At 38.2% G+C, this 67,840-nt stretch overlaps 1 protein-coding gene and 2 long non-coding RNA genes across 25 annotated transcripts in view; 1 reads left to right on the forward strand and 2 right to left on the reverse strand.

Moving 5' to 3' along the window:
- Window positions 1-4,239: 4,239 nt before the first annotated feature.
- LOC122147338 lies at window positions 4,240-5,309 on the reverse strand. The gene is made up of 3 exons (XR_006161580.1): window positions 5,128-5,309; window positions 4,903-5,006; window positions 4,240-4,522 (listed from the first exon to the last, which is right to left on the reverse strand). It is a non-coding gene; the product is annotated as an uncharacterized LOC122147338 (long non-coding RNA).
- Window positions 5,310-45,613: 40,304 nt separating this feature from the next.
- On the reverse strand, window positions 45,614-50,912 carry LOC122147250. Its single transcript, XR_006161522.1, has 4 exons — window positions 49,334-50,912; window positions 48,576-48,627; window positions 47,240-47,709; window positions 45,614-46,405 (listed from the first exon to the last, which is right to left on the reverse strand). It is a non-coding gene; the product is annotated as an uncharacterized LOC122147250 (long non-coding RNA).
- Window positions 50,913-64,501: 13,589 nt separating this feature from the next.
- LOC109078948 (paired box protein Pax-2a-like) overlaps window positions 64,502-67,840 on the forward strand; it is a 28,007-nt gene continuing 24,668 nt past the window's right edge. For 2 of the 23 annotated variants that reach the window (XM_042769052.1, XM_042769054.1), the window contains exons 1-4: window positions 64,523-65,089; window positions 66,730-66,910; window positions 67,167-67,187; window positions 67,633-67,830. In XM_042769052.1, the coding sequence (XP_042624986.1) occupies window positions 65,047-65,089; window positions 66,730-66,910; window positions 67,167-67,187; window positions 67,633-67,830 (443 nt within the window). In that variant the 5' untranslated portion in view covers window positions 64,523-65,046. Of the gene's footprint in view, window positions 65,090-66,729; window positions 66,911-67,166; window positions 67,188-67,632; window positions 67,831-67,840 lie in introns of all 23 variants that reach the window. The other 21 variants (XM_042769068.1, XM_042769069.1, XM_042769070.1 and 18 more) reach the window with 21 other exon arrangements.

The raw sequence follows: 67,840 nt of genomic DNA on the forward strand, positions 1-67,840 counted from the left end.
TCAGTTGACAAACAGCTGAAGAGCAGCCTGAGTCCATGTTCTTCTTACTAGCAATTCTTACTTTTTATCATTGAAAGCAATGAGCCAATCTGCAATTTATGCCATCCTGAGCACTATGAGTGTATTCTGAACCTGGTCACACAGCCAATCTCCTGCTAAGGAGCAGCGATAATGTAATAATGCCTCACTGATGTGCGGCCAGTAATGGAGCTGAACACCTCGCATTCGTCTAACACTACCTGATCATTACTTGAACAGAATAATACATTACCCCTGCAAATAACTCAAGAGTCTGCATCTCCATCCCCTAAATGCGCACTTCTTTATTCTGAGGTGTGGGGAAAGGTTCTGTGTGTGTCTGCACTCACTATGAAAGACACAGACGGAGAAAGATTATGCATTTAATATTTGCTGCTAAATGTATAATATTTGTTTGTCTAAATGTACACTGCCCAAAGAAAAGCCTTTTCTTATTATTATAATACAATATGTATGTATGTACAATAAACATCACAACAATTAATAATTAATAATGAAACAGGTGAAAAATAAACAAGAAAAAAAAAAAACAATTAGTACTGTCTAAATGATTTAATACATTAAATGAATTACCATTTACATTTGCACTACTCATATGAAGGTGTAAGAATACCAAAAAAACTATTGATTTTTGCTGTTATTAACATTTTATGAGAACAAAAATTGTAGTAATGAAAAAGTAAATGAAAAAGTAATGAAACCCTGCCAAAATTCATAGAATAGAATAGAGAAAAGACTATTTTTATGTATTTACTTTATTTATCCTTTATTTAACCAGAAAAGTCCCATTGAGATTCAAATCTCTTCTTCCAGGGAGTCCTCATCAAGACAGAACAATAAATAAATAAGTAAATAAATAAATAAACCATTACAGTTTCACACGTGAAAACATAAAGAAAACACACAACTACTGAAATGAATAGAATGAAAACAGCCTTTAAAGGCATTTTTCAAATCATTCAAAAAATATATTGAAGTAGGGATGTGTTTCTAAATTAATATTTTTGTAGCTACTATAATGATACAATAATAGAGAAATATATTAATGAATATATATATATATATATATTATATATATATATATATATATATATATATACAAGATGGATATATATATATATTAATGAGAAAAAAAAAAAAAAAAGTTTAGCCAGAGGGTCACAACACCTGAAATACAAGATGGATTAGCCATTAACTGTATTTCCCAGTAACATGTAACCTAACCTCAAAGCAGAGACAAGCTAGCGGCACAAGACATCAGCTGACGAAACTAAAAAACAGAAAGGGTTTATTTAGTCTCTCTATTGCTCTGCATTTAACCCACATCATACAATATTGCAAAGTGCAAACAGTTTTTAATAACCAGAGGGTGTCAGGCTGCATCAGGAGGGCAGTCGACTGCTGCAGCATAACCAAATGTTACTGAGGAAAACAGCATGTCACAGTGCCGTTTGACATGGTGAAATGAGATTAGATGGAATTCATTTCTAAGTGGAGAAAATTACAGGCCTACTCGTGCTCCCTGCACTCTGGCCCACCCCCCTCGCCCCACAACAGAAGCAGTCAGGCATGAAAGCTGACATGCTCGTGGAATGACCTGACCGCTACTGCCACAACCATGACTACAGGAGTAAACTGTATTGTTTTAAACTCCGGGAGATATGGCGAAGGCTCGCATGAATGCACTGTTCCGGTATAAATGGGCTAAAGAATACTATTTATTTTATAAATATTAAATATAATTTATTAAAATGCTATTAAAATATTATTATGAAGATTGAAATGTGTTTAATGGCAGCCAACTGGCTGGAGCATCATGAAAAAAGAAAAAAAAAAATTAGAACAAAATATGCAGTTTAAGTACAATACATATAAAATATATAGCCTATAATTTTGCTAATACACATTTTAGGGCAATTTGTGATATCCAAAATCTTCCAAGGAGACCTTCACCTCCTTGGAATTTAAATTCAGGTCTCAGTAATGCTCAAGCATCAAAATGACACCTTATGAACGGGCCCCAAATCTTATCTGAGCTTAGAAAAAAAGAAGTGTCAGCCTCCCACAGGGAAGGGTCTGCTTGAAGGTGAGAAGGTTAGCAAGTCTTCTCGGCCACACAGATCTTGGCCTTGGAGAGGCTGCCATAATGAATGCTAATTATATAGCCATCTGTGAGGTGGGCTGTGTTATGAAGACACCTGTTCATTAAGACAACGCAGAAGATTTGGGGAAAAACTTTCTTCTTCTTTTTTCATTCTGAAAGAGCTTAAGAAAGAATGATGAATGTCATGAGCTATTGTGTACTTAAATATATTTTAAAAATACATCTTCCAGCTATATTAAAAATACTAAATCCTGGCAAATTGACAAAGCATCTCCTTTCGTAACTAGAATAAACATAACAAAAAAAGTCTGACTGATGTCCTAATTTAAACGATTCATCCTAAAACAGAACTTGCCTGTACAGCAGGTGATTGATTTTTTTTTCTGTAATACCTTTACAACTTTTGGGCCTCATTGGGCTAACCACATTAGGTGAAGGAGTTGAAGAGGAAGCCAATAAAATCCTCATGGATGTTTGCGCACTAGGATTGGAGTCTGTCAATTGACTGCCCCTAAGAGGTGATTTGCCATTACTGAGCCATAGGAAACAAATGAGGCCATTTCCTCTGCCAGCTTCCCATCTGAGCTGTCAATACACACTCACACATGGCAAGATGCTGAGAGAAAACCTTTCCATTCCAGTCAGAAGTGGTATACAGTCGCTTTTCTTCAAAACAGAAACAAGGAAAATTAACGTTGTAAAGAAATGTTTCAGTAAACAACAAAATGCAGTTTTTGAAAGTTGCTAAAAATATTTCGTCAAATAATATTTAATAATTTTACATAGCTTTTTATTTTATTAAAATATTCAATAAAATCAAATAAAACATGATTTTTAAAATTTTTCAAAATTAGGTCCTTATGCTGGTATTCCTAGTCAAACATATTCTTCACTTATCGGGATAAGGTAGGTGGTATTAAGCTGTTAAATCTCTAAATCAGTAAGATATGCACAGCTAAAGCGATAACATCATCTTTAAAACTAAAGTGGTACAAATCTTGTTCGTATCAGCGTTAAAAACATTTCAAATACAGACAGCTCCAACTGGATAGAATGTGTTAAACTAAATGAACTGGAGGCATGAAAAATAAGCATTTAGCTTTAAATCCAGTTGATTTTTTTTAGATGCATTTATCTGTCTTAATGCCTTCGTCTTAGATTTAAGAGGCTGAAGATGCCTAAATGTCACATAATTCAAGATGTTAGCTTATGACTGCTCAGTTTCAAATTACCCCAGCATGTGATTCAAAACAGAAAACACGTTAAAGCAGCCCAATTACAGCGCTGATTTACTGATTTTATAGAGAGAGATGAGGTTAAGTTGATGACAGGCTCTTTGACATATCAGTGCCGCACTTCAAATTAAGTACCAAAGGACTATATTTCACAGCGATCACGTGTGACGATTCCCAATAAGTATATATTTTTAAAAGGCTTTGGAAAACAGCAAATCGACTTAACTCTGACAAAATAACTGACTCACAAAATATATTACCCGACCTGGTTACTCTGATACATGGAATTAAATATTACCAACATGCAATTATCTAACCTTTACAATAATAATGTAATGCAGCAAGAGGGACAAATGTAGCTGGGAAAAAAGAGAGTGAAATCATTCTGTCATACAATCCCACAGCAGATTACAAAAATAGGCCAAAATGTTATAACGTCTGCCACCACATAAAAAAAAAAAAACACTCTGATTCTAACATATGCTCAGGTGAATTGAGTCCTCGGGCTCCAATCTGCCTTTTCCAGATCTCAAAGACAAATTGAAGGGGCCATCTCTCTCATTAAAAAGTCTAAATAACCACCATATGCATTGCTATTATTAGAGGAGTAACAGAACACTTCCCATTTTCAAAGTTAAATTACCAAGTATAACCTTAATTGATGGCAAGCGTTGTTTAGTGGATAGCATCAAGAGGACACAGAGAAGAAAATTCAACAGATGGCTTAGTCTTATGACTTGTGTTAACACCTTCGATGTTTAATGAAGTGATAATTGCTTTTCTAATATATAATGGGACTACCAGAATACCAGCAGTAATGCAAACCAGATTAACGCACTGAAGACAGATAAACACACATGGTATTCAATGTCACTGTTAAGTAGCATGAAAAACAAAACAAGGTGGGGACACAAAGGGCGGTCACACTGAGAAGCACATAAACAATAAGGCTGAAGTTTCTATTCACTTCCAGCGGCATTCTGGCCTCAAATGCTCAGGAGATTAGACCGAGCACAAGAAGATATGAGAGGAGAAAAAAAAAAAAAAAGAGCGAGGGGACTCCTTTATCCTTCTCTTCTAACATCTCTAAAGATCGGGGAAGACATGTTGGACCTCCCCGAGATCATTCAACTCTAAAAGAGAGCTGAAGGAGGATGGTGCATTAAGGTTAGTGAGCTACAAAAGGATGTAAAAAAATTTGTATGTTAATAGATTTACTCTCAAGGCCTGCCTCAATGACCATAATTAATTATATACTTAAACGTGTGTTCTTTACAATTATGAGATCTATTCCTGCAATATTTCAGTACAACAATACAATATCTTGATGCCAAACACACACACACACACGCAAAAAAAAAAAAAAAAAAACATTTACACATTCAAATAAATACAATGTGAACAGCAATAGTATTATGGAGAACTATGTATGAAAACAAGTTTTAAGCCCCCAAAATTTTCATATCACTGGCAATTCTATAAGCAAAATAATTAAATTGACAAACTATTAAATTGTTGCCTTACCTTTAGCATTAAGAAACAGCTTTTACCTTTGAATGCCGTTTCAGGAGAAAGAAGAAAAGTCCATTGTTAACAGTCCAGCTAACTCCAGTCCATTCCAACAGATACTGAAAATGTAGATAACATTGAAAGTTAAACAAAAGCTCTAAAGTCACCAAGCCAGATTTCACTATTATATTTAAAACATTTTGAAATAGAGATTTTTTTTTTTTAAGAAAAATGCTATACCTGAAAGGCAGCCATTTTGATGCTACAAGTGCTGGCAATAACTGGAAAATTGTCACTATTAAATAAAAAGCTCAGAACAGTTGTACAGTCTTTCAAACAGCGGATAAAAGAACTGAAACCATGGTTGTCAGAGCACTGTATACAGTATGTTCAATTCAACTACCAATTCTACACCAGGGAAAAAAACAACAACATTATTTAGCTTTTAGACCATTTTCTTAAAAAAAAAGGTCAATATGAAATGTTACATTATTTTAAATATTTATAATTCATGATTAATGGTGCCAATAAATAATAAAACAAAGAACTATATAAACAGTCCACATTTAGTGGATATGAACATTAAAAACTGAATTAATAATAGTATACTCAGCTCTGAATAAAGTGTTCAGAATCAAATTAGTTATACTTAACAGCAAGATCCTAAAACATCCCTCTGTAAAATAGTGATATTTCTATCATTGTCTTTTCTTATGCCAGTCACAGAGTAATGCCACCTGTGCAAACTGCGGTTTATTAAATTAAGTGCTTTTTAAGGTCAATATACTTTCCTAATAGCTTGTCACTTTTTATCACCATGGGTTTAGCTGTACCTTGATCCCCCCCCCACCACCACCATTCAGTAATTGTGCTCAACTCTGTCAGAGCTAATAGGCTCACCCTGTAATGTTTTTCAAATTTCAGCGTAGACCGAGCAAGTAATGCTCTGCATGCTTAAAATCCATTTCCATAAGTAAGTGCAATTTCCGTACAGTTTGTTGCTGTTTAATGAAGTGAAATCTTGTTTGTATTCATCCCCATTTCACAAGAAAAGCCACTGGAGCATAAGTGTCAGAATTAAAACAAATTAAAATTAAAGCTCCCGCTATCTTCAACCGAACACAACTCCACTATTCAACTGAAACATGAGCCTTTGCATCAAATGCATTAAGAAAATTTAAAGACCTGCTTTCAACTCTTTAAATGCAACCGGTACTTTTATTATTATTCTATTATCGGAACTATTTAAGCAGCTTTAATGATTGAATATGCAAATGATGTGGAGTAGAGAAAATGGCTAACATTTATTTATCCTAGCTGTTCCCATGTCTTGTTGGTGCCATTAGAACAGCTCGCTGCATCCCATTCGCTCCCATTATCTCAGCTATCAGCGAAGCCCAACCAGATTCAAGCAGGGCCATAAATACTTCCCTTGGACCACATACGGCTTCCACATCATCTCCCAGGCACAGCTTAATGACAGGGAAAAAACACAATGGGTTTTTGCTCTCTTTTCCACTCTTCCTTCTCGTGCATTTCATATCGATGGCACAAAATATGTACAGAGGCAGCAACAAAGTTACATGTAGTTAAAAAGGTACATTAAACCATCATTTCCAAATTCTCTGACATGATTGATGGATGTAATCATGGTGCCCTAATGCACAATTCAGGCATTTATGTTTTACAACACCAGGGTAACAGACCAGAAGGTACATAGGGATTGAAACAGCACTGGAGGGAAAAAAAAGAGAGAGTGAGAGGAGAGAGGGGAACTGCTGGCATCAAAAAAGCAGAGTTTGGCATACATGATGCTTTAAATGGTGAATCTAGGAGTGTGGATTCCTTCATTATCATTAATGAATCCAAGCAAATGATATTTGATGTGTTAAATGTCTGCTAGACAATTAGACATCACAATGAGCCTCATTAGCGCTCACTGGAAGATGGCATTACAAAAGCACTCAGGTACAGCTCTCAACTGGAGGTCAAATAAACGGTCAATGGTAGAGCATTGTTAAACAGATCGTAAATGGAATGAAAAAGAGAAAAAAAGTGGTTGCTGTTTACCAATGTTGGGCAATAACCAAAGGTAGTGGCACTACTAAATAGCCTAACACTTTCAGCATTTTGTGAATGAAATTTTCTATGAATTTTCTGTGAATTAATGTTTCTATCATTATCAGCTGTTTAAAACCAGAACTAGCGATTCGCACATGAATCACTAATAAGAGTTTGCAATAAAAAAATAAATAAAAAAAAGGAATAGTGTGCGATTCAGTTTGATTCATTCGGACAGTTCACTCGTGCACTGAATCGTCTGCATCGGTTTCTCAAACCGAGAGAAAAGCGCTGCTACTGGGGATACTCACAAATGTCTTCTATTGTTCGTATTGTCAGCAAAGAAGCAGTTGCGCTTGCAGCCTGTGACCAAACACGCCCTGGTTTTGAGGTAAAGACAAATCCATATATCCAAAAAGAGTATCAACAATATATAGGGTGAACTCGGGAAAATTGGGACACTTTTTCATCAGCGATGCATAGTCAGTGCACTAACTTACCAAACATATACATTTATATTCCATATCAATATACGACTCATATAATATCAATAAATGTTCACTGTACCAACTTCAGGAACTTTTTCATTTATTATCATCAACCGTAACGCGTGCTCGCTCCAATGTTTACATCAAGCAATTGGAAACTCTTGCGTTACCATACGTTGTTGCACCCCAGCAGAAAAAGAAACCGTAACGTAAACTATTATGCCAACTTGCCTGGGTCGGCACCGTTTCCTAAGGAGAACCATCTCACCAGAGGCTGTTGAACTCATGTCTGAGATGAGAAATCGTCTCTCTATTTCTCAGAAAGTCCGATTCATAGAATCAATTATATGAAGCACTGGAATTTCTGATTCATTCCAATGAAACTGTGATTCATTCTAGCGAATCGGTTCATCCGAAACATTAGAATCATTCTATTGAATCGGTTCATGCTGAACGGTTCTCTCTCGTGTGCAGAGATTCATTCGTTTGGATTCATTCATTCTATGCGATTCATGTACATGAACAATTAAAAGGGTCATATGACATTGCTAAAAAGAACATTATTTTCCACATAATGTACATTATTGTTGCTCCTCTATGCCCTACCTTTACAAAGCTCATCATTCTGAAAAGTGAGGTGTGCTCTGATTGGCCAGCTATCCAGTGCATTGTGATTGGCCGAATGCCTCAAGCGTGTGACGGAAATGTTATGCCCCTTAACCATAGACAGTAAAAGAAATGGACACAGCGACCCCATTGGAACTCAATTGAGACAAGTGAAGCCCATTTTTAGCGATTTTTAGCACTTCCGTACTTCCGTTTCTGACACGCAGACTCAAAACTAAGCTTGATGACGTCAGCAACCTGTCTGACAGATGTAAATCTTCTAGTAGCTGTGCGTGAAAACTGCCATCGTTAATCTTGCAGAGACGGCGAGCTTGAGCAGGGAGTTCTTTGGCGTGAGTGAGCAGGAATAAGTATTCTGATTAATTATTTTGTATAGTATTTTAAAATGTAATGCCAGTACGCCATTGTCTTGACGTCTCCCCGATTGCCTGCGAGCTTCTCCTCCTGTCTGTACGGTAATTTCTCTACTGTGCGACAGAGAGTCGAGTGGTTATGACGCAATCGTTAGCCTATTTTTACAAAAAACTGTTTTCTACGGGGCCATAATGTAACATAGAAGGTAATGGAGCCCTTTATACGACTTCGACTTCCCGCATAAACAAAAAACTGACAAACTGAGACTTCAAACGAAAAAGATGTAAAGTTATTCGCTGTCAAAGTGACGCCAAAATGAATGGGATTCAATGGGATGCTAACGCAAGTGAAGTTCTGCTACAAGATGGATGCACTCACCCCACCCCAAAAAACTCTAAAATTCCTTCCCGCCTGCCCTTAACACTGTGATGCTGTGGCTGCATCCGAAAAAACTCTAAAATGCTGCCTCCGAAGGCAGGAAGGCTTTAAGGCATCAAGGCACATTCGAATCCAAATTCTCCTCTACTTCCTGTCTCCTGAGGTACCTTCTTCTGATCGAATTTTGAAGGCAGCATAGATGTATCCTTCACTGCCTTTGATATCCCACAATCCTGTGCATTCCATTCCGTGATGGTTGAGCTAAAAAAAAAATGGCGTCTGAAAGTTGCGATTGGTGGTCAGTTTGTGTGTAAATGTATATTTCTGACGAACTTTTTGTACTTTTGATGTTAGTTCTAGTGAGAAATCAGTATTATAGTAATTAAATATTCATTTAGTTATCACAAAAAACTCATTCTATTTAGTTGAAGATCGTTAAACCGTTACGCTGCCTCAGAAGTCTGTCCGAAATCATTTTCATGAGATCCCTTCATGCAACAACGCTGCCTCCAAAGTCATTGCCTCATACGGCAGCGAGGCAGTAAGTCAGCTGCCTAAGTTTTCGGATGCAGCCTCTGTGTCCCGGCGCAATGAGACAAAACCAATAAAACCCATTATAAACTAGGCATTTGTTGCATCCAGTGGGGAAATAATTACTGCTTATAATGACTTATACTGTCTTTTTAGGCGTTGCGTTGCATTGATACTTCTGCGTCGTTGTCCACATCGACATGCAGTACACATGCAAACCACTAGTATTTAGTGTCCACGGGCATGTTGCTGGTGTAACCCGCAGTACCACGACAAAAGCTGAAAAAGAAGCGGCTCGTTGGAGAAGCATTATAGCCGTGACGGTGGCAAATAAATATCAAATCATTATTTAAAACTACAAAAGGGAGACAACAACAGATATGGCATTCTTTCAATCTCCACAAGGACTCAGAAGTATAAATCAGCCTTTACTCTACACTGCTCAAAACTTGCATTTGAATCATCAGTGGCAAATCCTTTACATATGAAAACTAGGGGTGTGAACCTACACTGGTCTCACGGTTCGGTTCAGTTTGGTTACGATTATCATGTCATCGATTTGGTTCAATTCGATATCATGATGCATAACAATGCATTGACGATGCACTGCATCCTCAATTTTCAATTTTACTTTACATTTATACAATTTTGTCAATAAATACAAACTGTCAGATAGTATATGAAGAATACAAATTAATAAAATTCAATTTTATTTAATTTTAATATTTGTCATATGCAATTCATATGTGCACATTATTCTTCTATTGCATCATATTGATAGTCGTACTGGTATTAAATTGCACAGTTTGTGTAAATTCATTTATCAGAGCCAGAAATTCAACAAACACAAACACACACAGTTAGGCTTTTATTTGTGCACGTAACTTGAATCGATCTGTGGAATATGTGGTAGTTGCCTCGTTCTACGAGTGTCTTTCACAGGCTTTTGGCTGATTTATTTTTTATGAACCACTAGATGGCACTGTTTTCGAGACACTTGAAGATTTAAATCTTTTCCTGAAACAGTCAGTGGACAACCTAAGTGCTTCACGAGGCTTAATTTGCCCATACCTACCCCCTGCATATTTCATTGTGTGTGACATGATTTACACACAGCGTGGGTCTTCTTCAGGTCGTGCTCAGGTTATTCATAAAAGCCGAAATGTGGCCAGATGTCGGCTTTTAAAGTAGTTGTAGGATTTGTAATAACTCGCACTCGCGTCTCGCCTCCCTCCTCCATTAGGAGCGTTCGATTTGACGCAGCGCTGGGCAGGATGAGTGTAGAACATCAACCGCAAAATATAAGGATCAGTCTGCTCTCTTATCGATCTCACGGTACTTGATGTCATACACTGATCATTCAGATCAGCGGCGCGTCAAGCCGAATGTGCCTAATGTATGCTACCGCGACAAAGCACGTATGCGACAAATGACGTCAGAAAATAAACACTACAACACAACCGATAACAAACCGTCACTCAATCCAATACCAAATCACCCTTGACAGCACTATTATACATCGAAGAAACAATTAATTTCGACACCCTTAATGAAAACGTACTTACAGGCTGTGTGTCAAAAGCGCCAGACTGTCCTTGCAAAGTTGGAACTGCCCCACATTATAGAAACAGACATCGGCATTATAGGCTACTTTCACAGGAAACAGTCCTTGTCCTCCGCAAAATGCACTGCATACATCTGAATATATGGGTTGAACTGTTCTGGAACAGTGTTGTAAATACAACTTAACCACTGATTTCTAGTTGTGTCCTCTTTTGGAAGACCAAACGATGTAGTTTCGCTTTCACAAGAACACAGCGTCTCCACAACATGGCGCCAGCGGCAACAGCAATAAAAGTTATGCCTTCTTTCTTTGGTGAACATTTGGGTGGCGTCATGCAAATCTTCCCACATTGTGATGTAGACATGTGGGGGTGTTAGAATGGGCCTTGACTCTTAACTTTCATAAAGAATATCTCTTTGGATTTGAGACTTTAGTCTTTGCAACTTTACAGATCTTCTTTATGCACCAAGAGCTTGTAACACTCCAAAGAGAAAGGAAAAATTAAAATCGGATCATATGATCCCTTTAAATCATATTTACCGGTTTGAATACCTGAACAAATCGATGTACTGCGTTTTCAACATGGCTATGTAAATATGCTTTGTCTTATTTGAATCACGTGCTGGATCACTTTAACCTAGACAATCTATACTTGATACTATACTTGAAAACTGCTTATTGATTTTGTGCCTGCCCTCATTTTGACCCCCTTAATAACTTAAAGATACTTTTTTGTTTGTAGCCTGTAGCTAATTACTTAAAAAAAAAAAATCTAGACAGCTTGTAGTAAATTATGATTTGTTTGTATCTTGGCAAGATACAGTTTCACAGTAGCTTACCCATCATTTCGGTTTACTAAATTCACTAAGAAAAACATTTTATTGTTACTAATGGATTATGAGAGGAGGTTCAGGAAACACTTAAGCTTTGTAATGACAGGATTTGGGGAGATTGGCTAAGATAAATGTCATACAAACACAGTGCAGGAAACACTTTCATTAGATAGGGGTGAAGAAGTAGAGAAGGAGACATGCACCTTGACCTTTTTGTGGTATATTTGGCCCCTTGTGCACTGCAGGGGAAAATACACGGTAATTGCACTGGGGTCCTGCATTAATTTGCCTCCCGTGGCAGGCGACACTCGTAGATGTGTTTAAAAACATACCAGTAGAACTAAACTAAGCAATCATTGGTGCATCTCAAAGCTTTCCATCAATCCACATTTGTTTTGCGGGGAAAAGCATGCACTATGACTTCCGTGTTCGTGAGTGTCACAGGTCTGAAAGATACTCAATGACAAGTCTGAGCTTGTCACTCAAGCAGCGCTGTGGCACAATGTCATGTGTTTGTTTGGGTAATGCTTGAGAGGCGTATCTAACGCCACCCTCTAAAATGCGCTCAGGTGTTGAGGACTGTACACATTAGGACCATGAGCCTTCCTCTTCATCAACCCAAATACCCTGACACAGAGGACAAAGTGTGTGCCTAATTTCCTGCTCCTAATCAATGTTTACACCCATTGGCGTGGCGACAAGCGCATAGGAGTGCATATAAATCACCAGCTGACGGCGCTGTGCAAAGCATCAAGAGATCTGGCGCTTCTCTTTTCCTCTCTCTCGCCCCTTTTAACTGCCTATCTGTTTCAGTGTTGACTCCCTCTCTCTCTCTCTCTCTCTCTTTCTCTCTCTCTCTCTCTCTCTCTCTCTCTCTCTCTCTCTCTCTCTAATGGGTGCAGTGGAATTACAGCTAATTACGGATGTAAATGGACCCGAAGAGTGACAAAGAGCCTGCTTGTAATTCCACTCTAAATTGTCTCTTACCTCAGCAGAAAATTTATCACAGGAGACAATGTCAACTTTTACAGGGAAGGGCTATTTGCATTTGCGCATTCATTAGCAGGTCATGATCACAGGGCTGGCAGTAATGGCAGGAGAAATGCTGCCCACCCGCTCCCCACCAAAGCACCTGATAGGGGATAATCTGATAAGTTCCCCCTCAACAGACTCAAAGGGAGCAGAAGGATATTATGGGATGGGCGGAAAGGGATCTGACACAAATGCCTGATGTTCTGACAGCCTCTGAAAGCCAAAGTGAAGCACTGTGTAATCACATTCCATTTTACATGGCAAAAGACCAGTGAGCACAGCGCCACACAGACAGACACAGAGTGCAGTCAAACCCTGATCCGAGATCTGCGCGAAAAAAAGATGCTCCCTACCGTGTCGACTGGTGCGACAGGGAACCTTGTTGTGATTTATGTTGCTTTAGATATGACTGCTACTTACGCAGTAGCAAGACATCGATCTGACAAAGCAAAGCAAACAATAAAGAGGGAAGGAAGATGATGTGCCTAGTGAAGTGAAGAAATGGAAAGTGTACCTATAAGAGCTAATTATCTGCACACATAATTCTTCAGGTTAAGACAGGGGGCTTGAATGCAGGCCAGCAGGCTTGGGTTCTGGGAGATGACTGTGTCAAAGGTCAGGAATGAAAGAGGGAGGAACTCTGAGACCCCCGCCAACCAGACAAAAATGCATTACGGCAGAAAGATATATTTATACCACCCCACAGACTGTCATCTAAATCACAGTGGTCTGAAAATATATACATGGCTGTCAAGTTTTCTTGTGATCTCACAAGGTATGTTGTTTTCCAAAGAGACTTACGTTGCATCCAAGTTCTACGTTTTATCAGTTCATGTATTCCCTGGGAAGCAAACCCATGACCTTGGCATTGCTAGCGTTATGCTAATTGTTTGGTAGACAGGTGTAACTACAGTTACAAAGTCTCAAGTTTAGGAGGTTTCAATAATTATCCTCATTCCCAAATAAACAATCTGTAATAAATTAAAAGAGGCTTTGAAATAAGATAGCTGGTAGTAATAAAAGCTGCTGCAGGAACCCGCAACTTTTACAGTGCTCTATAACAATCATTGAGTGAGTCCACAACCCACAGTGTGAATACTGGTATCCCATTACAACCCAACCTCCAAAGGCAGTGGGAAAAAAACACATTATTTGCTATGATTATATCATATTTTTTGGATTCATTCCTTGCTATAACTGTTTTTAATTAGATGTACACTCTGAGCGGTTAGCATTGTGTCGTTAATAATAGCATATAAAAGCAATAGAAGACAACCACTGACACTTTTAATAGTTGGAGAAACAAGATGCAGTATGCCAGTGGTGCCAGGAACAGCTCTATACTTCATGAGAGCAAGATTATATCAAAAGCTTATCCATTAACACTGAGTTACACAGCGCAGCATAGAGGTCAATAGATGATTACTAGATTCTGTCGGGAAGTTCCATAACAGGTGCTTCACATAATGACATCACCTCAGAACCATGAAAGATTCACTTAAATTCTTAAACATAGTTCAACATAATTCTGATACCATCATTTTTAAATAAATGCTCTAAATCAAATTAATTGCAGTGTAACTGTTTGAGTGGTTTAGGGGGAAGATGCTAGCTAGCCTATTACATTGCTATTTGTTCATTCACTTCTCTTGTTTTTGCACTTGAATGAATTCATGATTTACATAAATCATACATTCTGAGAACTCTGTATGCCCACATTAACAAGGACTTGCATTCTGGGAAAAGATCCAATTGAACATTGGCAGCAAGTTTACTGGGACATGTCCTGGCACTACAGAGGAGTGCTAAACAGTATATTTTCTCAACTCACAATTGCACCACAATTTCTATAATTATAATAATTATTTTTAAATGATTATAAAATCAAAAAGTCCATTAAAAAGGTTTTAGAATATATATATATATATATATATATATATATATATATATATATATATATATATATATATATATATATATATATATATATATATATATATACACACACACATACATACACACACACACACACACACACACACACACAATAATTATAATTAAATTACCTTTTAGTAATTTATTTATAATCACGACTTTTTATACAATACAGTGAAGAAAGTTATTTTGTCAAACATTATTACAATTTATTATAACTTTTCTATTTTAATACGTTTTAAATGTAAATGACAAAGCTGATTTTGGCTATTACTCCAGTCTTCAATGTCACATGATACTTCAAAAATAATTCTAATATGCTGATTTGGTGCCATTTTTAACAATGTTGAAAACAGTTAACTGCTAAATATTTTTTTGGAAACCATGATACTTTTTTTTTCAGAAATCTTTGGTGAATAAAATAATTCAAAAGGACAGCATTTATTTGAAAAAAAAAAATCTATTATACATTTAGAAATGTATTTACTTTTGATAAATATGATGTGGCCTTGATGAATAGAAGTATATTTTATATATATTAACTTATAATAATCTATCTATCTATAAATCTCACTCACTCTCTCTCTCTCTCTCTCTCTCTCTCTCTCTCTCTCTATATATATATATATATATATATATATATATATATATATATATATATATATATATATATATATATATATATATTCTATTGTTATATAATGTACATTTAAAAATATAAATCCTTTCAAATGCTTATATAAATGTTTATATATTATATGTTATACATGATTTATGCTATGTGCTTTCATATTTTAAGATTTGTGTGTACCTCAAATGAATGTATAAAGAACGAATATTAGATAAAAGACAGCTTGATTGCCAAAGAAAAACAGGCAAACTAATTTTGCTACTGTATGTTTCACAGTACTGCATTAGGGAGGTTGCATTGGGGCTGATCTGCTCTAGTTAGTCATTAGACAGAAGCAGAGCATTGCACTTCCTCAGCCTTTTGGCAGACATGCAACTGTGCACTTGCTGGCATTCCTTCTCAGCCGCATCTGAAGCTTGGGCTCACACAGCTGTACAAACAGTGCACAGCTCCGAGCGGCCATCTTGACTAAAGCATTTATGGGACGCCAGCAGTCGCAATTACGCTTTGATTTGTAGATGCTCGTTCTGTGCCGTTATCTAACCGTGTCAAGAGTCACTGATAGAGGGGAAGTAGTTTGCCCGGCCCACTCCGTCGGAATTCAAAGTGCTCACTAATTTCAAAGAGCGATTCATCTCCCTCCTCTTTGCATTAATTCATGGGTGCCGCTCATTGCTGTGCCATAGGTTGTGTTACAAGAGAGGGGTCCAGACTGGGTGGCTCTCTGAGCAGATGTGGTAATCTCAGGTCTCCTCTGCCTTTCGGTGACCCTGGTCGGCCCGGCAAGTGTCTAGAGCCACTCTTCCCTCACACTTCCATCATAATCCTATTTCCTCCCCTGTAAGGCGACCCGAGCTGAAACTCTACCGCTCATACTACTGATTTTCAGTGCTCATGATGGATGAGTCCCACTCTCCAACTCCCTCAGCCTGTCTATTAGACTCCTGCGATTAAAACGTACAAATGGCCGGTCCCCCCCCCCCCAACTTCCCAGTCACCTCCACTGCCCCTTCATCCCCTTCCCACATCACACTCTCTCTCCTCTCCCGCTCTAAAGCCCCAAACACCGCTATTCATCTTGCTGAAGAAAACATCATTTATTTTGTACTTCCCTGATAATTTACTTTTTTCTTTCTTTTCCTTTCTACAGGAATTCTCCATTTCCCTATAAAATGAAAATTCATCTAGAATTACATCTTATGTCATCATTATGTTTATTAAGCGTGGATGATGTATATGAACAGCGCTGGCTTGCCGCTGAGTGCTTAATGATGCATAAGATTAAGCCGAGGCTCTCAGCTGTGCTGTGACTCCCCTCTGGTTCCCATGCTGCAGTAGCATGCTGGGAGAACAAGCTCCAAACGGCCATCAGGTGAATGGAAATAGCACTTTGTGTGTGTGTGTGCGCGCTTGTGCATGTGTGCCCATCTATCCTGCGATTTTTTTTTTAACAACACATTTACAATTTTTTTAATTCATTTTTGCATGTGAGCGCATGACAGAAAGAATAAAAGAACAAAAGAGGAAACAGATCGCTTTTGGAGATCTCTAACTCACACCTTCATGTTTGTCCAGTTGCATTACAAAAAAACAATGTTGTCTCTGTTCCACTTTGTCTCCGTGTCTCTCTATCTATAAAACACCCACATAAGAGAGAAGCTCTTTTCTGTCTCCCCATATCTGCCTCTCACTCTATCTTTTTTCGGTCTCATCATCTTTCTTCTCTCCGTAGCCAGACTAGCGCGCTCCAGCATTCTCTGACAAAAACATTATCCTTCTGCTGCTAAACAATCCAATAAAGCTCTCTACGGGGAAGAACTTAACCTCTTGTCTCGTCTGCTGATGCTTTTCCAACCACGTGACGCCTGCAACAGTAAATTCAAATCATGAGTCTTCTCACCCCCATCAAAAAAAGGGAAAAAACTTCTATTAGTAATGGAGACCTCGTAAGAGACCTTCCTCTGAGAGGACTGCCTTCCCAATTCCCAGTGGAAAAATCCAGCACAAAAAACTAATTCTACTTTTAATAATCTGTCATGAGGACCAGAGGCAGTCATAAATTATGTGGGGAGCATGTGCGAGAGCGAGCCACAAGAGGGGAATCAGACGAGGGAGGAGAAAAAAAAAATCAAAGCCCAAGTTTGACAAAGTTTGCTGAAGATAAATAATAACTTACAAACAGGATTAGTTGTAAAGTCACAGGCGAGCGCACAGCCGAGCGCTTCCCATCAGCCCATGCAGAATGAAGAATTTACAGCTACACCTGTCATTAGCTCCCCCAATCTCATTCCTCTTTCCAATGCTGCCCCCCCTTTTTCATATTCATTATCCCTCTACGTTCTTTCCCTCATGTGCTGTCTTTTATCATTAACCCTTTGTGAGAAACCCATGATAAAGGTCCCAAGGACGTGTTCGAGAGTTGAGTGGGAGGACAGGGAGAACACACTGAGAAAACGACCAGGGTAAATAAAGACAAGAAACGCGGCAGACATTCATAGCGTTAATCGCTAGCTGAATGAGTTTGTGGGGGTCTTAACGACCGCCTCCAGTCACCCTGGTGCTTGGGCCGATTCATCAATGGGATATCAATGGGAATCATCCACGGGGGATACTTCTACGATGACTGTGTGCGTATGTCGCTGCGTGTTGGGAATAGATGGGCTAGCAGCTGCAGGCTGTGCTCTTTGTCCCTGTGTCAATATCTCGGTAAACTATCGACATGCATCATAATCCCGCCTCTCGATCAAGCGCAGACTAAAGAACAATCTCCATTAGATGACGGCGCCAGGGTTGGGTGATAAATGCCCCCTGACGGTGGGGAAGGAACTGCGTAAAATAAAGAGGCATGTTCCTACATGTCTTGTCAAAACTGTATTGATTTAATCATCTACAGAACCACACATTCTTGGCTACTGTAGCGTGCAGTATCCTGGGCGCAGTTTGCAGTCGCCAGGCACATGGCGCTCTCCCTCATTGGCTTTGCAGGTGATGAAATACACAGCGAGCGGATCTCTAATTTTTTTCCCTCCGATGTTGGCCCAACAAAAACACTGGCAATCCCATTTCATTTCTATTTAGAGGCTGAGGAAGTCTATATATAACACTCAAGCCTAAGCACCTTGCCGGTGACACATCCAGCGGATGGGGGGTGGATAAATAGCTCTAGTCCTTCATCACGGAGACAAAGCCAGTGTATTCCCCTGGCCAGAGAGCGCCAGCCAGAGGTCTGCCCCGCTTATTTAACAGCAGGTGTTTGGAAAAAACGCTCACCTTGGGAAACAACTAGATGCTCTTCTCCCTCAGCTCCCAAGTAAACAATCAGTCTGAGGGGTCTGGAAGTCGCGTCCCTCCGTGGGACAAAGTCATTGAAGCAGGAACTTCTTAGTCAGTTGAATTATCGCGCTGTGATCGTCCCCCTACAAGACTCAGACTGCCAGAACTTGCTCTTTTTGGGAATAAAACAAAACATACATTCTTGATCAGAACTAAAATACTGTATCTTAACTATATTTTAAATATCCTCAATGCATAAGACTTCTTAAATTACAACAACAAAAACAATAATGAAGCTGCTGTTGTAATAAAATGAGATCCTAATGGTTTCGCGCTAGATGAGACTATATACATTCAGAGAGCTAATCTTGTTCGTAACGTCAGCTTAAAATCCTCCATAAAGTTTTTATGAAACACTTCACTACTCATAATATAAAAAATGTGTAAAATGACCTAGATGGAAATGAGATTACTGATTCCTACTGAAACACACAGCTCAGAAAGTCAAGTCCTCAATTTTCACCCTTTCTTCAATTCCAGCAAAGGAACTCAATCATATTGGGACAGTAATACAAGCCAAGGACAGCTCACTCATTCTCAATACTGTCCTGGTTAGAGGAACGCTTGCAGAGCACTAAAACACTGTGTGTTCAATTCAAATGGGAGAAGGCAGAGGCCAGCTAGATTCACCATGATGTCTGTGGTCTGATAGATCACCTTCCTCAGTAAGGACAAAGAGAATGAAGATGACTGTGCTGCCAGCCACAATACAGATGAGACCAACACCTCTGAGTAAGTGGAACACTAGCTGTCTGACTGTCCATTTGTTAAACCTCAGACAACAAAGACAGAGTGGCTAGAACATTGCTTACATGGTGACACAATCATTGGTGACAAAAAAAAACTGCTTAGATTTGGTAACCAATTTATGGATGGAAATATTTTAGTCATGGCAGAGTTTTATTTATTTATTTATTTTGGCTCTTTCATAGCACAGGAGACTTTACAGAGTTAAAGTATGGCATCAGCGTTTGCAGTTTTAGCTTTGAGATGTTTCTCTAGAGGAAAAAATAAGACACTACCAATTGTTAATATACAGTTATATAGAGCTAAAATGAATGTGGATAGCATAGCTCAGATATTGCAATATCAGACTTATAAGTTGAAGACTTTGATGGCTGAGCGGCACAGATATTGTTGAGATCTCTTCTACAAATCTAGAGACAACATTTGAGATTATTTCTGCAGTCTGTTTCTTATATAAAAATGTTATACACAAAGTATACATTAACTATCCATTTAGTCTATATGACTAAATTGGAGTAAATTACTTCAGAAAATGCAGCTTTGCTATCACAGGGAAAAAAAAAAATATATATATATATACATTGTTATTATAATAGTAAGTAACATGTAACACCAGTGTTAATGCATTTTTATTGATTTATTTTTATTTTATTTTATTAATGTATATTTTATTATTTTTAATTACATTTATATTACTGCATATATATTTAATATATATAAATATATATATGTTTTATATATATGTATTTTATATTTAGTATCTATATATTATGCATTTTATAATGTTTTTAATTTGACAATATGCACTGTTCGTTCATTTACAGTGTCATAAAGACCTTAAAAAGACAGTATAAAAACTTTCTATGGGTCTTGTAGGCAAAATTGGAAGAATATCACCTTTAAGTTCTGCAAAGTTTCTTTATCCAGGCACAGCAAAACGAGATGAAGCAGAGTGGGATGGGGGTGAGCTTTCACTCTGTGTGTGAACAGTAGTCATATATTACAGTGCTGCTGGATCAGCCAGGGCAGTAACTCATTCTGTTCCTGCTGCCTGTTCCGTCCTACCTTACTGCCAAGGAGTCACTTCAGAAGGTCATCCCTTTCATCAAGTATTCTATTTGCATCCAAAATTGTATGTACATGAAAAATGTGCCGGAGTGTTTGCCGAGGCCCAGAGAGGCAGATGAAATTTCTGTAGCCTGATGCACGCTAACCTTTGCAGATGGCACCGCTATTGCTGAAAAATGGATTGCTTAATAAAGCATATCATCCGACATATTTGCTGCTTGGCTGACCAAATAGAGGTTGTTTTTTGTACAAATTTCTTTGTCAAATTTGTCAGTGTTCATGTCATTTTTGTTTTAGGTCATGGAATGCGGTGGAAATTCCAAGCGTGTCACGCAGGACCAATTTGTAGCCGCTTCTGGGGATGAACCGATATTTTCCACAAGGTTTATTCCATAATAAGACAAAGCTGGGTCCTGGCTCGACTAGAATTTCTTTGTGTATTTCTGATTATTGCCTGCCCAGTGGTGGGCCGGGTGGACTGTAATAAAAACCAGCCAAGCTGATTAATAAGAACATCATAAGAATATTACCAATAGCACCTCATCTCATATCTGTGTGTAATTTAGTCTGTCTTTCTGGACATGCCCATGTAATTATGAGCAGCGGCTCGAGCAAGGTGGAACGTGCTAAGGCACTGAAACAGACTTAAGGAAGCATCTTAATTTCCAACCTAGTGAAAGCCATCGTTGAACATCAAATTCAAAGTACCCCATAAAAGTGAAAAGCAAGTGATGAATGGCTCATGCCAGCATGTGCCGCTTTCATACTTTCGCCTGCTCTAAAGTGTACACCACTTTGAGACATCTGATACAGAAGAAGCTCCCCAGACTCTGTTTGTGAATGTCTTTCATCAAACTTGCATGTGAGAGCAGCCACGTGCTACATAGGCTCTTAGCCACACGCTTTGCCTCCTCTGATGGTCCGGCCAACCAATCCATCTTCCTGAGTGCTCCTACAGATGAGAAGTGGGCACTAGGCGCTTTCGTCGCTGAGCTACAGCAGGAGATGAATTGGAGTGCCATAGCCCACCTCCAGACTGTCCCAGTATAGCAATCTGGACCCCAGCACTGTGCATTGAGGGACTGACTTATCCTCCGATCCACCCAGAGAGGAGGCAGACTCACCCAGCCCCAGGAGGCCCAGGAAGCACGGAGGCGGCCAGAACACTGCCTGCTGGGGCCTTCCACCCATTCACACGTGCAGACCACGGGAGATGAAGCGGACACATGGATCTCTAGGCTAGTGCAAGATGCTTTGATTGTTGTCCTGCTGATAATATCTGACGATGTACTAAAGTAAAAGACGACAGAAGTTGCATCAACAACATTGATCTGAATGTCAAAGCAATTTGTTTGTTCGTTTGTCCCACTGTGAACATCAAAAAATATTTAAAAAAATGGTGTGGGGCACAGACTGTAGAGCCCATAAAACATACATCCTGTCTCTTTTAGAATACTGTATCCTTAAAATGCAACCAACTAGCCATATTAACATGGTTGCTGTTAATGTACACACATATATATATATATATATATATATACTGTATATGAATAAAATTCTATAATATAATATATATTATATATATATATACTGTATATGAATAAAATTCTATAATATAATATATATTATATAATATAGTAATTTGATCATTTTTTTTAAATAGAACTGTTTATTGAGAGTTAATACAAAATTATGTTTTTTATTTTTAATTATTTATTTATTTATGAGTATCATGTTTGGATTTTATGGCACATATAGTATGATATAGGAGAATAAAACTCAATTTGTTGCCCAAACTGAGAAAAAGATATGCAAAATGGTGCAGTTGCCCGTATTTTATGGCCAAAAAGGTAAGAATAATTTCTTATAGCTTGTCATGTAAATAAATTAGATATTTTTTGCATTGTAGCACACTACTGACTTTAAATGCATATAAACATTGATTATGATCTTTGTGTATGATTATATTTACATGCTTTGTTTTATGATCTAAGCTCTGTAGTTTTCATTGTGGGTGGCAAAACAAATAATGCATGCAATACAATCATGATTGAGAGATAATACAAATAATTGTTACTGTAAGGCCCGATGCATCATTTTTGGATACTCACATTTTAACATAGTTTTTCCAAAAATAAAGTATCAATAACATAAATTGCTTCAGTCCAGTAAAGTGTTCATCTTGAAATATTACTAACAAAATAAAATTTATTCTTACATTTACTTAATAAAAAAAAAAAAAAAACAGCAAAAAACTCAAGCTGCAATTTTTTTTATTTTCTTTCTTTTTTTAATTTGTGCATCAAATATGATATAGTACGCATAGGGTTAATAACTCATTTACAACGACATAATTTGACCACAAAAAAAAAAAAAACCTATATATCTAGGCTAAGGATTAATACTAATAAAACTCTTGATACCCAAACAATCATGGTGCTACCTGGAAGGATGGGAAGATAATTGAAGTAACACACCGAGATGCTTGCACTTTGACCATGTAATGCTTCATTTATGTGAAGAGAGATAACTTGGGTAACAGATAGACATGTTAAGGAAAGGAAAACAAACAAACCTGATCAGCCACACACATGGAAACATACAGCACACACGCCAAATGACATGCGTGTGTAGGCTATCGTATTTATATTACACCATCGCTGGGAAATTCTCCAGGGAAAAAATGCACAGCAACTAAATACCTGACCCCTGTCAAGCTTTGTAAAAAGCCTATGTCCTATCCTTTGGCACTGGGCTACTGTCAGTCTTTCTCTTTTGCTGATAGCATCAGACAGCAGGGTGGCCAGACACGCAAGACAGGGAGCAAAAGTTCTAGAGGAGGACATTGTGTTGTATTACCTCCTCTGTTTGGTATCAAGTGTCCTCCATCTGATGTTAGGCATGGCCCTCTGATCAAAAGGCCTCCTGAAGCAAAGGATCACTGTCTAAAGAGAGCTGCTACAGGTAAGAGTGCAGACACAAAACATCGCCATGCCTCTTTGCCACTAGTGCTGGTCCAAAATGCAGTTAAGCCCTTGGGAAAATGCATTTTCAGCACTGTCTTACATGCAATAGATCTTGTGATAAATCGACTCAAGAGTCAAAAGAAAGTGTGTTTCAGACACTCATTTTTAAAGGGACAGCTCACACAAAATTGTCATCATGTCTTCATCAGTTTTATCTTATTGTCGTGTTGTTCTAAACCTGTTTGACTTACTTTCTGTGAAACACAAAATGAATTATATATATATAGATTGTCAAGATTTTCACTGAATAATAACAAATTCCTGTTTGTTAGTCTATTAAAATCACATGCGCAAGATGTATATACTACTTTTATGATACTTTAATGATGTTTTTGTGACCTCTAGTAAAGAGCAGAAGAAAGCAAATCATGTGGGTTCAAAATGTCATGAGTTTGAGTAAATGATGACAGAATTTTCATTTTGGGTGAATTTTCCCTTTAAGACTATGAAAACATAAAACAAATATATCCCAAAAGCTTCAACTAAGTTCTGTCTAACGCCTCCTTACATGGCACCAGTGTCCATACATTGGTCCCCGCATACATTTATCACCCATCTCCAATCATCTGTGGCTCACGGTGGTGCCGTGAACCCAGCATGTAATCGATAGACAGATACACAGTCTTCATATGTTATGGTGTGGGGACAATATCTGTGCACTTCCCGTGCCATTTCACAGTTCAGCCTTCCAATTAACCTGCCCATGTTACCACGCCAATCATGGGGAGGGTGGCTTTATCGACAAACAGCATAGAAAGAATAATGCTGTTAGGATGATGTAGCTCACTGCAGGGGGGCTCCTCTCCAGCTGGCGACAGGGAAGTTTGCTCCAGTCATTTATCAAGTCCTGGCTGGCCACCGAAGGGCTGCCCTGTCCCCTCGGTCCGCTTGCCACTCCTGGGGGAGGGGCAGCACGCAATATGTGCACTTCAGCGGTGAAGAGAAAGTGCTGATATGCCCAGCGCCGCTAAGTTTGATGGATCTGTTGTTGTCATTTGCCCGTGCACCGTCCCCCCCTCCACAAAACAAAAGGAATCATTAACTCTTTTGTGCCGCTCAGGAGTTTTATAGGTTCCAGATAATGCAGAAAGAGATGGGCTACAGATGGGGTCGGCTAAGGGAGGTGGGGGGGACTTGCGTTCACAGGCAGGCCACACTAAGACTCCGCTCTCAACATGCATGGATGGATCCGCACAGAGAGCTGATTACACGATGATTTAGTGACTGCTGATATTGGCTCTCTCATCTTCACACACACATATACAAAAACATAAATATGTAATTCTCTTAAAACTCAGGCATTAACTTATATCTGTTGTACTCTTAAAGAAATACCTCAGAAAGAAAATTCTATCATCAGTTATTCACTGTGTAATTCCAAACTCATATTTATTTCCTTCTTTTTGTGGAACACAAAAGAAGATGTTTTGAAAAATGTTTTAGCTGCTTTTGGCCATACAATAAAAGTCAACAGGTCAGTGTTATATATTGTTAACAAATAGGTAATAAACCTTAAGAAATTAAATAAATTCTAGAATTAAAAAGGAAATAAAGCTGAAATAAAGTAATAAATATGAAATTAAAAACTTAAGAAACTAAGGTTAAAATATATTAAGATTTTGGGCCTTGGAAACTACCTGAAAGAAGTTTAAGTTTAAATTCTAAAATTACTAAAACACACACACAAATAAATAAATAAAAAATAAATAAATAAAACTACATGGAAAATAAACATAAAAAATATTAACTAATAAATATAACAAAAGCACTTAAAATCACTAAAACTTAAAATGAAAATTAAAAAAAAAAATGTAACTCAAACTCTAACTTAAAATGTAACTTGTGAAAGCGAAACTGCTTTGTTTGGTCTTCCAAAAGAGGATGATATCTGCTTCGTCATGCCTAGAGCTGATCCATGCTGGTCACTGAGGAAATACATCAACTTCGCACTGTGGATCCTCTGGATCGGCTTTCACCGTGGACGAAGCGCAGTCCAGCCCGGGGTTGTCACATGTGGTTGCTGCAAGCCCACCAGCCACTATTAATTATGTCCCCACTGTTAACTATTAATAGTAATTATGTCCCCACTGTTAACTATTAATAGTAATTATGTCCCCACTGGATGCAACAAATGCCTTGTTTATAATGGGTTTTAATGTTTTTGTCTCGTCGCTCCGGCTGGTGTTCTGACAAATAATGCTACCTATCAGATTATGCTACCAACACTGTATTTATCATACTGTAAGGGTAGGTTTAGGGTAGGTGTACATGTTAATAAAGCCTCACACCTTATTAATATCATGCTGGAAGCTAAATCTGATAGGTAGCACTTTTCGCTATCAAATTATGCTACCATCTGTTTTAATTGGAGGTAGAATAATCTGACAGGGTAACATAAATAGTAAAAATGCAGTATGGTGAGGGACATAACATTTCCATCACTCGCTTGAGGCATTCGGCCAATCACAATGCACTGGATAACTGGCCAATAAGAGCTCACCTCGCTTTTCAGACCGATGAGCTTTGTAAAAATCAACGCATTTTAGAAAGGCAGGGCATAGAGGAGTAACAATAATGTACAGTATGTGGAAAATAATGTTTTGAACCTTAAACCGCATGTACACATTTCATTACACCAAATACACAAAATAATGGTCTTTTTAACAACATCATGACCTCTTTAATATAAGCCATAAATCACCTTCAAATCAAATCAAAACCAATTATCCACTCATTCACAGATTACATCAAATATGGCAACAATAACTGTCAATCAACATAAAACATCACTTGTTTTTGTGCATTATGTGACCCATCATAATGTTTGAGCATTTTTATTGCCATATTTGGTGTAACATATGTAAGTATGCATGCATTGATCAATGTTTTAATTTGAAAATGAGAGATAAAAAGTGAGTTGAAAGTGAATAAATTCTTGAATTAGAAAAATCTATATCATAAGACTTGCAAAAAGCAGTCAAGTCATATGGATTAATTTTTGGAGCTTTATTTTAGAGACTGACTTTTACTAAATGATCAAAAACTATTAAAACATTCTTTAAACTGTCAACATAAGGGTGAGTAAATGATGCCAAAATTCTCCCTTCAAACCTTCAAATGAGTGTATTTGACCATAGGATTATGAATAGTAATGCTGCACCATTATGAGCTATCCAATGTTGACCCATCACACTGAGCTACAAACCAGCTCTCACAATGAAGCCCCTTTTGAATTTGTGTAAAGGCTGAATGTATTCATTCTGTAAATCCTGGCATGAAGTCTAGCAGACTGCTGGGCTCTCTATTGCAATCTAATTGTAAGCACGCCTCCTTTTCTGCAGTAAACATAAGTGTAATTCTCCACTCCCTATGGGAGACTGCAGGAAGATGGGTAGCACAGCACCCACTCTGTGCCGAACATTTAAAAAACATGCAAAGTAATTCACGACGGCATTCCGAATATGCGAGCTCATTAACAGATGTAATGCAGTCAAGAGTTAAAACAGTGTTTCAGCAGAGACTATATGGTTTGTAGAGCTGCTGCGGTATAAAAACAAAATTACACAAATGAGCAGGGCCTAGCAATGTGAAAAACATACAAAATACATCAATGTAAATTCAATTTATGCAAATCGAGCAAATAGAGGAAAACTGAATAATAATCTACTGTACTGAGCACGACTCTAACTAAATTATTCAAAAACAAGGCAATAATTTGCCTGTTAGGATAAGAGGATTAAAAAAAAGCAATATCTGATAATACAGACCAATAATGAAAGCATCATCATCCTCATTCAAGCAATTATTCAAATAATTCTTGGCAATTAGTTTAACCCGTTACAAAATCAGACTTAAAGACGTCTGGTTTCATTCCAGTTATTTATTCTTCACACAAGTCTCAAAAACAAGTTATCCTGCCTCCAGGAAGGAGATATACTCAAACGATAGATCAATCCATTCATTTTACCATGTCAAGTCGTAACAGCCCGAGACAACATACAAATTGAGATCATAACGAAGGGCTACTACTGCAGCCAAGTGTGGACTGCTGGGTTCCAGGGGTGATTGAGAGTGTGTTTGAATGCTCAGGGCCAAACTCAAACAGCACTGTTACACTGACAAGGTCAATTCAGTGGAAGAATTCCCTCACCTCCCCCTTCTTCATACAGCTGTGCTCTTCTGGTCGCTTTGGCCAATGGCGACTTCAGTATTGATTATTGTTAAGAAAACTGCTACTCAAGGAATACAATCATAAAGATAAATGATATTGTGTTCAATGTCGATTGCAAAGACTTTAGGGGAAGAAAACGATGTCTAAAAACCATAAAAAAAGAAACATTAAAGCAGCTAGACTTCCAGAATCACACAAAATTATTGTAAAATTTGTAGGCCAAATTGTATATACATCCCTGTATCCCAAAATAAGCTAAATTGTATAGGTGCTTATCACATCCCATCAGCTAACCAAACATGACTCTCCCCTTGTTTGTGAATTTCCATTTTCGAACCAAACCTAAACAATAAAAATCCTCACTCATCCATAAACCTAATCTTTCCTTTCCTTATTGCATTTTAATGGAACGGTGGTGCTCCTAAGCCTTTAATTCTTTTCATTTGTTATGTTTGGACAACTCATTAGCTGTCATTTGTTATCATTAGCCTGAAGTTTTAAGCCTTCTCGCCCTAGAAATAATGCATTTTTTTTTTTTGAGCAACAGCTTCTCCATTCTATAAAGTAAACCAAAAAACAGGCAACGCAGTGTAAAAAGTGAGCTTTTATCATAGCTATATTGTTTAATTTAGTATGATACCATCAATTTCTCCAACATCTGGGTTTTAAAACTTAATATTCATAATAACTTCTAAAGTTCACACGAAAGCATTACTTTGCAAGACATTCGTTGGATCATAACTGGGGTCATCCTTCTCCGAATTGACAGCCCTCTGTCCACATCTCCAATTTTAAGGTAAGTGGTGTGTCTGATTCATTGTGTCTGACAAGAGACGTGATTGATAGTTTCCTTAATCTATTCACCATGGTAATCGAGCCCCTGTGTGTAACCTTGCATAAAAATGCAAATGAACACAAGAGAAACTGCATAAAATACAGTGGACTGCCCAATGCAAAGATTCTTGGGTTGAGGGTGTGCATATATAGATATAGATATAGATATAGATATAGATATTGGTCTGGAGTACATACATTACAATGAAAGGTGAGGCCATTTAGGGGTTTAATGAATTTAAGTGACGGTCAGTTTATAAAAAAAAAAAAACTTTTTAAAAGTCTGTGGAGTAAATTTGTGCTAGGCCTTGAAGTCTTACCCAAAGCTGAGAAGTCAAGCCTGGTCAGTGATCACTGTAAGTTTCGAAGTTCTCCTACACACAATATAGAAAAAATATGCACAAAAACAGTAAAAGAAAACATTTACCAATAAAAAGTTTACATTAGAATCCAAAGAAGCAAAATTGGATGGATTACAGTAGTCAGAAAAGAGAAAAGTGACAATTTACTGTCATTCCTTCATCAGCTGTATTTGAAAATGTAAAGTTAAAAGGTACAGTATGTTACAATATCATGCAGATTCATGTCAACACCAGTTTAGTGTCACATTTAGCATATTGGATTTCAAACTTTCAAATAAGACTACTTAATTCATTGATTCAGTAAACTAGCTATCTAGCTAGTTTAAATTTAAGAGATATTCATCATAAAATATATTTCTTTTTGGCAAATGTTGTAAATGTTATCAATAATTCAAGAGATGTTGCTAAAGCCAATTCGAAATAAGTTGCAGTAGTTTTGTCTAGTTTTCTAGATATTTTTAACTCCAGGGTAAATATAAAAAAAAAAGCACTTAAATAAAAAAACTAAATTAAAAAATAAAAATAAAAAATTTGATAAAAAAAAAAAAAATGTTAAGAAAACAACTGTCAGACACAGACGAGGACACAGAGGATTCAGTGCAAAAGTGTTAAAGTTTAATCAGAGGTTTCAGACACAGGTGAATCTTGACACGTAGACAAACAGTGGTAACACAACTTTCCCTTAACGGTGATGGTGATACAGATGGTGACTCCGACGAAGACGATGGGAACAGGTAGGCAGAGGAGGATGAAGAGGGTAAAACAGTTCAGGTAGGTTTGACGAAGGGCGTTCAGGTAAGTAGGGAGATCGGTGCAAGACCAGACACTGAGTGATGGTGACTGAGGGCTTTATGTGTGGCACTGGTGATGATGCACAGGTGTTCAGAATGCTGGTGATTGGGAACGAGTGGGCGTGGCGTAAGTGTCTGATTCAGGGAGTGTAGATGGTGTGGCTGTGACAGTACCCCCTCCCCCACGGGCGGCTCCTGACGGCTGGGATCTTGAACGACGACGGGGTCTACCACGGCCAAGGGGGAGCGGGGGCGGTCTGGATGGTCTCGGTGAAAGTCGGTGAGCAGGCTAGGGTCCAGGATGTCATTACGATTAACCCAGCAACGCTCCTCCGGGCCGTAGTTCTCCCAGTCTACAAGGTACTCTAGTTGAGGACCCCGTCGTCGAGAGTCGAGGATAGCTCTCACCCGGAAGATGCTGTTGTCTTCTTCGATGGCGGGAGGAGGAGGTACGGCATCATCACCAGGCTCTGTGGATGGAGGAGACAAAGGTTCAGTGAATGGTTTGAGGAGTGAGACATGGAATGAAGGTGAGATACGGTACTGTGCTGGTAGCTGGAGTCTATAGGTCACTTCGTTCAGTTGCCGTTCGATCTTGAATGGTCCGATGTATCGAGGGACTCAGCTTACGGCAGGGCAGCCGGAGGCGGATGTCCCTCGTCGAGAGCCAGACCAGCTGTCCAGGTTGGTATTGTGGCGTAGGTCTTCGACGAGCGTCCGCGTTGCTCTTTATGCCTCCGAACTGCCCGCTGGAGATGCACGTGAGCCGAGTCCCAGACCCTCTCGCTCTGTCGGAACCAGTGATCTACCGCTGGGACCTCCAAGGGCTCACCCGACCATGGGAAGAGTGGAGGCTGGTATCCGAGGACACATTGGAAGGGGGTGAGCCCGGTGGTAGACTGCTGGAGGGAGTTCTGTGCATATTCTGCCCAGGGTAGGTACTGGCTCCAACAGTCCTGATTCCGGTGGCAGTAGACCCTCAGGAACCTCCCGATCTCTTGGATCTTCCGCTCAGTCTGGCCGTTGGTCTGTGGATGGTATCCTGAAGAGAGGCTGACGGATACCCCTAGGAGACGGAAGAAAGCTGACCAGACTCTGGAGATGAATTGGGGACCCCTGTCGGAGATGATGTCTTCTGGAATGCCAAAGTGACGGAACACATTGTGGAATAGTGCCTCTGCCGCTTCAAACGCTGTGGGAAGTCCTTTGAGAGGTAAGAGTTTGCATGATTTTGAAAACCTGTCGACTACTACCAGCACACAAGTATTTCCTTGAGAAAGGGGGGAGGTCAGTCATGAAATCTACACCTATATGGGTCCATGGACGTTCAGGAATGGGCAGAGGCACCAGTTTACCTTCCGGGAGTCTCCTAGGGGTGTTCGATATGGCGCAGACTGAGCATCCCCTGAGGTAACGGGAGGTATCCTGTTTCATCGAGGGCCACCAGTAACGTTGTTGCAGGAGCGAGAGGGTCCGCCTCCTGCCTGGATGTCCAGATCCCGGAGAGGTGTGAGCTAAGTCCAGAAGGGTAATCCGATGTTGAGGAGGGACGAAGAGTTTCCCTTCTGGACCTCCCGGCGGAGCAGGGTGTTGATGGTTTTCTTGTTCAATCAGACGATTAAGGTCCCATTGAATGGGACTTACAATCATGGCTGGAGGGAGGATGGGTTCGGGAGATTCTGGTTCTGGGTCTGCCTGATGAAGGCGGGATAGAGCATCAGCTCTATTTTTCTGGGAGCCAGGGCGATACGTGACTTTAAAGTCGAATCTCGTGAAGAATAAGGCCCATCTAGCTTGGCGATGATTCAGTCTCTTAGCTTCACGGAGGTATTCCAGGTTCCGGTGGTCAGTGATCACCTCGAAAGGGACCTTGGCTCCCTCCAGCCAATGACGCCACTCTTCCAGAGCCAGCTTGATAGCCAATAGTTCACGATTTCCTATGTCGTAATTCTGCTCCGCCGGGGATAGCTTCTTCGAGAAGAAGGCACATGGATGGAGTCGTGGAGGATCCCCCTGCCGCTGGGAGAGTACCGCTCCGACCCCGGTCGATGAAGCATCCACCTCCACTATGAACTGTCGGTTGGGATCTGGATGAGCTAGGATCGGAGCGGTCTGGAAGGCTTGTTTGAGCTGGTGGAAAGCTTCAGTGGCCATGGGGTTCCAGGACAGAGACTTGGGCCGGTTCCGGAGGAGTGAGGTTAGAGGTGAGCTGAGTAAACTGTAGTTCTTGATGAATCTCCTATCCCGGTATTCATAGGCCCAGGAAGCGTTGGAGTTCTTTTATGGAGCCAGGTTGGGGCCAGTGTGTGATGGCTTCCACCTTCCCCTGATCCATCTTCACGCCACGTGGGCCGATGATGTATCCAAGGAACTGGACTGAGGGCGTGTGGAACTCACATTTTTCTAATTTGAGGTACAGATGGTGTTCCCGGAGTTTTTTGGAGTACAAGGATGACATGTTGGATGTGTTCTTCCTGGGATGTGGAGTAAATGAGGATATCATCGATGTAGACAATTACGAACTGGTGAAGGTATTCTCTGAAGATTTCGTTCATGTAGTTCTGAAAGACGGAAGGACTGTTGGATAACCCATACGGCATGACCCGGTATTCATAGTGCCCGGAAGGAGTGATGAAAGCTGTCTTCCACTCGTCCCCCTTCCGGATACGGATTAAATTGTAGGCGCTCCTCAAGTCCAGTTTTGTGAAGATTTTTGCTCCACGTAGTTGTTCCAAGGCAGCTGGGACCAGGGGAAGAGGATAGCTGAATTTGACGGTTTGAGAATTGAGATGGCGATAATCAATGCACGGCCTCAAGCCTCCGTCCTTCTTGGCCACGAAGAAAAAGCTGGAAGCGGCAGGGGAAGTAGATGGTCGGATGAATCCTTGAGCGAGAGCTTCCTGTACGTACTCCTCCATGGCCTTCTGCTCCGGGATGGACAGAGGATAGACTCGTCCCTTGGGAAGGGTTGCTCCAGGCAGGAGGTCGATAGCGCAGTCCCATGGCCGATGAGGTGGAAGTTTCGTTGCCAACCGCTTGCTGAACACATCCTGGAACGCCCGATATTCTGGAGGGATGGTATGTTCCACCTGACTTTCGGGGCTTTCCACTGATGTGGACTGGACCGGTAGGGATGACTTCTCGATGGATTGACTGACCTTGGGAACTTTAAACTGGTGGAGTGATGCAGGTAGAATGGCAAGATTTTCCCCATTTCAGGATCTCACCTGTGGGCCAATGGATGTGTGGTTGATGTTGGTTTAAGCCAGGGGCGTCCCAGGATGATGTCTGCGGTGGATTCCTCCAGCACCATGAACGTGATTTCCTCCTCATGCAGGGAACCCACGCGGAGGATGACTGTGGGGGAGAAATAGCGGACATGACCTCGGCCCAGCGGCTTTCCTTGTATGGTCGTGATTCTGAGTTCAACGGGGCTTCGATGACGCTTGACACTTAGACGATTTAATGTTTGCTGGTTGATGAAGTTCCCCGCTGAGCCGGAGTCGATGAGGGCTTGTACTGAAATAGAAGATTGGAGATGTCTTAGAGTAACCCAGGTTTGAATCAATTGAGCAGTTTGAGGTGGTAGATGGATGGTACTCACCGCTGGGCGTGGAGGTCGGACGGGACATGATGGTAATAGGTGGTCCCTCTCCCCCACAGTAGAGACACAGCCCGGTGTTAATCCTCCGCTGACGTTCTGATGTAGATAGATGGTGTGAATCTATTTGCATGGGTTCAGGTGCTGGAGGAGCGACAGATGGTAGAGCGGGCGGAGGACATACAGCGGGAGTGAGTTGTCTACATGCAGTGAGTCTCTGGGCGACTCTGATGGATTTCTGGATTAGAGACTCCAGTCCCAGTGAATCTTCATATACAACAATCAAACTTCGTATCTTCTCACATAGACCGTGGCGATAGGCGGTGATTAAGGCCGTTTCATTCCATCCGCTGATGTAAGCGAGGGTACGGAAGCGAACCGCATAATCACTCACGGACTCATTTCGCTGTTGGCGAAAAATGAGTCCGTGAAAAAATTGTAAACAGTTGATCATGGACAGATAATTCAGACGCTTGTTGACCAAAGACAGACTTTAACTGGGAACAGAAATCAGTAACAGATCCAGTAGCAGAGGAATTCGATTCCCAGAGAGAGTTGGGCCCATTGGAGAGCTTTACCTGTGAGCAGATTGATGATAAAGGCAACTCGACTGCGTTCGGTGGTGAAGAGGTGAGCGTTGGACTCCAGGTAGAGTGAACACTGTAGCAGAAACCCGCTGCAATCCTCCGCCGCGCCGCTGTATGTCGCTGGTTTGGCCATGGGACTCGCAGGGGCAACTGAAGAAGTGACCAGAGTTGTAGCGGTGTTGGATGGCGATGAGCAGTTGACAGCAGGTGAGGGAAGTTGCATGAGTGAGGACCGTACAGCGTGAACCAATTCAGTGAAGGGATCCGCGGTGCGGTCCTCGCCTGTGTCTGAAGAGCTCTGCATGAGGTCTGGTCTTCTGTCAGACACAGACGAGGACACAGAGGATTCAGTGCAAAAAAGTGTTAAAGTTTAATCAGAGGTTTTCAGACACAGGTGAATCTTGACACGTAGACAAAACAGTGGTAACACAACTTTCCTTAACGGTGATGGTGATACAGAAGGTGACTCCGACGAAGATGATGGGAACAGGTAGGCAGAGGAGGATGAAGAGGGTTAAAGCAGTTCAGGTAGGGTGACGAAGGGCGTTCAGGTAAGTAGGGAGATCGGTGCAAGACCAGACACTGAGTGATGGTGACTGAGGGCTTTATGTGTGGCACTGGTGATGATGCAAAGGTGTTCAGAATGCTGGTGATTGGGAACGAGTGGGCGTGGCGTAAGTGTCGCCAATAAAGAACCTTTATTTTTTAAAGGGTAAAAATCTACAGTACTAAATTAAATGGAAATATGTCTTCAAAAAGAGTCAGATATTAAGAGAAAAACTGCTCTGTCAAGTAGTGCATGGACAGTTTCATTCAACACTTTTGCTACATAATCACTAAATTAAAGACTTTAACTAAATCAGTTTACTTTATGGAAGGAGCCATCTTAATGAAAAGCTGGTCAAAGTCTCTCAAGTGTAGCCTATCTCTGGTTCTCCAGAATTCCTACACTGTTTTAAAAATGGTTAATTATTTTATGTAAAAGTATGTACATATTTAGCATATTTCTAAAAGTTTATATGATTGAGCGCTTCTGGATTGCTGAGGCATTTTGATCATTAGGATTTTTTTTCCTTACTGCATAAATAAAGTTGATTAATTAGCAAGTCAAAATTACAGAGGATGATCAATGTAGAATACATCACTGTCACGGGAGTCACTGAATTTTTCATTTACAACTCAAGCATTCTAATTGCTGTGCTAGTTACTTCCAGCAAGACTAGAAAGGCATAGTTTAGTGTGGCGATCAGCTCTTCCCCTTCACATCAAAACTCCACAAGATTTTTTTACAACATTATATGATAACAACAAAAGCAGTTTCTCAAAAATGTACCTTGACTTTTAAACTGTACGGCTGGCAGAGTCCTTGGCCCTAATTGACCAAACATTCAGTTATGATACTCAATGACACTAGGTTATTTCAAAGGTTATTTTACTGACAAGTAGTTTTAAACAGGTCTAGAACAGGTAGTCGTAACAAAAAGATTCTAAAGATCACTTTTCCAATTAACCACAATTTAACTCTACATTTAAGTTTCTTTAAAAGGAAATGTATGTACAGAGGCTCATAGGGTGATGTCACTTATTTCTCTTTTTCTTAAAGTGGCTTTACTTGCCATCTGGGCTCCATTAGCAGCTCCCGTGGGAACAGTAATGAAAGACAGTAATCACTCATAAGCAATTTACTTTCTGAATGTTTGTACTTGCAGGAAACAATATGTCGCGAAGTTTAAAAACGAATGAGTGAGATGCTCAGAGACTGACGTTCCCTGTAGACATACTAAACAATGATCACAATAATAGAAGATCATTTACTCACTCGATTTTGACTCTTAAATGTAAAGTTGTTGTTGTTGTTCTGCCTGCAATACGTGTTCCACATGTAACCACCCGACTCTAAAACAGAACAGAAAACCCTGCAAAATTTAAACTGTATTTCTGTAACAAGTATCATTTATTACTCCAAGTGGGAAAATTAATTATTGAATTTTTTAGGAGTTACCATATGTATTATAGTTTTAAAACAATGACTACAGGAACTATGGATTTAGATAGGCTTTTTGGGGGGATTTCTTATTTTCCTTGAAGAAATGCTTCACAGTTTCCACATAAATATATAAGCAGCTCAACTGTGTTCAACATTGATGATCATAAGGAATGTTTATTTAGCACCAAATAAGCATATTAGAATGATTTCTGAAGGATCATGTGACACTGGAGACTGGAGTAATGTACAAACAATATTAAGTGGCCTTAACTAATATGTACTTACATCAACGGTCCCACTTTATATTAAGTGGCCTTAACTACTATGTACTTACATCAAAAAATAAGTACAATGTACTTATTGTGTTCATATTGTATTTCAGAACACTTTTGTTGCTATTGAGGTTTGATGCGTTTTAACATTAAAAAGATTTAGACTGAAACCTTATAAATGTCATCTCATAAAAATGTAACTCATAAAGGCGTGTAGGGAATGAAGATGTGAGGGAGGTTTGTTGTTGTTGTTGTTGTTGTTGTTGTGTGTGTGTGTGTGTGTGTGTGTGTGTGTGTGTGTGTGTGTGTGTGTGTGTGTGTGTGTGTGTGTGTGTGTGTGTGTGTGTGTGTGTGTGTGTGTTGTGCTGCTGTCATTGCGTTGAGGTGGATGTAAACTGGTCTGTGGCAGCTCACTGTGACCAGTTCCTAGTGGTCAGTGGTCCAAATCCAACAGACTAGATTGAATTTATTGCTACTGGGCTAAAGGTAACAAATACATGCAATATAAAGAGCTAGATAGTGCTATTATTCCTAGATGGGTTTTGAGCCCATCTCAAAAAAGCAATCAAATGGAATAGATTGATACTGTGAGCAATTCCATTAAATCATTATATTTTAAGTGAACATCAGCACCACACTGGAATACAACTGGTTGCACTTTAATTCTGTGGAAAAAAAAGTATGATGTAAAGACTTTAAGCCCTACAAACGTTTTATTTTAACCATATATTACAATTTGGCCAGTGCATTGCACCTTTTGCAGTCCTATTCCTTCTTTATAGGTCTTTGCATGATTGTAACATGTCCGTGCATTAATCTGCTTCACCTATTTTATGTTATGCATGTGCATGTGAAAATATCTTCATTAGCTAAGGCAGTCAATAGGAATGTTAGGATGCCATGAAGGCCAGAAAAAAGGTTACAAGAGGTCATATAGAACGACTTTCTGTGACAGTGGCCTCAGATCCCCCTCCTCTCTAGACACGGCCACGCTAAACAATAGCCAGCAAGGAAATTAAACACAAACAAAGTCCCCGTGGCAACTCCAGCGTCACCACAGCAGATCCTCTCATCACCACGGATACTGAAACATCAAAACAGCAGCAGTGTGCTTAAAGAAGATGACCTCACACTCAGACATCAACAAAGCCTTGTTACACATTTACAATGGACCACAGGAGAACAATGAGTTTTAACGTGTTGAATGTGTTGTAAAGGTGGACTGAAAAGAGATAATTAATAAAGTAAATAGCCTGTATGAATACATAAAATACTTCAGGTTCTGGGAATAAGCAACTTACAAAAGTATTTCGCTAATTAAAATAAAATAAGTAAATAAATGCAAATATTTATTTATAGATGTTAATATTTTCTCAGAATTATAATTGACTAAATATGTAAATGTAGTTTAAAAGAATGCAATAAATTAAATAAATATGCATATACATAACACAAAGGTATGAATGTAATTTATAAAGTATACACATACACACACACATATATATATATATATATATACACATATATATATATATATATACACGCATATACATATACTGCAGATTATGGTAAAAAGCAATTTAGGAAAATCTGGCTAAATAAAATAAATAAATATGGAAATAAAAGCAAATATTTATTTGTAGATGATATAATTTTTTTCTTAGAATTATAATCTAAATATGTTCTAAATGTAGTTGAAAAGAATGTAATAAAGTAAATAAATATGCATATACATACACATATACTGAGTTCTTGGAATCAGAAAGACTTATGGAAATAGACTAACCAATTAGCTAAGTTATATATTTATGTAAGAATTTGAACTGTAATTAAGAATTTTAATTGTAAAGGTGGTTGGGAAACATATTATTAATAAAGTAAATAAATAGCTACACAAAACAGACTGCACAGTTCAAACATTTATTTTAAGTTCTAGAAATAAGCAAGATCTAGACTTATGGACATAGACTTTACAAAAGTTGGCTTTTATAATAAATCTATATTATAATAAATATGCTTTTATCTTAAATCTTCATAGTAAAAAAAATGTGTAAAATATATATATTTGCAAATATTCAAATATGTATAGGTGTTAATAGATTTCTAATGTTCATTTGTCTATGGCCTGGAGGCATGAATCAGTGACATTTCAAATAACTGTTGTTACAGGCGTAATCTCCAAGGGAAAATGGTGCAAAAGCAGAGAGAAGATTTAAGTAAATGACTGTGTCAGCCTCTATTTATTTGTGACATGACTGCCGGAGGCATAGCCTGAGGGTAACCATTAGGACTTGGACCATAAAGGAGTCAAATGCAGAGCTATTGCTGAAAAGTTAGTATGTAATGCAGCAACTTATCAGCAAAGTGTTCCCTGTGGAGAAATAGAGAGAAAGAGGGAGAGTGAGGGAGGCATTATGGGAAATGAATGCCATGCACAAGCACCTTAGGCCAAATGCATCCACTCTATTAGAGTTATTATCCAAAGCCAAGAGGATCATACAGAAATGGTCGGTCAGTGTCACAGCGAGAAAAAATATCTTAACCATAACAGGTTATAGATTATAACTTTAAATTTAAAATGTTAAAAATCTGCATAAAATAATGAAGTCTCCATTTATACCCCCAGAGTTCATGTTGGTCCAAGAGGATGCTCAATACAATTTATTGCAGCAACTTAATTATAACAACATTGCGCTTATGATAATTATATTTATTTACAAGAACATGCAGAGCACGCCATTTCCTTTAGAAAATAATTTGCATTCCATATATTTATATCTATTAAAATTTTGTGTGTTTTGCCTTGACACCACTGGGGAGATGTAAGTGAAGATGAAACGAGAGTCTGAATTAATTAAATGACACTAATGCGGCACGGAATAGAGGACACAGGGTTGAAACAGTTTGTAAGGTCTGCTAGACAACTGGCGCAAGTCCCTGCGGGGAGGAGATTATGATGGGTTCGGTGTCAATCAAACTGAGGGAACACAATAACTTCTCTAAACAGAGGAGAATGCAGCCTGAGGCAGGACAGCCTCTGCCACTGCCTCTTCCTCAGAGGGGACCGCAGCAACCCTGGCCCTCAAAAAGAATGCCTGTAATCTCGCAGGTTGGCTGGGGGTGATGCCGGGCCCAAGCTCTGGTCTGCAGCAGGCCTGCCGCTATTGTCGGTGAGCCTCAAAGATGCAGGCTGGGAGGGATTTGGGGGGTACAGGGCTTCAGGGGGAAGGGGAAGACCTTGTGAGCACATTGTTTGAGCATTACAATTGCACTTTTTCTAATCCTTTGTGCTCTCCTGTTGACAGTGGATATTAAGTAAGCAGTCGGACATGGAAAGGATATGACTCCCTCTTCTGTCTTGAGGCCAAGAGAGGAAGAAGGCCGCCCGGTTTACTCACTGCAGATAGAGTGAGGGCGCAAAAAGGGGTTTGAGGAGATTATGCTAAAAAAGCGACCGGGTGAAAGGGGTGGAGCAGAGACACAAACAAAGACTGAAGAGAAATCTATGGTTGGCATGTAAATGAGCAAGTGAGAAAGAGAGAGAGGTACTACACTCGAAACAAGAGAAAGAAAGAGCAGAGACTTTTCCATCATGGCAGACACTTTTTCTAGCTCCTCAAACAGATGCTAAGGCAGATGGTAGCGAATTAACAGAAAATGAGAGAAGAAGAAATGAGAAAGCTCATGACTGGTCCAGGGAGGCAAAACATTAAAAAATAAAGATTAAAGCATGTGTATGCGCTTCAGAGATAAAGAGAGCGAGTCAGTGAATACAGTAGATGATCATGCCCATATTTGTGTGTGTGTGTGGGTGGGAACAGAGCAGGAGGTGGGGCTTGTCCTATTAAAACAGCAGCTCAGCTGGGGAAGAAAAGAGAATGGGTGGAGGAGCAGTGCTCGGAGCTACAGTGTGCAATAATAATCAGAGGCATGAAATTACAAGGGTGATATTTGTGGGACCCTAGGGTGTGGTGTATGGACTCTCCTGGAGCTCACCTGGGTCTCTCATCACATACTCCATACTGGCCCACCATCATTAATAATCAGAGGAGCAATGCACTCACATTGCAAGAACTCTGGCCATATTTACATCAGCGACCCCATTTTTGCCAGCGACGTTGCTGTCACAGGTTGGAGAGAATGTGCATGTTGGTGCTTTTAGTGGGCCAGTACTGGCAAACACAAGTCGTGAGCTCATATGACAGTGGGAGGTATGTGATATTTATTTTTTAATCAACATTTATATGGCATGGACCAATAGAACTAGCAGCGAAGCATGAAAATCAATCATCAACTAGCTCAATTAAAGAGTTTATGGCAGAGACTAGCTCCCAACACCTGCTCCAGTGTGTTTTTACTCTAAAAGATGAGAAGAGAATTGAAAAGTCACAAATATAAACAAATTGATTAACTGGGATTTTAATTACACTATTCAAACAAACACACATTGATTGCAGTTTACTTACTAAACTGAGTAAAGCTGAAGTGTGAAAATTTTGTGTCACCCACAAAATTACCTGCAAAAATCGAATTGTTTTCAAACATGTTTCCCAAACACATCCCTCATCTGACATTGGTCAAACAAACCAATAGCCCTGCCCCAAACTCACACCATTGGCTGAGCCACTGTTGCTATGTCAGGCTGGTCAGAATTTTAAACAAACAAAAAAAATCATTGTTTTGTCATCAGCACTTTTTTGAGGGAAATCAACCCATACTTGTCTTGTAGTTGCATATTAAACTGGGATATGCAAAAGTATTTTAAAATAAAATGTATGACACCTTTAAAATAATACCTGCATGAATTCCTTAAAAGAGAAGCATTTAGATTGCAGTGCTGATGACATTCAAATGAAATTTCACTTCAGTCAATGGTCCATTTCTCAACAAGGACCGGCATCTTTCAATCTCTGTGGTGAAAGTTACAGACCAGGGTGTTGTCAGGGTAAAACTGATAACAACAGGCAGAGAGTGCTCTCCTCCCGCTCAGAACAACCCCATATTTTCACTCCTAAATGACAGAGTCAAAGGGGCTCTGCTCTGACAATGTGTTGAGTGGACAAAATCAGCTACTGGCCAACATAGACCTTTCTTTCTCTTTGGCACAGAAAATCGCCTTGGGTTTATTGCTGGAACTCTGCCTTTTATCTCATGCTTCTCATTCACTCTGATGAATGTTCTTATGTTCTGGTCTTATATGTATTTTAGTTTAATGTTTATACAGCCAGGTAAAAGGGATAGTTAACCATTTTATTAAACTCATATTCATGTTTTTCTAACATATTGAATTAACTGTGAAATTTTGAAGCAGAAGGACTGAAATAGTTTTCTTCTGTAAAGCATACTCCAGTAATCTTTGTTTTATTTACAATTTAAAAAAAAATCATTTTTACAGTGTAGAAAATTTTTGAAATGTACAACATGACAGTGAGCAAATTATGACAGAATTCTTCCTTTAAATTTTTCTATACAAGTCTAAGATTTTATAGCTTTGCACAGATGAGGCGTAGTATGATATAGCCACATTTTGCATTAGAATATAATAAAACCTTACCATTTTGCCCCTGATCTTGCAGGCCTCACAACAATGGCTCCCTCCAGTTTGGAAATACAAGCAGGCTCATTGGAGACCTGCAGATTAAGTGCATATTATAGCGACCATCTTATCAGGCCCACAATGCATTCCTGGAGGCCGGTGATTTTCCCGGGATTAATGCCAGTCGGGCACTTTTCCTCTGAATGTGCTGTCATCTCGGGGGTCTGAATGACTGCCACTCGTTCTCGTAATCACTTCACGAGCTCATTCCCCTCTGACTGTCACCACCATTCTGCTGATGGAGGCATCTTTCACAGAGACGCAGCATGGCACAGCAAGGTGAGAGATGCTAAATGAAGGGCAATAGGCGACAGACACTGGTCAGTGTGACCCAGCTAGGCCTCAGGTTCTTGTTTACATGATAAGATACTAACACTGACATTTACAAAACTGCCAACCACTGTAAGAAAAGAGCTGAAAGTGTAGCCAAGGCCCCATTAAAAACACAATAACGGCCTGCAGAATAGAGTTAAAGCATATATAGCACAAGCTAGCCGAGTGGCAAGAATGCACTTTGTCTTTAGACAAGAAAACAGCAGCAGCTGCGTTACAATTCTGTCAGGGGCCAGGGCAAAATTGCTGTTTTTACATTTCTGTATCATTTTTGCCCATAAGGAATATGGATAACAAATAAAATATTCAGGCCTATTGTCTGATTTATTTCTTTTATTATCCACAAATATCAGGCAGGCAGTTTAAAGGATAGCTAGCCTCATTCTGGGCCCTCTCGCTGGGGGCCTGACAACCTATCAACTCTGCTTGCATAAACAGGTCAGGATTGTCTGAACATTCCAATATGTTCTACTTTAAGCTTTCAGCATGCAGAATCTCTAAGTTAGAGACTGGGGGGGGGGTATCCTTGGGGGAACAATGGAGGCTGCTATCTCTAAGATGACAAATGTACGCTGAACATCCTGAAATTGAGAAACAAAATGGTATTAATTTTCAAATAACAGGGGACCAGGAAATTTCAGGTTTTCTGGCATCATCTGGTTAAGAGGCTGTGATTCTAGCCTTTGTGCACTGAAAGGTTTTCTATTATTTGTTTAGGAGGCAGCAGGGATTGGTTAGGCTTGAAAGAGGGCTGGCTAGTGTCGCTGTTGATGACACAGTGGGGCCCATGAGCTCTAAGTAATTGACCATTAATGAACTACAAAAGAGTGCCCACTGAGGAATATCCACAAGGGCTCATGGGATATCATAATAGAGGCAATAAAGAGGTGTGGCTTCTATCCATTAACATTACTCCCAGGACTACAATGGGATTTTAAATAGCCAATCAATAAAAGACATCATGATGTTATGCTAATTACATGACCTTTAGATTGAAGAACTCTGTGGATTTCTGGAGGGACTGAAAAGAAATAAAAATAAAAAAATAATAAAAATGAAACAATTAAGTATATTTATTAACACCCCCCCTCCCCCTTTAAATTTAATAATACACACAAAAACATTTCAATTAATTATTCATATACAAGCATTTTTGCTCTTAAAAAAGAACTATTTAAGATCCTCGAAGAGAGTGCAAGGACGTCACAAATTGTGTCTGACATTTACAATTTATTTCAATAGCTCCAGCTGAATATGAATAGCATGCACCCCAGTCAGTTTTACTTTTAATTTTTCCACCAGGTTATATGACACCATGAAATGGATATCATCATATATAACACTGCTTCCATACAAATACCAAGTAACGTCCTTGAAAGCTAAATAAAAAATGGTTCATCATTGGTGAACAAATGGCAAGAGAAATTTATGGCTGCTGATGTCCCTCATCATTACTGCAAAGTAGTCAGTAAAATTTCATCGTAACTTTCAGGGAAATAAATAAATTTGGCCCCCTGACCTTGAGGAAAAAAACACCAGAGCAGTGATGATGGCCCCTCTCTCTTTCCATCACCATCTCTCATTCGCACAGTGTTTCCAAACATACAGACGGGCTAAAGATATTCCACCTTGAATCGCTCTACATGCAGCCCCCAGAGAGAGAGCGAGTCCCTGTGCTGAGGCGCCTGTGCTGCCCAATCTCAGGCTCTGGCAGAGGAAAGGAAATGACAGCACAGGAATATGCAGTGAGCCTCACTTTAAATCAAGATAAAAGACAGAAATGGAAAATAATGGGATGAACAAACCCCCGGACGGCTCAGTCACCTAATGGAAACACATGGCTGAAGGCTGAGGTGTTGTCAGCAGCCCACGCCATGACATTCCTTTTTGATAATCGGGCCTGCCATAAAATTAGAATAGCAAATACCTCCTGACAAAGATGCATGTTCCCCCTCTATTGTGCCATCATAAAAAACTCTGCTGGTGACTCCGAACGCCACAAACTTCAATTTAAATTTACAGCGCCGCGAAAGAAGAAGTGATATGCGCTCAAAAATTTTAATAACCTATTAAGTTACGACTTCAATTTCATTTTATGAATATTTTCCTTGGGGAGCACAGCTATCACCAGAGAAAGACAGAAATTTAAAAAAGATAAATAGTGCCATTAATCTACAACATTTCTCTTCCATTATCCTTGAGATGAGGAGTTATTTTTGCTCAGATCCTCAAGTAATTAGCTCCTTACACTTGATTCACAAGCCAGAAAATGACCGTGTTCAGAAAATAAAAAAACTGTCATTAAGTGGAATTTAACAATATACCATTTATCTTTATATATTCCCCAGCTGACAAGCGTCTGCAATGGAAGTTGATCAGGTTTCAGTGGCAAAGGCTTCAATGAAACAAATATACCTCAAAACAAAAGGAGACAGACCCTTTAAGCTCTCCCTGTCTCTCTCTCTCTCCTTCAAATAGGTGTCATAGGGATATGATTAGTCTCCAAAACATTAGGAAATATAAAAAATTTGGAATATGTGTGAAAACGTAGTAACTATTTAAATGTAAAATCTAAATTATACAACTGCATTCAAAATTATAAATACAATATATAAAAAACGTACAATATAAAATAAAATTGATCTAAAATTTTTGATTAAAAAAAAAAAAAAAAGATTTTGTCAGAATTAAGTATTGGGGTCTCACTTAGACTTTTCCCTCCTCTATTTCCTTGAGGGTGTTTTTCCCCAGTAGCTACAACAATATCACTAATATCTAAAAATTAAGTGTCACTCACAACAAAACTTGTTAGACTTTCAGATGAGAGATAATGTCAGGAAGTTTTTAAAATCTAGTTATTGTTTGTCTCTTGGGCATTAAACACAAATTTGGTAAGATCATGACTATGGAGCTCACAGCAGGCTACCCCATAATATCTAATGGGTCATCAAAGGGAATTGTTGGTGGAGAGCGAACATTTACTCAAATAGTTATGGAAAACCCCATGAGGTGTCACATGACTCATTACCGCCAAGCTCTTTGCTTAGTTATCAGACTCATATGGCTAATAGAAAGGCAGGTTAAAATAGACAGGCATTTGGCACTCTTCTTATTCTATTAAAAAGCTCAAGCTAATGCTGATTGTAATGAACTGGTGTAATGCACATGATCATAACCATAAAATATACTGCCAGCGTAGCTATAAATACAAAGACCTTATTATCCTCAAGTAAATTGGTGCCTCTATAGTCTTTGCAATTATGATTTATGACTGCCAAGCGAAATCATGGCAATGAAGATAACAATATAAATATGGCAAAAAATAAAAAACAGAAGAATTAGGAATTGGCTTGGTGGTCTCCGATTGACCCGCCTGTTTATCTGAGGAAATAACGAGCCTTGACTGGTGCTCAGTGAGAGTCCCGAGTGTTCAGTCTAAATACAAATCACAGGCAGAAATCTCCTGGAGTTCAGGACTATTTTATCATCACTGAAACAAGAGCTCTTGCCAGATTAACCAGGTGAGAGAACGAAAAAAAACATCAATCACTCTCTAATCCATGATCCACTCACTCAAAACAGAAAAAAACACAAAAAACAGAAAACAGAGGTGCATAACCAGCAGATTCAAAGCTAATAAACTCATTTCATAATAATATGGGTGACTATGCTGGCAATCAATCATGATGTGGAGTTTGCGCTTTCCTGATGTTGAATTGAGCTGTTGACCCAAATCAGTCCACGTGGCAGATATTTGGAATTACAGTGGGGAGTTGATTAATTTTACATGAATTCGGTTGCAAAGGAGGGAAATATATTCTGGTGGCACACAAGGTCTAACTTCAGCATAGTGAATCGCTCAGCCAGATTTTGTGTGGGTGGGCTTTCTGAAGATTGAAGAGGGGTTCTCAGTCATAATCCTGGAGCAATTTCCATGTGATGTTTTTCAGTATGTGAAGAAAACCCCATTTTGTCCACAAATAGGAACAATTTCGAGGGAACAACAGTCCCCTCCTGAAGCCAGAATAGAGTTTGTGATGCTGATTAGATGGACCTCTAACCAGGACAATTTCTCTTATATGCACATAGACCGATGTGGTGATTTAATAAAAATAAATATATAAAATAACTATATATCCACTAAAAACACTATAAAATGCCATGCCTCTACATGGGCCATCATGGGGTTGCTCATGAGACTCCACGCGGCTTTCACAAGCATGCTGCCTGTGGCCTAAGAGTGCTCAGACAGGCTGGAGAGATGAATGGAACATCCACCATTTGGTCCTCATTACATTTGGCCACAGAAAATGGATTTTGATTTTTGTCACAGCTGCTAACCTCCTTGGGCCCATTTCAGGAAGACTTGAGGAAACCTGGAGCTCAGAAAAACAAATCAGAATCATGGATATAATCTAAAAAAGATCTGAAAATATGTAACATTCCACAAGGGCAGGGGAAATTTAATATTCAACCTTAATATTCAATTCTCAGTTTTAAGAAATATTTTAATGCAAGTTCATTAACAGCATTTGTGGCATATAATGTTGATTATCACAAAAAATGCATTTGAATTTTAAAAATGAGACCCTAAATAAGGCCAAACCATAAACATTTCAATACTCACTATTTCAATAGTATAACCACATAATGTAATTATGCATACTAACATGATTTTAATGTGAAAAAAATAGGTTACTATTATTTTCTGTGTAATTTTACAATTTCATTGGCATGACAATATACACCTAAGAACTTAAAATGACCATAAACATGACACAAACAAATTCACAGCTCAAATAAAACACAAGTTTCATTTAAGTGTTTTAATAAAAAATTATAAGCTTCACATTCATGCTTTTATATCCTACAAAATGCCCCCTTTATTTCCACTGTAAGTGCTTCACCATAACCTTGATGTTTTAATAGAGATGATAGATAGACAGACAGACAGACAGACAGATAAATATATAGATTTATTTTTTTACCAAAAGAGACACGTGGAAAATAATTTTTTATGGCAATTAACATTATTTTAAAAATGCTATTGATTAAGTTTAAATTGTTATTAAGCCCAAAATAATGTTTTCAGTGTTATCCTACAGCAGAATTGTATGTGTTTATTAAAAAACAAATATGTCATAGCCTTATATCTTTCTCTCTCATTCCACACACACAAAACAACAGTGGACTGCTTACATGCTACTCACATCGATTCAGCTCCCGGGGGCCCAAACCAATTTCTCTTGTTTTCTGCCCGTCTCCCTGCCTGAACCTGCAACAGCCATCAGACCCATTAATCCTTCCACCCAAGATGACTATGACTGATTTGGCCACCAAACAATCAATTTGTATCTCTCTCACTCCTTCACTTATTTCTTCTCTTTTGTGGATGTAAAGAATATCATGAAAAAGTGTCAGCGGTAACGGTTTCACAACAGTGGAGTAATAGAGTAATAAGGCAATCAGCGTTTGACCTTGGAAGACAACTAATTCATCTGCCCATCTATCTTAATTATTTCACTTTTCAAAGCACAGTGAAAGAGAAACTGTATCAGTCATTCATCCCTCTGAGGCAGCCGCATCTCTTCATCCATGTTGATTTTTAGTTTTCTATTGTTTTAAGTTTTGCCGGCAGAGCTCAAAAGCAATGTTTGATGGACGTCAGGTAGCAGGAGATCTAGAAAGTAGTAAACAGAGATCAGAAACACATCTTATCAAGCAGTTCATAACTAATGCATCAGAGGGCTACTATGAATACTTCATTTTGAGTATCTCCAGCAGATGTGGCTTTTTATGCTCTCTTTCAGTGTCATTCCTGATACCCAATACAAAAATTATTCCACAACACTGCAACATTATGCATTTAAGTAATAGTCTGAATGGCTACCAATGCAGATTACCATGCTCATCTTGTGAGAGGAACATGAGGCCAGAACCCCCCTCTGAATGGCGAGGAGCAGAAGGTAGGGTCGGCCATGTCTGGGAAAATCTGCAGTGGAACATTTGTCAGGAGACAGTGACAAAAAGGGGTGGAAGGGTGGGGAGGCAGAGCTCCACACTATTCAGAGACAATTTGTAAGCGCGGCTGTTGAAGTCAGGCCAAAGACTGGCGAACAGCTGGAGCCCCACCATGATTGATAAACGTGGGCCCCAAGAACTTCATTTCGATGTGAATGAAGACAAAAGCCCGACAATGTTCAGCGAGTGTGTAATGTTAGCGTCATTAAGTGTCAGCTCAGGACATGCCCTGGCTCTCAGATGGGCGACTGAGAGATGCCATGAGGGAGGTCAAGACCCGTGCTAATTACCATTTTAGGACAAAACACTCTTTCGTAGCTCTGCAATTATTGATTTACCTCTGAGGGGAGATCATTATGGAGTGTTACGAAGACTGTAACATGCACGCATGTAGAGATTGCATTCAGGGAAATTTCCATCATAGAAAATATATGCAACTGTGCTGATTTATTAGTACATTTCATAGTGACTGCATAGTGATTTCCACATGAAAATTTACCTGGAAATTAAAATGTGGTGGTTTACCTGGAGTGGGGATTCATATGATAGACTCATTTTGTGGCCTTTGTGGTTCAGTCTGTAATGATAAATAGATTTATTTAACAACAAAATCACATAACGTTACTTCAGTGCTTCACAGCAAAAACGATATAAATCTCAACACAATATTAAAGTACTCTTTTGCAGTATACTCTTATTTTACAGTAGTCCTGTATCCCAGCTAACAGTGAACATTCTCAGAACTTTGGCCAACCTTCAAGATTCTCTCAAAGTTTTAAACAAATTTTCTTTCAAGTAAAATTAATAGAAAATTTGTTTAAAGTTGTCTGGTTTTTAATAATGATATTAAATGTTAACAAAATGTAAGCACAAAAAAAAAAAAAAAAAATCATTTGTGAAACACTTTTTCTGAAACGTTTTAGTTGGATGTTAATCTAACATTTTGTACATGTTACTAATGTACTCACTATTTGTTTCAGAATGTTTGGAGAACATTCAAAAGTAAGGTTTCCATAATGTTTGCAAAATGAATGGAACCTTTCCTTAATGTTTGCATGGCAAATAAAAACTGTTTTTAATAGGTTTAAAAAACCTGGACATTTTGAACGTTAAGAGAACATTCAGAAATAATGTTTTTGTAACTTAATGGGAATGTTATTAAAAGGAACATATTTATAACAGATTTTCGTTATCTGGGATATTGTTCACATATGATTGTTTTTACAGCCTCGTAGTGGAAACAAACGGAGCAGGACAAATTCTAAATAAAACGATTTTCTCACCTTGAGCAGGTATTCCTCTCAAAGTGGTTCAGCGATGTATGTCATGACCATCATCATCATCATTTGTTTGCGCCTCTTCATTTGACTACTAAGGAGTTCTCGGAAAGATGCACTAATAGAGACATATAGCTGTGGAGATATACTAACAGAGAAGAAACCCTGATTTTCAGTGCATTCTGCTTGTACTAAAATTAATTTTCCTGTTGGATGTTTTAGTAAACTCAAAAAAGAAAAACGTAGTTTGGTTTTTAAGCATTTTCATAATAAAAAAATAAAAATAAAATAAAAATCAGAATCATTTGTGTATATATATGGTACATAACATGGTACATAATACACATTACATTCTTTATGTGCACATTGCAACTGCAAAGACATTTAAGACATTTTTACTTTTTGCAAGTTCAGTTTTATAACAATAATTCAGTACATTTTTATACAGCTTAAATACTGTGCGAGAGCTCAGCAATACATATTGATTCATGGCACCCATCTTAGCCGTAGTTTCCTTCATTTTATGTGAAAAACATTTCCAAGTAAAAACAGAAAGGGCAAAAAAAAAAAAGAAACAGCAATTTAATATTTGGCAAACAGTCAGAAACCAGAACAAAGTAGATACATCTATTCTAGGCTTATTAAAGGGATGGCTACTGCAGAGCAAATTGAAAAGTTTTCCGTCACGTTAAATATATAGATGAGTCTGAAGTTCATAAAATTGTGTATTGTTCTGTTTTAACCCTATATTTCAATATTGCAGACAACCTCATGGCAACAAAGTGGATCCCTGGGTCATCCATTCAGCAATACAGGGCCAAATTACAGCAGCCATGGCTCACAATGAATGAGTGAATATTGATGAACATGGAAGATCTACAAGGGTAATCTTTTTCCCCCTCTTTGGCGGAACGAGGGAGGAGAGAGGCGCCTTGGCAGTCCCGTGGGAGGAGTGCAGCTCTCTCAATATTCAGAATATTCTGGTTGAAGTTCAGAGAGAGATATCAATCTCACTTTGAAGCACCAGGCCTTCATTTGTTTGTGAGAGATGTGAGGTGTTCGCCAGATGACTGTGCCAATTCTTCAAAAGCCACTTACAGTAGAGACACTCACTGTAGCGTTTGCTTTTGTTGTCTGGGCTCAGACGACTCTCAAACCCAATGGTGAAACCTTGATTGAAGCAGTGCACCCAATTCACCTGTGCGTTAAGGAGAATGTGCAATCTTTGCTATGATAGAGTGAAGATGAATGCAAAGGGCATAGCTGGGAAATAAAAATACAAAAGCTGAAACATGAATTATTATAATAAAGCAAAATTGTATTTATATGGAGAAAAAAACAATTTAAGTGTAAAAATGTCCATTAAAACACTGTTCTATTTCAACTTTAAACTAAGCAACTAAATGTATTGATATTTTATATCAGACTGACAGAAATAATGCTAAAAAACATCTACATACATTTTTAGCAAAATAGCAAGAATAATGACTGACAGAAATAATGCAAATGTACATTCATGTATTTTTATTAAAATAGCAAAAATAATGAAGCTAAAAGTCATTGTGAATCAGTGTTATTTTAGTAAACTATTATAGTTTTTTATCAATATTTTGAATTAGCTTTTATTTTTAGAGTTTTTGTTTTCATTTTTTTATTTTAGTTAAAGTTTTAGTATTTTCTAGTAATTTTGTAATATTAATTTTATTTTGTACATTTTAATTATTTTAACTTTTATTATTATTTTAGTTTTAATTTTAGTTGATGAAAATAACCCTGTTATGAATAGCATGAGTACATGAATCTCAAAATTCAGTAAATAATAAAATAAAATAAAATAAAATAAAATAAAATAAAATAAAATAAAATAATGAATGAGTGAAAAATAAAATAAAATAAAATAAAATAAAATCCTTCACTCCAGTGGGCTCATTACTCCACAGCAGTGCCACCCACTAGCATTTATAAACATTCATAAGCCTGTCAATTTGCTTCAATTTTGTGTCACGTTAGAGAGGATTTCATCACCAGGAGGCTCTACACGTACCACTGAGGTGCTGTTATTTTTCTTCTCTTTGTCATCAACACTTGTTTTTGAGTGGTGGCATGTGTTGTTGTGTGTGTGTGTGTGTGTGTGTGTGTGTGTGTGTGTGTGTGTGTGTGTGTGTGTGTGTGTGTGTGTGTGTGTCAGAATGTTGGTTGCGGTTTTAGCAAAGCAATGGGCCATGCCGGCCTCTCTGTGAGCATGTTTATAAGAGGAGTCTTCATGGCCACTCAGTTGAGCCTGGTTTACCAACACTATTGATTGCAGGTGATGTTCTGGACAGAGACCTCTTAGGGGACTTAAATTCCTCATTGTCCTGGAGGGGGACCTCGAGAGACTTTCCTGACCACAGCTGAAAACACACAGACATGCAACCACTGTGACATTGTTGGGGAAATAAAGTCATCTTCACAGAGAGAAATTACAGATCGGTTTAAAATGTTAAGTTATATTTAAACACTATAGAGAATGAAAAAGCAAATACGGTTTAGGTGGAAAATAGTGAAACTTTCATTTTAGATATGTATCATCACAACACCATGCAGTTCTTCCCATTTTGATTCCCTTGAATACTAATTAGATTTCTTAATATGCAATCATGTTAACATTCAGGCTAATTTGCGTACCATGCATCTTTGTTTTCAAACACACCTTTGAGCAATTGATGGAAATCCAATGAGACGTAGGCTTACCTGCCATGAAACAACTACGTCTAGTGCCGACACGAGGCAGGGACAGGGGGAAGTACGCTTTAAATTAATTACCATCAGGCCCCTTGTAACTGTTCACTTTTGTAAACAAACATTCTAATATGCAGTAATTAATTAAATCTGCCACTCTCCCCCCTCTCCTCTTATTGATCTTTCTTGGTTTTAGCTTCTAAATCTAGTCAAGGTGTTTTTCAATGGTTATAAACTGCCAGGTGAGAGTCTCTTCCTTTCCATTTAGGTCACAAAACCCAAGTAATTTCCAAGGATCTTCTAGTATCTGAAGGCATACCAAAGATTTTCCTCAGGCAGACCTGCCAACCTTGGAAAAATTTTTTTGAGTACCATCAGCGTGGGGGTGGGGGGGGGTGGGTGTTTACAGTTTACTGTTTTTTACTGTTTACCTTAAACTGTTTAGTTATTTTTTGCTATTTAGTGGTATTTATGCCATTAAAAAAAAGAGATGGGCGATATGAGCAAAAATTCATAAAAACTGCAGTACACTTCTGTATAGGGTTGGGCGATATGAGCAAAAATTCATATCTCTGTATTTTTTGGCTGATCTGCGGTATACGGTAGCCTATATATCTCGGTATTTTGTATTTGGATTAAACAAATAAAGTGAATGTAAGCATGTAGGCATATAGCTATTATGTGCAAAAACGGGTTTAAATCACATTACACTGTAACATTGCAATCTAAAAACAACAACAACAAAAAAAATTTAAAGCAGAAGACTAATTGAGTAAAAAGGCTATTTTGATTACCCCATTACACTTTACAGTTGCTATCATACAAATACACTTACTTATAGGTTTAAAATTCTACGTCATATTTAATGTCCAACTACAAATATTTCAGCAAAATGTATATTTTAGTCAAGAGTTATTGCGCTCCTATTTCATGAGCTCTGTCTGATTGGCGTGCATGCGCGCTGCGGCGCTCGTTCTAAATGAAGTCTGTGGAGATTAGCGGAGAATCGCTAAAGCAGAAGCTTAATGCACTTCTGACAGCAAAATTAGAAATATTTCCATTGGTTTTTAACATTACAGATGCAGAATATACCTGTGAAATGCAAGTTATGCATGAAGGAAAACAGCACATCTCAAACACATTAAACAGCGCGTCTCTGTCACCCCTCACACAGCTTTTCTGTCAGAGCATCTGACGTGGCGCGCGCGAACCCCTTTGTACGGAAACCATAAACTATAGGCTTCTAGGAGAGAAATAAAACTCAGGAATTATTTAAATGCAAAACAAACAAAAGACGCTATGATTGGTTTAACTCTTCATCTTTTTCTGTTGCTTGTTTTGAATACTGCGCGTGGACAGAGGCGTAACTAGATTTTTGCGTAGTTTTTAGGGTGACAAATCTTTGAGGTCAAAATGCGTAGCCGCTACGCAAAATGCGTACAGGTTGGCAGGTCTGGGAATATACCAAAGATTTTCCTCAGGAACTTCCATTGCAGTAGAGTAGAACTGGTCGTCATGGGTTGGAGAATAGAGCCTGTTGGTTTTGGCTGGAGCTGAGAGCTTAGGGGCCTCCACCGCTTTTGGCCAAATCATCAGGAGCCCTGGGCAGGCATGACTGCTTCTCATCATGAAGAATAATGTTTGGCCTGGCAGACCATTAGGGATGCTAATTTTTGTTGGCTTTGTGATGTCACTTCTGATATCCTGGCAATCTGGCGGGGATTACCCGATCTGAACATACAACCCGGTGTGCCAGGTTCTATTCCTAGTCTCGGCCCCAGTCGAATCTCTTACGCCACCTGCCTGCTAATGAGCGCTGGCGTTGGGGATGCCCATGTGGGCCATGTAGCAGGAATAACCATACACCAGCATAACCTAAAGCTCTACGTGAGCGATTGTGGAATGCGGCGTGACAGATGTTGCGCAGTGTAGGGACTATCAGAGGGGGATCAAAGGCACAGATACAAACAAACCCCTGTATGATTCACCTCTGGCTCCGAATCATCCATCCAGAACAGAAATGATTCGTCTCCTCACTCCTAAGATGGCTAAAATGGTTAACAAAAATTCAATTTCACCTACAGAACAGTCCTGCTTTATTTCAGAGAGAGAGAATTTTATTTTCCAATCTCAAATAGGCATTTACAGCTATTAAAATATATGAAAGAGATAGTTCACCCAGTCTTGAAAAATCTTTCATAACTTTCTCATGTCATTCCAAATCTATAAGATATTTTCATCTGTGGAACATACAAGAAGATATTTTTGGAAAAAAGAAATGAGTATAAATTAAGATGGTACTGTATGAGTAGCTGTGGTCAGTGGAGAATGCTTCTTATTTGTAAGATAACACAGCGCTACTGTAATTTCGGACCAGAGTGATACTTGCCAGGTGAGCTACTACTGGAGAGTCCATGCAAATCCGAAAAAAGTCAAAAAGTCAATTACACAAGCAGCTCAAGCGTGCACCATTGAGAGCTGGTGATGTTTTATTGAAGAGGTCTTTTAACTCACATGAAATCCAGTGCGGTGCACCTTCTCCAGAGCACTGGTGTCAGGTGACCTCTCAGAGTCCAGAAAACAACTCTCAAGTGGTCTGCCATGCTCCAATAGGCTGCCCATTACCCCCATACACCAGAACGCATCAAAGGAACCTATGAGCATATCAAAGTAGGGTCAACTTCACAGCATTAGCTTATAGCGGTTTCTAATAATTATTTGCTGTGTAGCAGGTACTGCCTCTCATTCTCTCTACTGGGCAGTACTAACTAATTAAGGCACAGCAAGACTAACAAAACACTAATTAATTACAATTACAGAAAGATCAAGTGTAGCTGCTGTCTTCAATCACCAACAGAGAAAAACTAACATTGTATTCTAGACACTGGTCAACCAAACACATTCAAATGTTGCATATTATAGGACGTTTTATACTGTACACTCTCATAAATAAAGGTTCCAAAAGGGGGTTGTCATAGCGATATCATTCAAAAAATAAAAATATAAAACTTTTCTGTGAACCGTTCTTAAAACAATCTTTTTTTTCTTAATGTGAAGAACATTTTAATAATCTAAAGAACTTTTTCCACTCGAAAGAACCTTGGAAGGTTCTCTGGATTTTAAAGGATCTTCATGGAACCATTTACGCAATAAAAAACCTTTATTTTTAAGAGTGTAGATGGTTGCATTTAGCATTTAGCATAGTGGCATCCTTCAGACAATATCTAAAAGATTATCTCTGTACTTGCATCAAACTATATGCCAAGCTGTTACAGAGGGCAACATGCTGTCACCACAAATCGATCTGAAAACAGAAGCATCTGCATCTGGAGATGGGGCTAATGGAGGCATTGCCTTGGGTGTGTGATGTAGACAGCTTATTTTTTCCATGTGATTATCCTAACAGTGCTGCTTATATACAAATGTAAATGGGCTGCTTAGAAGCTCCCCCTCCCTCCATGTTTCTCTCTCTCTCTTCCATCTGCTAGACAATAGTTTTTAATCTTTAATCCATGAGCAACCACTGAACACCAGTGAATTGCAAATTACAGATGTTTTACTGTCTCAGCTATTTTTTTCCCCCCCCTTTTGCTTTTCAGCTTCCCACTGTCAGTCAGTGTCTCGCACATATCCTGTGCCATCATGGCACCATATGACACTGTCATCATTTGGTAATTAAACCCGTACTGGCTTTAAATATGAAAAGCTGGCAAGGGGAGATGAGTTGATGGGGCTCGCTGTTGTGGGGACCAGATTTCACAAAAGCATCCGGATTTCCACAGGGAGAATTTTCTACTTTTTCCTACATTATTTCTTGTCTCTTACAACTGTTTTTGGTGCCCTTCACCGGTATGCCAGGTTACATCTTGCTGACTCCGTCACCATGTCTGATTTTGAGAAACTTAATTTGCCCTTAATACAAAATCTTCATATTAACACCTTTTGTTCAAACTTAATATATTTTAAAAAGTGATAGTTTTCCCAAAATAAATAAATAAATAAAAAACTGCCATCATAGACTGTTGTGCCAAACCCATTTGCTGCTTTTTAATCTAAATTAATCTCAATAATTGCATATACAGTACACTGTATGGACAAAAAAGAGAGACATTTTCAATTATTATTTATGCATTTTTATGCATTTATGTATTTATTTATGATTTACATTAAAAAATTATTTTCAATTATCATTATTATTATTATTATTATTATTGTTGTTGTTGTTTTGTGCTCCACAAACATAAATTAATAAAACAATAAATTAATATTATTATTATTAGTAGTAGTAGTATTTTGTGCTCCACAAACATAAATTAATAAAACAATAAATAAATAAATAAATAACTAGGTCAACATACAGGTTTAGAATGATGACAATTTTAATTTTAACTATTTAACTATTCCTTTAACATTTATCAAATGCTATACAGCCTTTACCAAAAAATAAATAAATAAATAAAAAATTTAAAAAAAAAATTCTCACATGGTATAAGATTCACATACAGTTTCCAGAAGTTTCCTTCTGCATCACAAGAGGAGTCTATGACACTGTATTGTTCATCGTTTCCAAAAAGAGAGGGATGATAAATGATGAGTGCTGAACTCATAGGGTGCGTGAACCCACTGTGCCCTTCTTTCTAAGAAAAAGAAGGGAGGGTGAAACTTATTTAAAGCTAAATGTGGCAGGAACTGGGACATATTCAAAAAGCCTTGCTGAAGGGAAGGAAAGGTCTGTATGTCCGAGGGGGCTGGAGAGAACAGAAGAGCTGCCCCATTAATCCACCACAGTCTCTGCTTTGAGAAACAGTGTGTGGTGTTGACCAGTGTAATGGACTATGCAATAAAACCATAATCAGCCACTCCCTGAGTTTTCAATCTGGAATCACGTCGCCTTCAGTCGATGCCCTATCCAAATGGATGATAACAGGAGAGATCTTGCATCCATTACAGACACTCTAACAACCTTTATTGCCAATCAAATGGCCCTGTTCTGAACCCTCCTTTGGCTTCCCCTGTATGCCGTGTTTCACTGTTATATCTGAGTGAGGAGTGTGGGAGACACTTTCTCTTCTCCGTTATGGCTTGCCATAGATCAAGGTCACTGTTTCTGTGATCATTACACCACTGAAGGTGACAGGCTGCATTTACAGGGCGATGATCAGAGGCCAGTGTGGGAGCCGAGAGGCTCTGTATTTCTCAGAAGGATAATAGATATGCACTCACACACACACACAATTACAGTGAAACAAAGCATCTCTACGGCATGGGGAAATCTGAATCTCTCTTCTATCACACTCCAGGCACACATTACAAAATGCTTCTGAGTTACTGCCGAAACAGGTCAAGGTCCTATGAATGATCTCCAAAATATCAACCATACATTGCTGTTGAAACTATAAATGACAAAACAGGGTAAGATATTAAACCATTTAACAACACATTTAACAAAAGTCATGTATGTGAGTGTGTGCGATGAAGAACGAAAGGGGGGATATTAGAATCATGCCATGGGGTGCATTGAGGAGGTCGCTGCTTTCCATATTGCAGTCATGTTAGTGGAAGCTGTTTCCTGTCTGTTTTAAACCGTGGCAGCTGGCTTGAGAGCACCCTGGGCTGCCTCAGGGTCCAACACACACACACACACACACACACACACACACACACAAAAAAAAGGCAATTATATAGGAATATTAAAATACATTGTTAGTAAATATATTGTACGTATTTTTCATTTTCATATTTTACACACACATTTAAAGTGTATGTGTGTGTGTGTGTGTGTGTGTGTGCATATATAAACACACAGAGAGTTTCATAAATCAAAAGGAAAATATGTATAATTATTCATTAATTTACAAACATACAATATTTTAATATTCCTATATAATGAGTTTCACACACGCACACACATATCCCAAAAACACTCATTTCAAAAATCGAAAGAAAAATCAAAAACAAAATCATTAATTAATGTGACTTCTTGTGTTTGCTTTATCCAATCATTTTAAGTAAGAAAGAAAAGAAAAGAAAAGAAAAAAAGAAAAGGAAAGAAAAGAAAAGAAAAAAGAAAAGAAAAGAAGTTCATAAGATATATTATCCATAAATAATAGTAGCTGATCAACCATTACTAAAAAATGATTGTATCTACGGTTAAACTACATAATAAAATCAGTACTTCTGGAATGTATTTATTTCTATAGATCACTGAAACATTCTTAGAACGAATAATGCGCGTATTCATCTGATTCGACATAAAAACATAGATGTGGTTTATTGCAAAATACCAGCTATGCGAGGAGAATAGTTGCGCGGCCACTCAAGGCTTCACTACATTAAAGTAGCAGAATGACACGGAATTATGATGTGAGCAATATGGTTCAAATGTTCGATGCAGATGCATGTATAGCCCCATCACAAATGCACATATAAGTAGAGCAGATGCGTGGAAACTTCAGCCGGAGCTTAACAGCGCGAGCGATCGCGAAGAGAAGAGAGGAAAGGGATGATAAAGTCTACTAACTGGAACATTAACAGACAAGTAACTTGCAAATATGTCGTATTACAATATCCAAAAGTACGACAGAGCGTGGTAAAGCCATAAAACTGTACATTAAATTATTATGGCCTCAACTTCGCCTAGTTAACAAACATTTTGTGTGAATCTGCTGTTGTCAGAGTTTAGGGATCCAAAACGTCAGGATTGTGGAAGTCAGAGAGGGCCCCCGAGAAATCGATTTCATTAAAACATGGGTGGACGCCTTGTTACATGTGCAATGCCCTACATCAGACTAATTTAATTGTCCTGAATGTTAATTACGTGACAGAGACGTGTAACTATTATAACGTTTCTAAGCAATAAAGCCAGATACAGAAAGGAAGGATTTGTGGTTTAATTCAGCCTTAATATAGTTAAGGCTATACAGACTTGACATTCTCAAGATTCTTTTTATAAATAGAATCCCTTAGCGACAAATGTTATTTTAAACTTTGAAAATTATCCATGCGGAGTTGCCCTTCATTTTATTTATTTATTTATTTATTTATTTATTATTTTTTTTATTTTTATTTTTTTACGATTTCCACCATATTTGAACTAGTATTAAATTAATAGGCTATAATCTGATTTTTTTAAACAAACAAAAAAACGGACTTTTAATACAATATTTATTAAGATATTTACAATATGTATAATTACAACAAAACTGAAAATGATGTAGGCTACGACTGCAGTGTTATTGTAGAGCAAAGCAGGAAACGTTACATTGGTTTAAAATACAACCAACTACCTTCCCCAATAAAAAGAGTAGTGGCTTGTTTCCGTGACAGGGGGGAGCGCACCTTTGACTGCTCAACTGAAAAGTTTGGCCTTTCCTTTTTTTTCTGCGGGCTGGTGAGGCGGGTATGGATACGGATTAATGTGCTGCAAGGTGGCTGTAGTCTCTTAACCCGTTTCAAAGCCGTATGAAACACTGATGTGACGTATTCATGGGCAACTGCATATAGTGTACAGTAATAAATGTATACATCATCAGGCATTAATTGCATTAACATTAACTTGCTAATTATTTTAATCAAAATATTTAACGGCGTATATGATCAATGTTAAATTTCCCACATTTAGGAATATATATATATATATATATATATATATATATATATATATATATATATATATATATATCTATATATATATATATATAACCCAACCACCTACGCCCCCTCCCACAAAAAATAAAAAAAAAAAAATATAATAAATAATAATAATAATAATTGAGCGCACTAGGCTATAGTAAGTTAGGCTATATAGTTATAAAACATGTCAAAACTACTTAATGTAACAACATGTAATTAATCTGACCTCGTAATATATTAACATAATTCATAATTCCGTTTTAGCTCGTTTATTTAATTAGACCCTCCTACTGAGAACAGGTTCACCTTAAAGTTCAGCCAATGAGCAGCACGAATCAGTTCACAACCATTCACGCAGCCTTTACGCGAACTTCTGAGCAAACTTCAAACGAGTTCACTATCGGAACATTTCAAGCTGATAAGTGCACACATAAGCATATAGATATATTTTCAAATGATCATGAATATTCATCGGTACATGTCCTACCTTTGAGTCTCCTACAAGCGTAAACGCCTGCGTGCGGATCTTTGCATATATCCATACTCTTAGTCCCCTCTTTACTTCCAGCAGACAAGTTTTATTCTTTTTATATAACACCCGCAACGCTTTATTTGCTTTGATTGCTATTTTCCCTCCTTTATCAATCTAGTTCAGTGGAGCAGAGGTTGCTCTCCTTTTTTGTTGTCGTCTAACCCGTTTAGTTTTGGATGATCGGTCAAAGGTTGTGGAAAGCAGCGGGGAGAGACAGGACGCCCAGCCGAGGAGGGAACGCAGGAGGCCGGACAGATCTAGTGGGCTGCATCGACGAAACGGACCATTAGACAGGGAAAAGCCATGGCTCACAACTCTGGTCGATCAGGTAAGCGCAGGGCTCTCTTTTCGTCTCACCAAACAGTGTGAGTGTTTATTTTCTAGCGGTAGGGGTGAGTCGCCGTCAGCTCAGGTAAGAACATACAGTAGGTGTACTTTACAAACGCAAACTACTTGACCAGCGACTAACCTTTATTGACCGCCCAATAATGTTGCAAGCGTAGTCTGCTCTTACGGTAGTTTTTGCATGCTGAAAAGTCTGACATTTGCCTTGTCATTCTGTGCATTTAAAGTAGCAACTGATTCACGCTGGCATTATGTTATTATGCGATTATTAGCTGGGCCCGTGTGTGGACATAACTGCTCACTGTAATCCATATTACAGCAGGATCTCCCATTTCATCATTCAAATATTCATTTGCCCCAAACATCAGCCTTTTACGATCCCATAGTTTTATGGCAATATTAACATAACATAATTTAATATTTCCAATGTTGTTATTATTATTAAGCTACTAGTATGCTACTGTCGTTGTTGTCATTCATATTACTCTTGTATTCGTTGTTTATGCTGTTCGGTTAATTGAAAACATAGATCATATGCTAATTCACTTTTCTATTTTGGGTGTAAATGCGAAGATCAATATAACACTTGTAATAATCTAATTAATTATGGTAAAATTAAAAGCAAGTACAAAATCAATCTCTGATGCTGTGGACAGAACTCAATTGATGGTCCATCTGTTCACTCTATAGACATCATGAATGGGTAATCTAAAGACACAGCTGATATCACGACTGGCGTTGTGAATGCAGTTTTGTTGTTTTGGTCATTTTTGGAAACACATATTTTGGTTTATTGAAGTATTGGATTTTAAAACATCTCAAAAGTAGGTAATTCATATTTTAAGGCTAAAACTGTTTTTTTTTCGACATTGTGCAAAACATCAAATTATCAATAATAATAATGATAATAATAATAATAATAATAATAATAATAATAATAATAATCCCAGTGTTATTTGCAAAATTCTTCCATCTATTTAATTTCTGTGATAATAATCTAAACTTGACCAGAGATTGTTTAAACTTCTCAGTTTTCACTTTTTTCCCCAAGGTAAAACAGTTGGTCACACTGGGCAAGAAAACGACTTCTCTATTTTTTTCAGTGTTTGTGATAACTCAATACCTCTCGAAAAACGCAACTAAATACGCTATTTTTAAACAATCTGGCGACTCAAAATCGCAGTAAGCGTAGCGGACTTCTTAAAATTCCGTTATGGGTTACTCCTGCTGTAAACGCTATAAGGATACTTGCATTCAGCTATAGCACACTGACGTGGACAGCAGGTCTAGTGGAGTGGAAAGTATCGATTGGTGACGTTGAGAATATTACAGTGAATGAGACGAAACCTATGGGCTTCTTAAAAGTGGAAATAGAAATATTGGATAGTGGAAAATAAGTGATTTTCTGCGTTCTCACTGGGGGTTCAACGCTGTTCACTAACAAACTTATGTGGCGTATAGCAGAAGCTGTCAAAACAGATGCACTTTACCACTGCACGTTCTCTCTCTTTCTCTGCCTCGCTCTCTTTGACACGTTCGATCACTCTCTCCCAATCGTTCTCTTAAAAGTAAAACCTCCTGGGTTGGTCTAAAGAAAAGAATACAAAATGTAAAAAGCGTTTTCAAACAAACCAGACCTTTAAAAATGTTTTGCATGTTTCCTGTTTATTTAAAATGGCACGTTTGCAATTTATTACACCTTTTCCATTGCCCGGCTGTGACGGGACGCTATATTATCTAGAAAAAAAGATAATAAAAACGTTGAGGAGCCACATAAAATATAATTCTATATTGTAGCATAGACACAGTCTCAGTATCCTGCCTTTAGTATTCAATGGCCGCTATGATCAGTTGCAATTAGTTTTCATCATTTAACAGAGGAAGTAACTAATATAGTAAAGGGAAGTGGAGGCAAAAAATGGGGTCTTGCGGGGAAATAAAAGCAGCTTTAAGGGAAATGTGTACTCGACTGTGAAATTACAGCCCATGGTGTTACATATTGTACCAGAAGCTCCCTCCAAAAATACTAACAAAAAGAAGAATCGTCCCCAAATTTAGCCGGGAGGCATAACATAACATAGCCTCCTGTTCTTTTAGCCGAACCTACAACGGTCACAGTGCGAACACTTCATAAATGTGTAAGAGCCGTCTTCAGTCAAGGCAAAGCCTGCACTTTTTACTAATTGCTACAAGCATTTTTGTTTTTAAACACAGCATTTATGGTGCTTAAATTCAGATCTGCACGTACGTGCCATTTCACAAAAAAAAGAAAGAAAAAAAAAGAAAAGAAAACAGTAAAAACAATAATAATGGCAACAACAGTAACGGTGTGATTAGAATTTAGTGCGATACGTAAAATGAGTGCATACAATTGTATTTGAATTTTAACAGTTAAAATAATAATAATAATAATTTTTTTCAGAAAAATTATGAAATTGAAGAAGATATGACGCTGACTTTATCACCTGCTTTAAAAGTGATAAAAAGTAAACATGATCACAGTATGTTTCAGGATTTAAAAACTTACTCTAAAATAAAAAAAAAAAATTCTGAGATAAGTATATAAACATTTTATATCGATTTATAAGAAATGTAGCCTTCATGGATAGATAGATAGATAGATAGATAGATAGATAGATAGATAGATAGATAGATAGATAGATAGATAGATAGATAGATAGATAGATAGATAGATAGATAGATAGATAGATAGATAGTATTGTTTTAATATAAAAAGCGAAAAGATAAGTTTAAAAAATAGGGACAATTGAAGCACATGGGTACACTCAGTGATAAACTAGCATAAATAAACTGACAAAACCACGAGTCAACGATGAACATCCATCTCAGTTTTACTAAACTTTTTTCTTATACATCTGAGTAAATATAAATAAATAAGTAATAAATAAATAAATAAAATAAGAAGAAATAGAAATAAAAACTAAAACTCACTAACAAACATCGTTCATCACTTGTCAACAATCAAGAATTTTGTTGGAGAGCCATAAAACAACTTCAAGAGCCTCCCTGAGTCAAATAAAGCAAACTAAGCAGCGCCATCTACAGAAATACCTACGATACAGCAGCCCAAACAGCATGGTCAAAGACACAATCCTTTCAGTAACATTTGACAGGCCAGCGAACTTAGTAGTGTTGTTATAGTATCAACAGCAATGATAATACAGTAATCCGCGATTGTCATATAGCTGTAAGATGAAACAAATAGGCCTATTTGTCAGAAATTGAGAGTGTACATTTAGGCCAATTTATGTCTGTACTGCGCATATTAATGCTTCATAGTATTGTTTACATCTTCCGTATTTCCTGTTTTAGAAAAGAAATGCATCACCGTATGTCCTGTTTTAGAAAATAAATGCAACAATATTGCTTAAAAATTTAACGCCAATAGCCTACATTATAATCGATGTTCGTGAAAACACCCGACAAGACCTAATGGAAAGAAAACAGTAAAAATAAAGAAGATTATTTATAAGATTAAGACCTTCCTTCATCTTCAACTTGTCTCATCTTGACAACATTATGCCCATCAACAAAACACACACACACAATAAATAATTAAATAAAATGAACGAAAAATTACATTCAGTCTACGTTTAGGTCACATATGATTCAAACATGATTCATGTAGTTTGACAACATACAGTTTAGAAATACCACGATGCCTGGGCCGCTGGTGGTACCGCTTCCTTTCCACTTGTCTTTTAATTTCCTCGATTTTTTTTAACCCATCTCTCTCCTCATTTCCCTGTTTGCATCCCTCCCCTTCCGAAGTGTCAGATGAAGAGACCTCCTCATTTGGTGCTCCAGCTTTTTGCGTTGGCGAATCACAAAGTGTTGGAATCTATTGCCTTTGTCTGACATGTCATCCATCTCTATGCGAGGGGGATCTGGGAAGGAGGGGGGCGGTGGACTGCAGCTTTTAGAAACAGACACACTGAGAAGAGGGGTTTCAGTCTCAGCCCAAAGCTTCTAACAGGCACATCCCATTCTTGAAGAGAGGGGGACCGAGAGACACTCGCCGTGTCCATGTTTTTTCCTGTCATCCCCGATCGAATCTGACTGTACCCCTCAGACTTTACCAGAAACGCTTCTCCATATCGAGGAATTTACACTGCAGTTTCATCAGAGGACACTGGAGGAGACGCAATCACTCATGCTTGCGTTCCCTTAAATATGTAGCTAACAAATATTAACTGAACGACTGATTACGCTAACGTTCCTGCGTAAAAGATTTTTTTTTTGAGAGACCAGTGCAGGACATGATCTGCACCTGACCAGCCTCGTGTCTTCACTAAATGGACTGATCAGCACGAGATAAAGTTCGTCGCGCGCTGAAGAACTTCTGTACACTGGCATCGGAAGCACTGCGCTTTGAACGGATAGCGATCTTTATTAATTCCAATTAAAGCTACATAATCAAGGCGAGACGGCGACCTCAGTCGATTATCTTTCCTTCCTTTGCTATCCCATGGATATTCACTGCAAAGCAGACCCCTTCTCGGCGATGCACCGTGAGTAAAATATCAGTTTTTTTCCTTAAAAATCTCTGCCTTGGTTAGAATAAATAAAGTCTAAATTGTTCAACGTTTCGGTTGAGTTGGCTTTGTAAGACTATATAACCTGTGCGCATTAAGCTATTTACTCTTACTAAGTTTTCTAAAGCTTTTAAAAGAAATGTATAAATGATTGTTTAAATATTTTATACTTTACGCTCAGTAAAGCGAAAAAGAAAAGTAGTCCCGCGAAAAAAAAAACCGATCGCTTCTTATATTTAGCGGCCTTTAAATCGTTTGTTCCGACAAAATGTCGTTCTAAAAAATCGATTACAATATTTAGCGTAATTTAAAATAAATTATTCTGCTTTGTATGTAAAACGTAAATGATTCGTGAATATTTTAAACAATACATTTCTTATTTTTAAGTTCAGTGCATGTCTGAGAAAAATATCTGGTAGCCTACATGTGGGATGGAAAGAGATATAGTTACAGCAAGAATATAGCCTACATATAAATTAAAATCGCCAGAAATGTCTAACATGTGCCAACGCAATAATACCGGATGAATTGCAAAATATTAAAATATTTTACAAAAAAAAAAAAATGCCTTTAAAAACTCCGCATTTTAAAGCGAGAAATTTACAAAGAAAATAAATGTGGTCTAAATATTGAAAATCAGAGAGAAAATGCTTGCTGTTTGGTATAATAATGATTTAAAAGAGTTGTTTGTGCGATATTTGTTGAAAACGCCGTATTGTAACAAGATGACGGAAGGCCTGGGTCTAATTTAAATAATTAATTCTTAATTATTTTGCAGTAGCCTACTCCATGGTTGTAATATGAGTTATCAAAGCTCTTTTTAATTATTTACAATAACTGTGCAAGGAAAATTAAACAGGTTGAAACATAATCTATGCGACATGTGTTTGGCTGCAATGGAATAGTAGAGGAAAATACTACCTAACTGCAGCGGGTCTTATGGGTAGAATAGCACATGACATTTGCCATTGTTTACAATCATGTGTGCGTATAAAAAGATGGTTATGTGTGGAATATTATTATGATTATTATTATTAACAATAATATTATTATTATCATCAGTACAGCAATTTAATAACATGACAATAGCAGTTAATTATCATGCTATATTGTGCTTACAAAATATATAAACACAAAGAAATTAATTGAACTGACTATAAAATAAAAACTACTGTCCAACGTGCAAAATTAATTTGTTTTAAATGTACGAGGAAAACATTAACTGCCGCACAATGAAAATTTTTATAATAGGCTTTATATACATACATATTTTTAATATTGTCAAAGTACAAAAACGGTACAAAAAAAAAAAGAACAAAGACGTCAAGGCCTTTTACGGATACATTTTGCATCATGTTTCTTAGCTAAGATATTATAGCCTAACTATCTTATTGTTTATCGCTGTCCACATGGACACATACAGGTAGCCAAGTGTGTGTGTGTGTGTGTGTGTGCGTGCGCGTGCGCTTCCATGCGGAGAGTGTTAAAAGGGAGAAAGAGAGAGAGAGAGGGTGAGGGGAGAAAGAGAAAATTAAACGCATCTGTGTGATAGCCATGTTAACGGCGCAGCCTATCTTCTATATGTATGTAATGTTATGCTTTTTGTGTCTGTGTTGTTGTATCCCATATAGGGCACGGCGGTGTGAACCAGCTAGGAGGGGTGTTTGTGAATGGCAGACCCCTACCTGACGTGGTCAGGCAAAGAATCGTGGAGCTCGCGCACCAAGGAGTCAGACCTTGTGACATCTCAAGACAACTACGGGTCAGCCATGGCTGTGTCAGCAAAATTCTCGGAAGGTACGAAAAAGTACAGATGTAGTAAATTTGTCCAGTTATACCCGTATAGAAATAACAATAGTAATGAAATGTTATTGCTTAATGTAAATAAACATCTTAAACATTGTACTGTTATGTGTCTTATTAGTAAGTTTTACCCCTTTTAGTGAAAGGTCTAATATTAAACATTGCTGACCTTAAATTCATTGTGGAGGAGAAAGGATATGTTTTCTAGGAAACTGTTATAGATTTTTGAATTTTCTGAAATATTTTTCAGCTATCAAAAGGATCTTATAAGGTATTCTGCACTTTAAATGTTCCTTAGAAAATATGAGATATGTGTTGGTGGCATGTATTAATCGTGGGGTGCATGGGACATAAATCAGTCGCTAAAGAAGCCGTTTGATAAATGGATGATTACGAGTTTAGATCGCAGCATACGAATATTCATAATTCAACACGCAAAACCTATTAAAAGTAGGTGTTAAAATAATAATAATAATAATAAAATAATAATGCAAATTTCCCGACGCAAGAGCTGGGGGAAAAAATTACACTTTATAATTTGAAACTCAAAAAAATTATTAAATCAACAGATTATATAACTATTTATGGCCCGTATCCATAACGCACTGTTTATAAATATGCTCAATGCCACACGCTAGCAAAAAACAACAACAACAAAAACGTACTGACATGTAAGGATTTTTTTCAATAACGAATTATCGTTCATCTTTTTCTAGATACTATGAAACCGGCAGTATTAAACCTGGAGTTATTGGGGGGTCCAAACCGAAAGTGGCGACACCCAAAGTTGTGGATAAAATCGCAGATTACAAGCGGCAGAATCCCACAATGTTCGCATGGGAGATCAGAGACCGACTCCTGGCCGAGGGCGTTTGTGACAACGACACAGTACCAAGTGTTTCATCTATAAACAGGTAAAGCCGT

The sequence above is a fragment of the Cyprinus carpio genome, chromosome A13 (genome assembly GCF_018340385.1).
Source record: "Cyprinus carpio isolate SPL01 chromosome A13, ASM1834038v1, whole genome shotgun sequence".
NCBI lineage: Eukaryota > Metazoa > Chordata > Actinopteri > Cypriniformes > Cyprinidae > Cyprinus > Cyprinus carpio.